This window comes from Centruroides vittatus, unplaced genomic scaffold (genome assembly GCF_030686945.1).
Source record: "Centruroides vittatus isolate TY-2023 unplaced genomic scaffold, ASM3068694v2 contig_1427, whole genome shotgun sequence".
Classification (NCBI taxonomy): domain Eukaryota; kingdom Metazoa; phylum Arthropoda; class Arachnida; order Scorpiones; family Buthidae; genus Centruroides; species Centruroides vittatus.
The window spans coordinates 505,953-564,685 of NW_027120893.1; the positions used below are offsets into that span (position 1 = coordinate 505,953).

At 26.8% G+C, this 58,733-nt stretch overlaps 2 protein-coding genes across 3 annotated transcripts; both read left to right on the top strand.

Moving 5' to 3' along the window:
* Positions 1 to 30,988: 30,988 nt before the first annotated feature.
* On the top strand, positions 30,989 to 33,149 carry LOC136968314 (uncharacterized). 2 transcript variants are annotated; one of them, XM_067262319.1, is made up of 5 exons: positions 30,989 to 31,467; positions 31,829 to 31,966; positions 32,037 to 32,175; positions 32,373 to 32,488; positions 32,552 to 32,685. In XM_067262319.1, coding segments are annotated over exons 1-5 (654 nt in total). In that variant the 5' UTR covers positions 30,989 to 31,208; the 3' UTR covers positions 32,554 to 32,685. The 2 variants fall into 2 exon arrangements, with proteins under 2 accessions (XP_067118420.1, XP_067118419.1); XM_067262318.1 differs by having other exon boundaries at positions 30,991 to 31,467; positions 32,373 to 33,149.
* A 16,115-nt stretch (positions 33,150 to 49,264) lies between these two features.
* On the top strand, positions 49,265 to 58,112 carry LOC136968315 (patched domain-containing protein 3-like). The gene is made up of 4 exons (XM_067262320.1): positions 49,265 to 49,363; positions 50,983 to 51,990; positions 52,560 to 52,877; positions 56,770 to 58,112. The coding sequence occupies exons 2-4, from the start codon at positions 50,994 to 50,996 to the stop codon at positions 58,110 to 58,112; spliced, it is 2,658 nt and encodes an 885-aa protein (XP_067118421.1). The 5' UTR covers positions 49,265 to 49,363; positions 50,983 to 50,993.
* The last annotated feature ends 621 nt before the right edge of the window (positions 58,113 to 58,733 follow it).

The following is a 58,733-nucleotide window of genomic DNA, read 5'->3' on the forward strand; positions in this document are numbered from 1 at the left end:
ATTTCGTTTATCAACAAAATCGACTATTGACGATACATTTAGTATAAAAGAAATCGTTTAGCGTGAAAAGATTTTACAATCACGCAATTTACTTGTATTAATCACACGGCGTTAAAAAAAAAAGAAGAAAAAAAAAAGGGGGGAGTAGCGTGGGGTTTTCTGTTTTGCATTTAAATGAGTAAAGTGAAATTTCGTTATGATCTCACTATAACTGTCGGCTTAATTTTATACATTTAATTTTGTAGTCACCCTACTCGCTAGATTAAAGCACGAAAACAAATAATCGACAATAGACTCCAATCATGTGACAAGGGTTGACTGATGGAACGACTGAAGTCCTTCGTGTAAACTAAACTATTGATTTTTAAAGACTGAAAACTTTTGATTTTAGAAAGAATATTTATTGATTATTCTATTATTTAACCATCCACTCTATTCAAAAATTCTGTGTTTATAAACTTAAGATTTTTTAATAAGAATAAACATTCGAACTTTAACAAGACCAAAAGAAAAGGGGAAACGAAACGATTGTAAGGCAAGACGCCATATTGATTTTTCAAAATAAAAAAAAAAGGTAGGAAATAGCGCTATCTATATACACCACGTCTATACTGTGTCAGTTAACATGGCCAATTCGGACAGGAAGGTCTTCTTCTCACTGGAAATCATATACGGGTCAATCTGGAGAATTCAAAGTTTAAAAACGAAACACGAGATGGAATAAAAAACAGACATTGATCCGTTTTCGATGCAATAGAAAACGTTAGGAATAATATCCACGCCGAAGAAAACGCAATCACGTATGAGGTTGAAGATATGGAATTATTTTCTGGGAAAGAAAGCACAATAGCCATTCAACCGGTGAAAAAATAATATTTTCGATATTAAGCGACTGTTACGACTCTACTTTTAAGCATTTGTACAGATTAATATCCATATATAAAGCGGTGAAATTATATCGATAAATTTCGTATTAATCGCGTGTCAGATATCTATTCGATTTATCGATTATTTTATAGAATCGATTACTTCGATTATATAAAGTTTCGAAGTAATCGATTATATAAAATCGATTCGAAATTTACAAAAAAAAAAAAAGTTTCGAAATGGATCGTTAAACTGCTTTCTCTTAGCAGTTTAACGATCCATTTCGAATTTCGTTTTCTTACAGCAATGATTAAAATCGATTTTTTAGGTGTTAAAGAATAGATTAGAAGTTGTAAATGGTTATTTATACATAGAATAAATATTTAAAAAAATTCGAAAAATCAAAATTAATATAGTAAAACAATTATTTTCCGAAAATCTTTTCAAACTTGTGAAGTATTTATCTATAAAAGAAGCTTTTCGCGTGTGTTTTTCTTTAAAAAAAACACACACACACACACACACACACACTTTCTAACAACTTATCATAATGTTGGAAGAAGAAAATGAAAATAAAAGCTTGGTTTCTGGAAGATTGCAGCCATTACTAAAAAATAATTCAATAAATTTGTTAATCCGGTGAACTGTCAGCGGTTAAAATAAATAAGTAAAGACATTTTCGCATTTTAATTTCCTAAATGTATTTTCTTCAATGAAAAGCAGCGAATGGTGACAGTTCGGAATTAAAATTTAAACAGAAAGAAGAAGAAGAAGAAGAAGATTCTCATCATTTTTAATAACGAATATTTTTCTGTCGATTTTATAAATAATTTAATTAATATTCTGTCCATATTCTATAAAATTACTACTCATTTTATTTAAGCTTCTCGCATCTATTAAGAGAAAGAAATTCATTTTTATAATTAATTATATATTAAAGTAATAAAATTAAATTATTAAATACGGTATTCGAGTGTTGTTGTTTATTTATTATATTTACTATAAACAAATTTGTGTATTGTAAAATTAATTTTACTAAGTGTTAACACTTCTTTCAAAGTATCCTTGAAGGGATGTAAATATTATTAATAGTCAATCGCTTAACTTTACTCTATTAAATCAGGTTCTTCCATACTAACAAATGATCGACAAAAGTTTCGATTTAAAAATCGATTACGAGATTTATTACCAGAAAGGAGTTAATCGATTGACTAATTGTAAGGAATTTTTCTAAGAACGTTACATTTTCCGTACATAAAGTATATATTAATACTAGTCGCTATCATCAGTGTTTTTATACATTAATAAAATCATCTTCAATGGCCGAACTTCTATCCCCGAACTTTTTTTTTTTTAATTATTAAAATATTAGCTGGCAACAGTTAATCATACTTTTGAGAAATATTAATAGCGCCATCTGCTATCACGATAAAGAACAAATTAATTATTTAGACATCCATACATTACCGATTTACAGATTTCTCTTATCGGAACTTCATATATAAAAAAATGATCCGCTAAAAAATAGTTCAATTTTATTAATGAGAAAGACTATTGTATAAATTGATTAAGTTTAGTATTTTATCTCGGGGCTTTTTAATCTGTTAAAAGCAACTCTTTATCGATTATAAGGAAGAGGGGGGAAAGAAAAGGAATACAACAAAAATTGAAAAATTAATAAACTTGATATTCGATGATACGCATGAATTCCTTTCTCCGATGCGGTCTTTTCTTTTAATAGAAATAAAGAATTAGTTTGCTAAACGGTAGACAGAAGAAAAGTTTTAATTTATCCGGCGTAGGCCAAAATAATTTTTCCTTTTTTAATTCTATAAAGTGACCTTGCATCGGTTTGAGACGATTTATCAAAGCGGAAAAACGGCCAGCTTTCTCCTCAACTCGGAGTGCGATAACTTGACAAAGGTTGTTGTCAAGTTGATTGCCTGGGCATTAGGAGTGGAGATGTTTTCTAGGGGGGTAAAGAAGAGTAGAGAGCCTGGAATCTCTTCCCCGGGGCATCGCGTGGGGTCTTCTTACTCGCACTAACATTTATCAAACTTAATGTGTATTCCTATGCTTTCTTCTTGGTATAAACACGATCTCTTATGTAATAAAGCCCTTCTTACGTATACAGAATTGTCAGAGAAATCGAGCGACTTTCGCCGTGTTGTGTTTTAATATTATTACGGTATTTAATCTTCATTAAACGTCTTAATTATCGTTTAATAATATTTTTATCGAATAGCGTTAAGAACAAATCGGGTGTTAAACAGTTTCTCTCAACTTTCGTATAGTTTGATCAAACTACATCATATGATTATCGTCAGATGAATCTCCGGGGATTGTCACGTGCTATTGTGTGCTCTTGAGTGATTAAAGTTAGACAAGTTGCTCAATTGAACGGTAGAATTTGCACAGAACTTACTTAATATGCTAATTTAGAAATCACCAAGATTTACTCCTTGTTTAAGAAAATTTTACTTAATTTAAATTACATGCTAGACCTTATGTATTGTTAAATTTGTAAATTCATTATTTCCTCGTCTTTTGTTTAGCTTTAAACTATTTCTCGACCAAGACTTCAAACTATCCAATTGTGTCATTACGGATTCAGCTTTAATCTGGCTGTCGTAATTAAAATCGTTCGTTTACCTGACTTCAAAAATACAACGTAATTAATATTAGTTATGATAATATCTGAAGATGTTTATTTTGCAGCCTCATGGTTGATTGCATTTCTTGAATTTAACCTGCCTTTTCTTTTATAAGTAACGTAATTAATTCGTAAACGAAAACAATATTATTCTTAGCTCATTTTCAAAAGTTTCATTTTAATTCCTGTCGCTTGATTATTAATTGGCATTGTATGTTCGAAAGTCCAGCCATCTTCTCATAAAGATATAAATCTTCTTAAATCACGTATGCCTCCTGTTTGTAAATTATGTACACTAATAAGATTCTTATCGTTTAGTATTAACTAAATAAATCAAGATTATCATCTTTAATTTAAGTTTTAGTGATGTAAACGTATTCACTTCATGTACAATTTTAATCATAATCAATACTTGATGATCTCTTATAGCTTTACTTATAATGCTTCAAAAATACTTTTTCTTTACATTTTCTCACCTTCTAGTATACTTTTAAATATATTTTAACTTCATTAAAGTATAAATTAAAATAGATTTTAAGAATAAATAAATAAATATATGAGTTTTCTTCTTTGACTGATAGCTGACTTTGATTAATATAAGAGCGCATGTAAATTTGAAAAGTCTGCCTTAATTAAAAGCATTGTATGCATAATTAGCTATAGGATATTCCATTAAATAGTATTTTTCGTTAGAATGTTTCAGCATCGCGTGATTTTAAATTTTATTAAAAGTTTTGAAAGTTAATAAAATACCAGAATTAACAAAGTTTGTAAAATTAAGCTACATAAGTGAAAAGACACGTGGATGAAACTAATTTTTCCATAAAAAAAAAAATAATAAAAAAATTTATATATTTTAAAATATGTAATTAAATAAAATTATTCAAAAATTTATAATTAAATATTCTATAAATTTACTGTAAGATAAAGTAAAAAATAGCGAGTGAAATTTAATAAAAATAAATACAACAAAGGAAGTTTTTTTTTTTTTATTAATATTAAAAAATCTAATTTAAATAAATTCTTACATATATTGTATACGTACGAGGCATGAAGTATAATTAATTAATTTATTTTAGTTTCAGTCTAAAAACAATAACATTACATAATTATGAGACTTGTACAACTCCATTTCAATAAAAAATAACATTGTTGTATTAAGTAAAACAATGTTGTTGTGTAAGGTTACATCATTGTTATTTATTGAAATAGCTTCGTGTTCTGTTGTTTCCATGATTATTTTATATAACACAGTTCAAGAATATCATCGATATAAATTATAATTTTTAAAACGTTTCAAAATAAATTTTATTTTATTTTATTTATTTACTATTTAATAAATCAATAAATTAAAATTATTACATTTTTTAAATATTAATTTAAATGCAAATAATTCAATAAATGTAAATTTAAAAAGCAACAAGAGATTCGAATAGAATGTTATTGTAATTTTATCTTATATATATATATATATATTTTTCTATTTTATATATTGTTCAGAATCGTCAGGAGATTCGAGATAAATTGAAAGTTTTAAATCCGATTTTTCTATTGGATAAAAAAGAAGATGAAAAGCTGCATTTTTCTGATTTTAGAGAATAATATTATTCACTATAAATAGTTGAAATGAAAATTCTTTTGCTTTGTAACCGTGGTTACTTGATCTACTATGAAAATTTAACATTTTCAGCAAACTTAGTGTGTTAGTGTGCTATATATGTATATATATACTGTAAAATGAAACCAAGTAAATAGAAACAAATGTTTCTTCCTGGAAAAAAAAAATAATAATAATAATTTATTATTTTTGAAATTTATATGTGAAAAATAATAATAAATTACTTTTAAAAAATACCATTTATGTCATACAATTAGATTTATTATCGTGTAAGCCGAGGTAGATTTTTATCTCTTCACGGTGAAACTGCTATCAAATCTAGGATCATATTTATTTACTATATTTCATTTGTATTCTATTCTTTTTAATAATTTTCTCTAATGGCTATTCTTAACGTTAGATAGAGTGCTTGAAGAGTTCATTTATTTTTATAACTCTTTTATGTAAACATTCAATAATTGAATGCTGTTTTCTGTGCTGGGCCGAATAAAATGAACTTTATTGTATTCGTGATATGTAGTTAAACTATATATTTTCATAATATTAATATCGATTAAATAAAAACCTAAATCTTTTTATTGCTTCAGTGTGTCAACTTTACTTTAAGTAATATAAGCTTTAGACGAATGTAAGAATTTAAATTCTATACATAACTTCAACCTAGACGACACTAGAAAGAGATTTACAAGTTCTAAAGAAACTGGGAACATGTAAATTTCTATTTTGAGACTTTATACAATGTAAATAATAACATTTCCTACTTCATTTTTATGTGTTCAGGAGGTTATATAACACACGTCTGAAAAACTAACTTTATAATGTAAAGTTTAGTAAGCTTATAATAAAAATAATTAATATTTTTATGTCATATAGAAGAATACTATACTGTAGATTAAATATAAATCTTATATATTATATAAGTTATAATTAGTGTACTTTGAGTCGAAATGAAGATTGAAAATTACGTGAAAACTATTTTTATTCGACTGTTTTTTCTAATCCCATGATGATTACAAATAATCTAACAAAGTGGTGGTTAGTAGGGTCTAAGTAAAAATTACATAGAATGAAATTATACTTTGAATAGGCAAGCCAAATGGCCAGGGAATAAAAAAAAAAAAAAAAAAAAAAAAAAAAAAATGAGTGATTACGACATAATAAACAATTGTAACACATTATTTTCTACGCATTCTTTTAGGTCTGATATCATAAAAAAAAACACCTCTGTACTATAATTATAATCACAGAGTGAATTCAATATAATATAGATCGTGATTTTTAATTGTCAATGGTTGAATAGACTAATATTATAAATTAATTTACACGATTTTCTTTTTGTGTATTACATAATTATCATTGTGTTCATAAAATTATAGTGTTTAAATTTGTTATTCTAATTGATTTAAATTGATCAATTTAACTTATTTTAACATATATTAATCTATAATGTAGAATGTCGTCATCTAAATGAAATTCAAACTATGATTTAGGAGATGATGTAACCCCCCCCCAAAAAAACGGGGATGACGATCAGATAAGGATCCCCACTGCGCTATATTCTTTTTTATACAGAAAAAAAGGGAAGACAAAACCATTATATTCGCTAATTTGACTACAGAGTACCCCGTAAACAGATATAAGGGAATACAAATGCATGCAATTTGCATTAAATGAGAATCCAAAGAAAGCATACTGTTGCTAAAGCTCTTTCTTTGTATCTAGTTTTATTTATTCTTATTAATAAAATCTATATTTTCCTTTAAAATAATTGAGCGCTTTTTATATATACAAATCAAAGTTGTTATTATTATTATTAATGTTACGTAAAGTATTTTAATAATAGTTAAATATGATTAAGAATAGTTTAAACAACTTATTAATTTCTGGTGTTTCCAATTGTTTAAAAAAGCGTTGACTTTTGTCTCAGACTTGATGAGTCGTTGCAAAACAATAGAAAAACTTTATTGTTCGATCTGTGGATTCAATTTAGACTACCATCAAAACACACCTGAGCCCTTTGGGATTACGGCTATTCCGAAACCTCTTAGTTTGCATGAGTATGTAGATGGATTAAACCCCTTTCCTGTAATAAATGGATAAATGTAACCCACCTGAGCTGCTTCGGAGAATATGTGTATTTTTTTCTTTCTTTCTTTTTTTTTAGCTTTTTCACGACAAAACACAGTATAGTTTATTGACAGAGAGGAAGTTTTTAGCTGTGTCTGCTAAACTTGCTGGTTATTAGATTTTGGCAAAGTTGACAGCACCTGCCAAGTTTTTCCAGTTCTTTTTAGAGATCTTAAGCTTGTTACTTGTATTAAGATAGTTTACTATTGATAAAAATCCATGATTTAGATTGAAATTAACTAATGATAAAATTGCTAATGTATTTTTATTATAACTATTAAATAATAATAATAATAATAATAATAATTTACGAATATTTTAAACATTTTCTTAAAGAGGTATTTGCAAAATTGCATCATGCAGTCTACAGTTCATTTTAGAAAGTACAAATAGGTTTTTCTAATTCAACACGTTTCTCTCTTTCGTATATTTTACATGGGTGTTTAGATAAGGCGATTCTAATGAAGATAATAAATTTCAGCTTGGTCCAGGGTCAAGTACGGCTTCTCAACGAACCCCTACGAATTAATTAAAAGAGTTAATTAAAAAGAACGGGATATAAAATTGTCCTGTTTAGGAAAGGTTGAGATATCAAAAGCACCGCAACTAGCAAGAAACGTGCTTCCTCGATATTTTTTAATTAATTTTCTATAAAAGCTATTTTTATAAATACGTGTAATTTATTTTTTGTCACTTTTTAAAAGAAAAATTTGCCTAGTTTTTGAATTAAAATTTTTTTTTAATATAATTTATTAATTTTTTTATTTTTTTTAAATAAATAACGTTTATTTAAGCGTTTAAAAAAATGTTAAGAAATAATCGATTCGTAATTTAATTTAATAATAAAAAAAAAAGAAATTTGATACGGAAATCAAAATTTGATAAAATATTTTATAGAATTTTCAATTGGACAACTGTCAAATATCTAGAAAAGGTATTGACTTAAGCTTAGGATTTTTCTCTCAACTAACTTTGACAAATAAACTTAACAAACCGTTAACATTTAATTTTATTAGTTTTAACCACATTCTATTTGCAATGAAATTATTGAATTTCTTTTAATTTTACACATTTAAATGCTTAAAATAAATTTAAAATTCATAAATAAAATAGTGAAAATCGAGATTTTATATATATATATATATATATATATATATATATATATATATTATATAGAAAATATTTAAATATTTACGAATAAATATAATATGTAAATGATCAGTATATAGATGCTAATGTAATTCAATGCAATATATAATATTAAATCTACTAAGGATTCAACATATCCAGCTTTCTAATGTAGATCAATACAAAACTGAAATATTCCAGTAATAGAATGCTCACTTTGAAGGGGGAAATATATTCTTCTATCGAACAAAGTATAAAGATTAGAATAAATAAATTTTATCAAGTACACAAAAGTGAAAGAAATATTATCAATAATCTTACTAAATTTTCTCTATTAAATTGCTTTATATTTCTTTCCCCCCCTCTTTTTTCTGAAATGATGAAATATTTATTCAGTTTATAAATTTTAAAAGGATAAATCCTAAATTTCAAAATGAATTTTTGGTATTGAACAGTGTATAGAAGATCCGGCGGATCTTCCAACAAATATATATATATATAGAAAAAATGGTAGAAGGCGAATCGGTACCCCCAATAGAGAGTAGAATGATTGCTTTTCCGGTCACAACACGTCTTAATTTTATTCTGTTTGTTGGTATTCTTAACGTGATCGAAATTTTAGCGTGAAAAGTTATAACCTTACAATAGACCAGTTGAAAATGGAGGCTAGCGGACTTAAGAAAGTTTGTAACGCTTCACTAGTCCCTTTTCCTCTTGGTTCACCGACATGTTTTCGCGGTTTTCACTTCTCAGAAAAGAGAAGTAATATAGGACAAAACATTGTTCTTTTACCCATTTTCAAATATATTAAAGTCATTTTTTTTTTAAAGAAAAAGAATTATGAAAATTTCGATATTTTGTGTAGTGTTGTGTTGAATTATTCAAGCGTAAAACTTGTTCTTATTCTCTAACTTATAACTTAAAATTTTTTTAAAAAATAAATATTTATATTATTACTGTATAAAAATTACACCAAACACTACTTAGAAATAATAAATTACGAGATAAATTCTCTTAAAATTTTAAGTAGAACAATCCTATAGCTATTGTGGGAAGTTATTTATCTCGATTTATCATTTTATCCAACAGGGACGAGCCTCGGGAATAAACTTCCAACTAAAATTTTATTTTCTTCTCGATCAAAATTTTGCCAAAGGCTAAACTAATTCGATTTTACTAGTTTTTATTATCGATCTAACCTATTTAAAATCGTATACATTGTGATGAAAATAATGGAAAAAAAAAAAAATAGCTGAAAAATGTCGGTAAACCGAAAACAAAAACAACGGATATAAGTTATTATGTACGAAAGTGTTAAAACCTGTTGTTAATCCACGAGATTTGGACTGCACCATAAGCAATTTGGATACGCTATTTCGCACCGTTACAAAGACTACGCGCCATCTGCTATTTTCGCTGTATTACCCACATAGTTCCTTAGAAATGTAAGAGAAGAAAAAAGAATAAAAGAGGCATGAGGCAGAAAAGAAAGGGCGGCAATTGCTATAGGCCTTACTAAGACCTAGTAATCAGGATGTTTATGTCGGTTCTTCACATAGACTCGTCTATCTTACTTGTTCTATCCTCCCTTTCCCTCAAGGTAATAGAGAGGGATGGCGGTTCAATTAAAACTTTCTAACTCTTGGTCCTCAGTGACGAAAGAAGGTTGAAAACAATAAGATTGGATTGTGAAAGATCCACTTGTCTGTTTGAAAGAGTGTATTGACTTCTTGCACTTTGAAGTTTTCATTCAATTTCTACTGAATTCTTTTCGTTTTGTTTCTGCTGTTTTCTTTTGCAAATTTATTATTATTTTTTTAATTAGCATATATTTGCATTTCAATACGTTACGGTTCTGATTTATATCTACTATATTATTAACGGCATTAAGATTTTTACATATATATTTTTTTTTTTTATAACTTTAAAATTAGAGTGAAACGAATTGTATACAGATACACATTTTTGACAAAGTTTATACTTAGAATTTATTTAAAATATTTTAATAATTATATAAAAACAATCACGATTACCTTCAAGTCTATTCGAACAACAATGTAAGGTATATTAATAATAGGACATTGTCAAACCACTTTTTTTTCCCCTTCTTTTCTGAAAACTGAGAAGGTTGTTTACTGTTCAATTAGAAATAATTTTAGATAATTATAATTTCATAAGCTGTATAAAGTTATTATTTTATCCTCTGTTTCGAATAGATTGTCATTAATTAGAATGGTAAAAAGTTTTAAATAAAACGTAACTGATGGAGTAATTTAAGCATTCATTAATTTATTAACACATAATTTTATTTATAACCATAATCAAAGTATTGAAAATATTAGACTAAGATAAATGATGAGTACTTCTAAATGGCCAAACACTAAAGGAAAAACAATGATAAAAGAGGAAAAAGTACAGGAGTAAGGATAAAATTAATGTTCGACAAACCAAAGATATCAGCTCCATCTGTCTCCTGGACTTGACATGACAAAAATCGAAGTTTTTTCTTTATAAATGTTTTGTTAGGATCTCTCTGTGTTTTTGTAGACGTATAGAGTTATATTTCTACTCAGAATTAAAATAAGAAATGAGTAAATAGGTTTATAAAGAAGGAAAGAAAAAATTTAATTTGTAAAATTATTTATAGAAAGGCAACATTTGTTATTATTCCATCCCAGTCACGAAACTCTAATGTTTTTACCATGAGCAAACTCTTGCAAAATCACTCACTATGTTAAGCAATAAGAAAATATAATGGCTAATCAGTATTCTTGTTTGAAAAGTACATTTTTCATCAAAGATAATTGGATGAATTTCTAATTTTATTCTAGCATTTTAAAACTTAATAGATGATTTAATTTTAGACGAATGAATATTTATTATACGCTGTTGTTCTCTTTATTTAACGGAACCGTGCTCGAGTTTTGTTTTAACTGCTGTAGGAAAATAAAGAATGGACTGCTTGGAACATCTGTGAAGAATCCATCCTACGAACTGCAAGAAGTTCGAAATAAAAGATTAGACGGAATTTTTAAAAAAAGAATTTTAGTAAAGGAGTGTGTAAGATATTATTACACCTTAGAGTAAAATCGGAACTTTTAAAAAATTCTGAAAAATCTCTCCCTTCGGAAATTAGGGTAAAATCAAAGACGGAGTTCACACTGTGGGAGTTGATTCTCTTGAGGATTTTACTATTGAAAACTTTTTCCCATTTTGCTAAAATATCAACGCACATCTGACAATGGATTAAAATTATAACAGTAGAAAAAGTTTAAATGTAGCCGAATTCTTAAAATTTTCATATATATGGGAATGAGAAAAGCGTTTAAAAATGTTTAAAACCCAACCATCTACATGCTGATGATGAGAGGGAGAGGTTCCATTTCTCGTTATTTATTCAAATCTAAGCTACACATCTCCGTTTAACAATAAAACTTTTATGATATCGTAGCATGTAAGCTTTCTATCTTCTTTAAGTAGCTTGGGTTTTGTTAATGGGATTCTCTTCTAAAGATTCGCTCACAATGAGAATCGAGCCATCAATGTCTTTATTTCCAGAGAGATTGCCCAGAAAGTAACCTATTTTGTTCTTTGATCTTCTTCAGCTCGTTATTGCCTCATCTGTTAAAGGTTTTTATTGGATGACATCCCTTCTATATTGCAACAACAAAACCACACACGACTCGGCTGAACGTTCAGTCCTATTTATGAATTTATTGCCAAAATTATAAGAGATAAAATATTATCGGCATATTATTCGCTATCGTGCTTTATTTATTTAAATCTTATTAAAATTTAATACTTTTAAATAAATAATACAATCTGCAGTACTCGAAAAAAGCAGTTTTTTCAATACTTTTAATGCTTTTCTGCTTCTGCATTGTTAAATATTTATTAAACTATAAAATGATATTCTTTATAAATACTCATATTTCAATCTAGGTTAGGTTAGTTTTTAGTTTATTCGTTTTGGAAATAGTTCAAAAATTCACATTAACGATCATTAAGATTAATATTTCATTTCTTTTTTTATATATATTTTATTTTATTTTAATTATAATTACGTGTTAATAGGCTGATATTTTGCTTATTCTGCCATATATTCTAAGAGGAAAAATTCTTTAAAAAATCAATATCAGGTATGGGCAACTTAAGTAATGGTTCTTTTACGAAAGATTTTAGAACTCAACTCAGGCATATAAGTTACTCCTTATTAAGGTTCTTCTATCATTTATTTTGTCATAATCTCAAGAGAACATAAGAGAGCGTTATTTCCTAAACTCAATTGTGTGCTGTAAAAAGACAGCTAAAATTAATTGCTGCACACATTGCAACAACTTGCTTAACTGAAGCACTGTGTCATTTATCAGTTCTACCTCTACCTTGCCTTTATATCTTGCCTAGGTTCTTCCTATAATAGTTTCAACGTTTTTCCAGACATTTCCTAAATTAATTATCGTATTAAAGAAAATTAGGTTTTTCAAAAAAGATAGGAAATTTTTGTTTCCAAATTTTCCTATCGTACATTTCTACATATTTACGTTTTAAATCGAATAAAAATTATTATTTTTTTAATATTCTACTTTAAAAAATTTATATAGTTTAATATAATAGATAAAGCATTTTCATTTTTTATTTTATAAAAATAAATAATTAAACTACTACTACTTTTTTTTCTTTTGTAAACTAAGCAATTGTGAATAATTAAAAATAGTCACGTTCTTAAACAAATTATTTATTTATAGGAAAATGTTTTCAAGTAGAAAAGATTTAGGAGTAAAGAATAAAACATTTAAAAATACAGTTATAAAACCGACAGATGAAACAAAATAATATTCTTCTTTATTAAATACTTAAAATAATAATAATAATAAGAAGAAGAAGAATAGTAAAGCTTGTGAACTGTGTTAATTAATCGGAACCTACGAAGGAGAAATGTGGAAATTGGAATTTTGGTTTTTCCTGTAGATTTATCTGTCAAAATTATTCGTGGAACCTCCAAAACAGATGTTTTAATTTATATACTTGACTAATTGCCCAATGATCGTTGATTTGATGTATCAGGGCACAATAATTAATTGCTTGCATCCAAGCTATTTAATTACAATTTATCAAGTGGAAAGATAATGTTGATAACATTGCTTACTAGATTTAATAAGACCTTTGGGCTTTGCTGTAATTCACGTGTCTAATAAACTAAATTTTATTTTTCGTTACAAAATTTGGCCGAAGAGACTGGTATTTTCATTTCTATAATAAAATTATACTTTAAAAAAAAAGTATTGAAATTTTACATAAGTATCTTTTAAATCAAAATCTAACTTTAGAGATTCAGTTAGAGTCACAAAATGTACTGTACATAATATACATAAAACAATAATGAATATTTTAATAGCTATCAAACTATAATTAGTTGAAAATTGTCTTATCAAATAACTTTAGATAATTAGTTTGAAATGGAAAAAAAAAATCTTTTAGACTAACATCTGGTAGAATTTTGAAATTATCATAAAAACCGATCTTGTGATCTGGTTCTTTGTGCGGTATTTATTATTTTATTCACGCGACAATGTCACAGGTGCAAAATTATCTGGACTGTGACATGGTTAATTAGTCGCTAAATAACCTTGAGCGATTTCCTATGTTAATATCATGCCTTAGGTATACAAATTCATATTAGATCTATAAAAGTATTTTATTGTCGTCGTTTAATTTTTTTTTTTTTTTTTCACGTATAGAGTAAAGAACATAATATTCGCCTGTCATTTTCTTTGGTAATTCGATATTGGAATGATTTCAATAAATTTTATCAGTGAGATAGTGACCCAGGAGTATATACTAGAAGAGATTAAATTCCCTTTATGAGCACGAATTCCCAATGAAATAACATTAGGTCACATTCTGTATAAGCTATGGAAGAAGATTCTATTATTGGTTAACTCTATGTAAGTCTAGTGCATTTGAGAGAATAAATCCTTTGAAGCAAACATTCTGTAGAATTCTTTGCATGATTTTTAATCAAACTAAAGAGAGAATGGGGGGAGGAATAAATGATGTTCCCTGTAGCAATTGTTCAAAATTTTAAATGCTTTTATAAAATAAATATTTTATTATGTTTATTTTGATATCGTAAATACTACAGTTTAATTTTAAGAGCAAAAGTATTTAAGTATAGAAAGGAAATGGTTGACGAAAAAGGAAAATTTAGGAAAAGATGAGGTGAAATTTAGTTCAAACATTGAAAAGTATCGTTAGAGGGAAGACTTTTGTAAATTAGACGTTTTTTACGACTGACTGAGTTGCTAGACATTAGGGACACATAAATCACTACAGATGGCATCGGCTCGTTCTGTTTCCGATACAGATACCCCAGTTCTGGGCTATTAGCTCAGTCTCGCACCCATGCTCTAATGGCCCAACTGCATTCGAGTTTTACAATTCGAAACGTTTGCGGGAGACATCTCTCTACATAACTTGCCGGAATTCTATCGTGTATATAAATAAATCCTACCATCAAACTAAGCTCATCTCTTAATCTTTCCATGCGGCTACTTTAAAAACTAATCAGAGCAGGACATAAAATTGTACTTGAAAAGTAATTTTTGTGATATTCTGCTATGCAACATCTAATCCGATTTCATAGAAGAATATTTTGATTGTATACTAATATATGCACCTTATTATTGTTAAGAACCAAGATAATAAGGAGGATTTGTCACGTTTTATTCCACAGAATTTTTTCTTCATTATTCGGACGTGATAAAATGATAATTCACCGACTTTATCCGAGTGGGACGAATACAATAATTTCGGCTCTGCTTGAAATATTCTTTTATTAATCCAAACAAGCATTATTCATAATAAATATTAAATTTTGTAGACGAAAGAAATTAAAAGAAGACATATCAAAGTCAGAAAGCGAGAGTTTCTGATTGAAATTTCCGCATGGAAAATCACATATTATAATTGAAGCCCTAGGCGTTAACTGGTACGTATGATCCGACAGTTTTGAGACACGCGAATCACAATTTGCTTTGGGGTGTTAAGAGTACTAAAGTGTTCCTCTTCATGGAAGAGGAGAGTTGACAGATTACGTAGAGTGGAAAAGTATAGAAACGATGTCGATTAATGTCATCGAAGTGTCATTCATGTATATGAAATTGTTTACAGCAGAATGGCCTAGCATCTGTCGTTTAGCTCAAAGGGAAATTAATGGCTGCACTTCACAAATTTACGACCAAATAGATTATGAAAAGTTATTAGCCGTTTTAATTTATTTTTCGACCGGTTATTTTTGACTGTTACTCCAGTAAACTTATCTCTATTGGCTGTCCATGTGGCCTATCACTTATTCTTGCCATTAAAATTTTTATCTTCATAATTATCTTTTTTTCCCCTTTCTTTCTACGAGACCAATGCTATTTTAAAAACAGTAATAAAAGAGAATTACGATCCGAATATAAACCTAACGAAAATTTCGTATTTTCGTACATTTATGTACGTATTTCATGGTCTTTTTCAAAGAAACTATTGAAAAAACTCAGATTTCTTATTTATTCACGGCATCAAATTTTATTTTCGTAACTATAATCTATTTTAAGTTAAATTTAATTTTAAAAACATTTAATATACCACAAATGTAATAAGCTTCATAAATATAACAAAATCTTTCACCGATTTTTCTAGCCTGAAGGCTTCCTTAGAAAATGGCATTGAAACAATTCAGGTTTCTGCTTTAAGTTGACAATACTTTTACATATTCACGCAATTACATTTTTTATTTTTTAAACGTTAAAATTTCCTTCATAACAGATCACATTTTTTAAAAATAAAATATACATCAAAATTGTGACAGGATTTCTAAATAGACAAAGAAAATAATTTAATTAAAAAAAACTGAGGGAAAACACCCAAATAAATGAAAGAACTACTTTGAATAATTCATAAATGGTTTCGAAATAAAATTACTGTATAATTTTTTATATATATATCTTCGAAAACAAAATAACTTAATATCACTTTTAATAATTTAAATCCTTTTTTTTTTTGTACTTAAAACAGAAAAGATTTTTATTTGATTTCAACTTTAAGAAAATTTTAAATTGAAACACTAACAAAAAGACACTTTTCTAAGTAAAATTTTCTTTTATTAAACACGTCGTTTTGCATATTAATATTTAAGAAATAAAAATATAAAATATAAAATCTGTATAAAATATATATTTTTCTTTTATTTTAGAAGTGAAAAAAAAAAAAAAAAAAAAATACTTTTTTCACTTCGTACATTTTCCTTTGTTGATGTCGTGTTATTTTATTTTGGATTGTTCAAAAATTCCATTTGGATGTTATCTAGACACGATTTAATTTTTTATCCTCGCTGTTAAAGGAAATATAAATTTAAAATATATATATATATAAATATATATATATATTCAAAGAGTTATTTTCAAGTAAATTAATATATAATTCTGTTAAAATGATTTTAAAATATATATCATTTCAACATTTAAATAAATATTTAAAATACATCGGTGTTATGACTTAATTGAAATTTGAATATATTAGATATTCATATAAGTAATTCATGCGAAACAAATATAATTTAGAATGTATAATAAATATTTGTAGAGAATAAATACAATAAAAAATTGAAGTCTTTTTTTTTTCTTTTACAAGATATTAATTCACCCGTAAAATAATGACTTACGAGACTCTGGTAGGCATTTTTAAATTACTTTTACAAGCTATTTTTATAATTTTTTTTAATTAAAAAACAGCGAATAAATGAATGATTAAGAAAGATTTATTAATTTTTATTTTTCGTATAAGTAAAGAATCGAATTTCAACCAAGGGTTTGTCCTTATAATGACTGTTGTTAATGATCGAGTTCTTGCAGACCTTATCTCCTTTCTAATTAGTTTTCTTCGTATTAAAGCTACAAATTGTGTGCCCGAAGGTAGTTGATGACGTCAAATAGGTCAAGGCTACATTCTTAATTATTAAGAAATTTATAATAAAAGTACAAGTATCATTTAAATATACATTGATATCATTGCCGTTTTTATAGCCGTAGGATGTAAATAAAACTACATATTATATTAATATGATAGATAAACAGTTCATCAAAAATAAATCCTTATCTTAAACAACTTTTTTTTTTTTTTTTTTTGCTACAAACATACTTGTATGTACTAATATTAGTGCTCTTTATGGCTATATAACATAAGTGATATTGCCGATATATCGGCCGATATTCCTATTATATCTTTATGTTATACGCCATAAAGATTTACTCTTTTACTAGAATATAATAGGATTTTTAACATCGTTATAAAAAAATTCATACAATTTAAATATTTCTAAACATAACACAAATATATCTCAAGTGTAGAAATATTTAAAATTATTTTTATTTAATAATTCTACACGAATTAAAAGCGATTTCTATCAGTATTCGAGAGCCTTGATATCTATTATTATTTCTGAAAACTGAGAAAATTATAACCTTACAATTGATATATATATATTTTTAATATTTATGAAACATGTTTATTTTGCATAACCTTAAGCTATGATATAAAGCTTTTATAATAGAGCAAGAGTTGCTCTGGATTGATGATTTAGAGGGTCCTTCATGTTTCTAGAGGACATTCAAAACCATCAACAAGAATGCCTCTTGTAGTAGGCTATTATTAGATGTAATATAATATCCTAGAGGTCTCCTTGGTATCGACCTATATGGGATGACATATAGCATTTAATTATATATTTATATATTCTTTATTGATATTGTTTAATTCTATTTTATTAAATTGCATTTTACAGGATCAGCACCTTGATAAAACTAATGGGGCGTTAAAACTAACGACATTGATCATATAATAAAACCTGTTCTGTTTATTAAAACGTCACTTTTTTTTAATGCTTAATTATCTGTATTTTATTTAATTCACTTAAACTTTTATTAAATAATTAGAATGATTTTAATTACTAAACAGCGTAGGGAAAAAAAAATAATTAATTAAATGTATAAATTATGAAATAAAAACAAACGAGAAAATGAATAAAACATTAAATGTGCTAAGAAAGTGAGATAATGTCTTTTTGATACAAAATAAATAATGGTTGATTAAAATGTTTTATATAATAGTCTATTTATAACAACATAACCTAGATTAAGTATACAACATTTTCGTTAAAGCATTATAAAATAAACATATAATAATAACAATACGAGAAATTAATTTAATAACTTTTTATGTAAACATTTCTATATAAATATTTATTATTATTATTTTAGAAATAATAAGTAAGTTTTAGATGTAAACAGCGTTTTTGTAATAAACTCTTCCATTAAGAATGTACGAAATTTTATATAAAAAGCCATTACTGAATGAAAACATTTCGTACATAAAGAAACGATAAGGCTTGCATGGTTTATTTCTGATGCCTTATTTATTAACAAGAAAAACATTTCTTATGTTAAGAGCGAATGTTTTCTTCATTGTAGTAATGTCCAGCATGAGAATTGTTAGCTTTCTTGCACGAAGTCATCCATTATCTTATATTTAATAAAGTAATTTGTTGATCTGTCATATTGAAAACATTGTTAGACATACAGGAATATAAATATAGAAAAAAAAATATTAATTTTTTTCTAGTGGAAAAAAGTTAAAATTGATTATTAGAGGTTAGCTGAACTGTTATAAACTGATAAACAGGCATTTTAATTAGTCAAATAATAGAAAAATGGTTAAAGTAAGAAAAAAGTATAAAATATAATATATTTATATTAGACTTATATAAAAATAAATAATTTATTTTTTATATATGAAAGTGGAGTGAAAAACTTCAATATTGAAAAGGATTCTATCCAATACTTCTGTTCAGATAGCATTTCGGTGGAACACAAATCTACTCGAACATCACTATCATCCATCACTGCTATATCTATGGTTACAAGACTATCTTCGAACACGATATAGCAGTTGTTGAAGATCAGCAGGTTCCCTGTCTCTTGGCAACTGAGCTTCTTTGAGATCAGCTACGGAATAAAGTGTTTATGGTTTTATATCAACTCCTCCTGCGGTCTGGGAGAAATATGTCATGAGTAATGGATCGCTTGCTCCAGGCAAATCGTTGTATTGAGTTGAAGTGGCATATTATGATGTGCATACCACCTCTAGGGAATGTCTTAGGTTTTTTCGAAGTGGTTACAGATAAAGAACACGCATCATTCGGTAAATATTATTCAAATGAATTATTTTTTAGTAACATTCGGTCTTAAAACTACTCGCAATTTCCAAGATTTAATACATAAAATATGGAGAAGACAGAATTAATGTTTCGAGAAGAAATTCTTCGGGATTAAAAATTATAGATTGGGTTGCGAATGTTAACCGATCGACTAGATGTAATAGGTGACATCATTCATTATAATCTCATTTCTCACAATATTCTTATCAATGAAAGTCACGTTCATCCATCTATTCGGATATATTAAAGCAATAATACTCATTTTGCAGTCCAGAGATATTAATTAAGAACTGAATGATGCTATTAAGCTATAACAGGAGCGATATTCATTTCAATATTTTAGCATTACGAACATTATTTGGATACTTTGCTATTATTGATCCCGAGGAAACAACCTATAGTCAACGACTTCAGTTTTTATTTAGAAAATTTCCATCAGCATTAAAATAGCAACGATACAATAATTATCATAAAGCTATTATATTTTATTTAATTACTAATAAAATATAATTTTATTTTTACAGGTTTAAGCTATATATATATATATATAGGCTTATTTATACAAAAATTTTAAAATAATGGTAATTTATTCAGTAATATTTGTTATTTTTTGTAAGGAGGAGAAACAAATTAGACTTTCATGGATCGACAATTGTTATATGCAGAACTATCAATATCGCATTACATTATTTTATACAATAAAAATTTATACGAAACGTATTTTCAATCGTTTCTTTCACAAAATCACAAGTATTAATGCAAAAAGGAGCATCTTTCTTCAGTCGAAAAACAATATTAATATGCAATTTTTCCAAATTTTATATTATTTTCTATTAAATTTTTCCTTCTTGCCATATGTGACACATTATAAATTAATAAATCTCACTAATAAAAGTCTTACATTAACATATTTTAGATTCATAAGAAAGCAATAAAAATGATTTTTTTTCCTTTTATCTTATTAAACTTTTAAATTTTCGCATATTATAAATATCTACGAATTACATTTTATTTTTCCCCCCTTCATAAGCGTGTAATTTATTACTTAAGATATATATTATTCTATTAATGAAACTATTATGAATGAGTTTTTGCATTAAAATTTATCAAGTAATTAATTTCTGCGGTAAACAAGTTTAATTAATGGGTGTTTCTTTCCTCCCAATAATCAAACAAACATAAAGAATGATTCTCAATAAAGAAGGGGGGTAAAAACGTAGAGTAGTCAGTCTGTAAGCTATGCATTTTCATTTAACACGTGTGTCAAAAATAATTTTTTATCACGTGTAAGTTCTTTTATGTTGTTATAGTACCTTAAATCAAATTATAAAACGGTATTTTGAAGTAATTTAATATTATTTAAGACGTTCGAAAAGTTTTGTATTATTAAATACATTATAAATTTTTACTTTTTAAATTATTAAATAAGTTATATATATATATATATATATATATAAAATTCGGTTCGTAATGAAATAATTTATTTAGAATTAATCAAAAATGTCATAAAAATAACAAATTTTCCATTTTTTATGTAAATTAATATTATATAAAATTAAATCTTTATATTATTTATTATGTTTACTGATTTATTTAATTAAAAAAAACTGGGCTCTTGCACCACTTTCCAGGTACCCGGATAAGAGGTTAAGCTTTATGGGTTGTAAATGCCAATAATATGTGTTTAATCATCTAAAAACTCGTACGAGTAGTACATTTTAAGTCTGACTTCGATAAAGATATGATTCCTTATTTCCCTCTATCTCCTTTCCTCTTTGACTTATGACCCCCAAAATGTAATAGCATTAATACTTCGCATGTAGAAGTATTCCTACCAAATTTGAAAATTTTTAGTCCATAGAGTCTCGAGATATAAAGCAAAATAAGGCTAAAAATATAGCCTTATTATATATATTTTTAGCGTTTATTTATTTCATATTATGTAATTAATTTATATAAATCGACTTTTTCATAATATTAATTAAAGTTAACGAAATAAATAAGAATATAGAACAAAACAATCCTATCATAAATATTAGCTTCTGGACATCAGCTAAGATGCGATTTTCTGATTGATTCTGATGTGCCCCTTAGGTATTGTTTGATGATATTTAGTTTGGGTATTTAATGCAAATATTGCAATAAACCGAGGAAAATTATCTCCTGATATTCACAGACTTCAAGAATTTTATCGTTGGTATAAACATATAACAATTCATAAACTGCAATTTAAATATTAAGCTTAATATTTAGTTACTCATTAATTAGGTTCTAAAAATTTAATGAACAAATTATTGTTTACAGATAAAATGAGAAAAAAAAATTTGATGGCTCGATCGATGATAAGAAAACATTACAATAATTGCATTATATTTGTTGTTTAATTAAAAATTTTTCTAATTATAAAAAGAAATCTTAACGATTTCGATCTTTCTGCCATTAAGAGGGACTTTTTTCCATATGTATTGTGGAGTCGGCCAGGCTCACAATGGGGACAAACATATAGAAATCGTGATAAGTAACGGGACCCAATATATTAATAATACTCAAGACTTACCAACCATGAAAAATTCCAGTGTAGTTGCTCGCTCGGATTCAATCCGGGATCCCTCAGAGTGGTATTTTAACCGCTTCGGCCGTCCGGCCGTCGAATTAATTACAAAATTAATTAATTTTCTTACTTATATTTAAGTATGAAAAAGGTATTTAGATGGAATTACTTTATTTAATTATTTTATTTATTTTTACAAGTAATAAGACCTCCAGAAAAAATATAACGATATAATACGTTAATACGTTATACGTTAATACACAATTATAAAATAATAATATATATATATATATTTTTAAATATTGAAATTTTATATAATAATAAAATTTTAGATTGTTTTAATATAAATTTAATGGAATTATGTTTTAGATTTTAGTATTAAATATTCATTTTATAATCAATGTTGTCAGATCAATAACGTCTTCGCAATTATGGAAAAATCTTTGGAAAATCTCGAAGATATTTAAGAAATTTGTAAAAGAAATGAATGCATACGCTTTAGTAGATCTATATATTTTATATGCTAATGTTTCGAAAGTCAATTAAATAGTCATAGCAATTTCTCTTGCCAACGACTTCATTAAGCAAGTTAAGAACTAGCGAAACTAGAAAAAAAAGAAAAAAAATCGATAATTTTTGTATTTTTCCTTCAAGATCTTGTCATATTCGAGGCGACAACTGCACTGAACTATGACTTTATATAGACTGATCAAAGATATTTGTCAAATTTATAAGACAGACCCATCAATAATAGAAGACATATTGATTTATAAAGGAAAATTTCTACACTATTAATCCTTAAACGTATTTTTCTACATTTTCTGCTTCGAATCCGATACAAAAAATGCTACTCGTAAAAAATAACTAGACTAAATGTAGCATCGAAAATGTCAATACGAAGAAAAGACAAGAAGTAATACGATAACTTGTATCCGGAAAGCCTACTAAGTCTAATCTGTCAGGACATCGAATGCGGGATCGTCAGTCACTTTCGCAATTCTGTCATGTTGACGAGGCGCATGCTGGTTATCACCTGGAATATTTCCTGCTGAGAATGTTCCCCAACATATCATCTCTTATTTTCCCACCCGCTGTTTCATCTGACTGATGTTAAATGTTAATATAACCTATTTTAATGGGCATCTCCCTTTTCACTATGGCTTTTTTTTTCAACGCTGAAATAACAAGGAATTAAATTAGTTAAGTGCTTGTTAAATGATATATCGACTTGTTACGAATCATTTTTCAATATTTTAATTGATAAATATTACACGTTTCGCTAATACATAAATACAGATGATTATAATTTCATACAGATGCCATTAAAGCTTAAATTAGTAACATGATTTTTTAAATATTTTCTCAAAACTTCATACAACTCTCTTCACTGTTATTAAGATCAATCGTATGTCAGAGTTATGTATCAATTTCCTTTACCGAAAGAGCAAACAGCTGTATCTGTAAACTTTATCATGCGATCAAGATGACATCCTCTTAATCGAGTGAGGCCAAAAAGTCTCGAACTTTCAGATGAAAATGACTTTTTAAGAACAAAGTTTATATGAGATTTCGTCTCGAAATCAATATATCTGGATAGTTGAGAATCTTTTTGAGGATATTATTATTCTTTACAGCTTTTCTGATGTTAAAATACACAACAATATTAAACTTTATGGAATATATTAAATACGAAAATGCCCACTTGACGAAATTTAAAACAATAGTCAGGTAGGTTATCTTTCATCCAACTTATTTGTATGATTAATTAGAACGGTTGACATTAATGAAAGCTATTTAATAAATGAAAGATAGCTAGTCAAACAATTTGAGAAGCTGTCTAAGAAGATGGAAGTGAAAATTAAGTGTAATTTTAATTATAAAAACTAGAGGTTTTTTTTTAAATTTCGGCTTAAAATATTAAAAATGAAACTGTTTGTCACTGTTGACTAAGAAGATCATGACCAAAATGTCTGGCTTTTCCACAAATCGGATTTTTTTTTTTGCTTAAGACTGTTGGTCAGACTTCATTTGTGTCGCCGTCTCTCTTTAACTTTATGTTCGGGAAAGATAGTTCATCTTTACCGGAAATCTATATGGAGAAACTGATGGCGTAGCTGGCATTTCATCACGTCATTAAGGAACTAATTCATTTGGTTAGCAACAGCATAGAAACAGTATGATTTGAAAGCTAAGGATTAGATTCAACGAGGAAAATTAGATCTATCCTTGGCTGCACAACTCAGTTTGAAGAGGAGATTCTTTCCCAAATTACAGCGATCCTGAAAAGGGCCTTTGAGAGTCATGAAACAGATAAATTGCGTTGTCTACCGTATCTAGTAGCGACCTAACTCAAGATGCAAATTAGTACACTTGGTCAAAATCTCTCTGGATGTTGATTATTTGGATGCGGTTTGCATAGATGTATATTTTAAAGGTACAATCAGATTTATATAAAGTGATATGTATTGTTTAAATTGTTCACTCGTCTTTAATTAATAAGCAATTTAAAAATATCCAGTTAATTGTTACGCCAATCTCTAAATTCGACAATGCTTTATGAAGTAATTAATAATCTAAATTAACCTTTTATATGAGAAATTTTAATCTTATTTACAAATAAACCTCAATTAATATAGCTACGATAGATTGATCACTAGATCACTACGATAGATATGATAAAATTTATTAATGGAAACGTCTACATCTAATTACAATAACAATTCAATTCCAAATTTAAAATAAACTAGAAAATTTCCAATATAATTTGTTTTTTTATAAAAATGCATTAAAAAATCAAAAATATGTTATAGCAAATGAGAGTTAATAGTAAAAATAGGAAACATGTGGCCGAACCGGTTTTTGCAGCACTAGATCCGGTTGAAGTAGAATACATTCAATTCAGCTTATTAAAGGACGAAGAAGCACATTTCTTCTGTACAAATTATAACGCTATAATAACAGAGCATCGATTAACAAAAAAAAAAAAAAAATGATTTTGATGGGTGATGTATAATTTACAAATTACAATATCGTAAAGCTAAAGCATCGATAGAAGAAAAATACTTCGATAAGTAATGTATACAAATTATAATATCATAATGATAAAGCATCAACAACGGAAGAAAAATACTCCTCTCTGTGCCGAAAGAACCATCTTGTATGACATCAACGTTACACTATTTTATTCTCATCAGATAAGAACTTTCCCTTTTTTTTTCGGTAACATTACACCCATGTCGCATAACATCAATAACAATCTTATCCGATATTAACACGTTCCACTCCTTTCGATTTTTTTTATATATATATTTATCATAGCCGTGATTAAAGTTCCATTAACATCTTTGTTATCAGTTTTCTATTTTAATTGTTTGATTAATTACAATATAAAGAAAGTAATCATTTTTTTTTTTTGTTGGAAACAATTAATCTTAACATTTTAATAAACACACTTGATGTTGAAGGATGATGATAAATCCGAATTTATGCGAGTCTTTAGTAATCCCTAGATACAAAGAAAATTTTAAACTGTTAGATAAAAATTTTCTTCAGTTCTTTTTTAACTTACACTGGCTTTCATCCAGACAGCTTGAATAAATGACCATCATTTAACTATTACATTTCGAAAGTGTTCCGAATTTCACCCTCGGTAGAAAAATTAAAGGAGTTTTTCTGCAAACATTTGAAAATTTCATTTCTAAATGGATCAGAAAAGAGAATTCTTCCCCTTCTTGCGACCAAAAAATAAGTTTTTCTCTTATCAAATGTCCAATTATTTTTTATTCTAAGGAGTTTGTAAAATTTATTGTATTGCTTGACATGTTTAGTTTTATTAAATGTTTCTTTTTCTGTATAAAATATAACCATATTTAATTATTATTATTTTTTTTTCATCGATACTAAATATATTATCTGTATTGAAATACGTCAGATTTAATTTCTGTTTACATTGTTTACATAACCATTTGAATTATTTAACTGACAGTTAATGGACGTGTTTATTTATTTATTTTACACATTTCTTGATTTTAAATAATTCTAAATACAATTACACGGTGTAATACAGAGAATATAAATAAAAATGTTAACTCTTATAACACGTACAGTACTTTATAGTGTAATTTAAAGAAGGTTGTTCGGTTCGAATTCTGTACATTTTTTAATTTGTAAAATATAGGTCTAGTCCTAAGAGACTAAGAAATGAGGTTCATTTAGCCTCTACGATACACTATATTCTGTAATTTGAATTTTATAATTAGTTATTTGGATGTAATTATCCACGTTTTAAGTAATCTAGAGCATCGAAGACATAAACCAGATTGCCTAAAAAGTAACCAGTTCGTAATTAGTGTTTTTAGTAAACGTAACTTTAAAAGGGGGTGTTTATTTGTTAAATGGTACATGATAAATGATTAAAGTAGGTATAATTCGTTTAACTTTCAGTTTATATTTAAATGGAATAGTTCCTTATCCGTTAAGCAAATTCCCTCCGTTCATATTAATAAGTTATTGCGCGATATGATTATTATAGTGGACGAAAATTATGCAAATATGCGTAAGTATCTATGGATATTTGCATCTATATTAAATTGTAACCAGTTCAGAACTTGTATCATTAAGAGAATATATATTGACTCCTATTTGCTAACCTTTATTGAGGTTTAAAATCGAGTTATATGATTGATTGCAAAACGTTTACGATTATGACAGCTTAAAAAAAAAAAAAAGTAATATTGAGAAAATGAATGAACACAAATTACCTAGCCGAAGATGAAAAGTCGGCCACCAATATTATTAATTAGCTGTATTAATAGTAAATCATGTTTCTGTCTTGGGGCATACCGTATTCCAGTTAGATAATATTAATTACTCCTCCTAATTTAGAAGGCGCCAATTATAATCTATTGTGAATATTCTCTACGATGAAGTACAGTATATTGAAAATGTTATATATTAAATATAGGCTTGTTTAATCTCAAGTATTGTATCTCCTATTGATATAATCTATCCAATTTTCTCTAGTATAAGCTTCTATTCAAATTATAATCAATTTTTAAATGTCTTTCGTAATCGTCATTTATTGTTGTTCTAATGACTCTCGATGCTACTAATGAATATTTTTCTCTAATTATTATTATTATTATTTTTTTCATTGTTTCAAGCTGTTTTCACTCCCTTAATTCATTATATCCATTGTATCTTAATAAGTATTTTTTTACTCCCTTCGTTTCAGTATTATAAATTGTCCACTTTGGTGGGCTTGCCTTAATTGTTACATTATTTTAATGATGTGAATGATTCAAAAGGTTCCGCCTTTGAAATTAATCATATCAACTATTTAAAATATGCTCTTGTATATAAAAAATGTAACATCGATTACACGAAAAGAAGCGATGATTGGATATTATTTTAATTTTTTCGACATTTATTATTATAATAAGCGAGATAATTGAATGTTACATAATAATAATATAATTGAAGTTCTATCCGAATGGTTTAATTGCTTTTATACAATTGTTTTTTTTATGTTGTCACACTTTAATTGAAAATGATATTGCTTTATTATAAATTAATATGAAATTTAACTTGCAAGTACAGTAGATAAATTTTAAAGGAAAAATATAGTTAAGTGAAAAATATATGAAAGTAGTTGGAAAAGAGGATGATAATAAATTATCGGTTAGACATTATTTTCGTCATTTCATTGTTGGGAGATTTTGGCAGTGGTAACACCTGCCAGATACTTTGTGTGAACAACAATAAAGCGAAGAACGGAATTTCGACTGGTTCCTGGTTCACTGGCTATCTTTTGAAGACGGATAAGATATCTTAATTTATAACAAGCCACTCAAATAGTAGATTGAGTGAAGTGGAAACAACGTAAACAGAAAGGGAGTCAATGGCTCTCGCACTGTATTCACCTCCTTGATTGTGTTAGCGACAATGAGGTGAATGCAGATTCGCACCTTTCCACATTGTGAACATACAATAGCTATCTGCAACTGTTGAAAACTTACTTTACTATAAATATCTAAATGTAATTATTTTATCATATTAAAGTTATGAAATTAATTTTCGTTAAGAGAAAGTTAATAAAATACAATAATAATAAATGGAATCAAATTTTATATTCAATTTTTTATTAATAAGAACTTTAAATAATTATTTTATTGTACTTTTTTCATAATTTAATTGTTTATCAATACAGAGTTTTAAAATTTTGCACGCGAAACAATACGAAACGTATAACGCCATCTAGCGATTAAAAAATAGATTGATTTTCAAAATTGAACAACCAATTATATTGATTGTTCAAGAAAGAATTTAACTTTTAAAATGAACAGAATGCTTTTGTTTTCCTTTTTTTTTTTAAAAATTAATTAATTATAACGTGAGTTTTTATTGACTTAAATGCTTAACGTGTTGGTTCTTAATTATCATATAAACTTTAGTAGTGCTGTAGGCCTATTCGTATTTATTTAATAAGTTATATTACATACAGAACTTTTAATTAAATTAAAAGTTTTAAAAAATATAATATATATTATTCATTTATGACAAATACTAATGAAATTCTATAGATTAGTAAATAGCAAATATCAATGTTATTGAGATGCTATTATATGTGTATAAATATGCGTTTAAACAAAACGCCCCTGTAACAGGCGAAAGCCTTCTACGCTAAATAAAGATATCTATCTATCTATCTATCTATTCATTTATGACTGCATTGGCAAACAAGGATTTAGAATTTAAACCATTCACTTTACTTTTATTACGTGAAAGCTGATTGGTGAATATCTAACACTAGATTCTTGATCCTTATTTGTGAATACGGGCATTAGATAATCCAACATTATTTGAATTCATCCCTTATAACCGTATTATAATAATATATCTTAATTCCATAATGCACGATGCAATTCATTACATTGATAGAGAATTAAAATATTAAGAATTTAATATTATATATTATAAGTTTAATATTTACAATAGTTTATAAATAATAATAATAGTAATAATAATAATACAGTCATTTATGCTAATGTATGCTTACTTTTAATTTAATTGCTTTAATTATAATTCTGATCACTGTTTTTAAATGATATATTTCTAACGAATAATTAATTATTTGATTGTAAAATAAATTTTATATATTATATTTATTAAATAAAACACTTTATCTTTTATAATTCATTTTGTAATTTTTAATAAATCATTTATGCAAATTTCTTAATTGAAAAGTAAATTAAACAATTTATATAAAGCTTTATATTATATGATTATCAATTACTGGTCTATTTTCGTTTCCAAATGTCATAGAAATTTAAAAGGAAGTGAAAGAAATCAGGAAAAAAAAAAAGAGGACAGAAAATAATAAATTATATCCTAAACGAATAGAGAAGAAGGAAAGTTTTAAAGGAAAAAATCGCTTCAATTATAACGCCAAAGATATTATATTTTTAAGTTTAATTAATTAATTATATTATGTTAAAAATAATACGATTAATTTTCTAAATGTTAGATATATATTTGGAAAAATAAATAAATAAATAAAAAGAAAAAATACAGTAAACTACAGGCTTTTATCATCTTTCTACTTTCAGGATATGCTGGAAGGCGTGAAAGAAATCTGGTCTACTGTTTTTTTTTTTTTGCCCCGAGGTTACTTTGGTTTCTGTGGATTTTTGACAGTAGTAAGCAAAGAAAAATCCAAGTATACAATTCGTACGTACAGATAATCCATTTTTAAAAAGAGTTTAAGAGTATTCATTGCTGTATCAACGGTTATCAAAGCTTACTGCACAACTATTCAAATGTGTGTTGAGAAATAAGGACAAACGTGTCTTTTTTGAAGTGTTTTGGCAGATACTGATTTTTTTGAGTTATAGGCAAATCATATTTCGCGAACTTGTAAAAACACCACCTTTAAAGCAGAATGGTTTACTGTATATGCATCAGTAGAAAGATGTTTTCAAAAAAATATAACAAAAAAATCGTCGTTTTTTAACAGGAGAAAAAATAAATAAATTTCGTATTATATTTATCTGCACGTTATCCACTTAAAAGAAGATATTACATAATAGAAAATACATTTTTCTCTTTTCTGAATCATCATAAGTCATTTAATAAAACGTATGAGAACGTCTAACCCGTTTCCTGAAGAGGTTAAAAATACTTCTATTGTATTCATGAAATGTTTACTAAAAATTTTAAATAAATCTTCTTCGTTGTTCTTTACGGCCAGTGACACGTATTTTTGCATCACGAATAGATTTTACGAAGACTGTTACGGTTTTAAAAGAAATATATTAATGATAATTAAATACACACGACTAAGAAAACATTAAATTACATTAATTTATAACTGACTTTTGCCATTTTTTGAATGACTTTAATGCACAAGTATACTCGGTGATTTAAGAATACTGCAGCACTTTACGATCTTTCACAATTTCAATAAAGAGATGAGAATTTTTTTTTTTTTTTTTAAATATATAAAAATAAATTACCATTTTTAAGCCATATTTTATACTCATTCTTCACGTAGATTAAAGTTATTTTATGCAATAATGCATAATGCCTATCCACTTTTTTTTTCTTTTTACAAAATCGCTATAGATTAATTTTATCTGCAGCAGTAAATTATGTTGAATACATAAATAATAAATAAAAGAATTTATATTAAAATTTCGCATTTTAATAATACTTTATGCTTCGAATTTTTGTATATATTCAGAGCACGGGAAGAGTCGGAGAATTCTAAATTATACATGTAAGTTAAATAAGAAAATTAAGATGTAGAGGCAGACCGAGAGATGTAGAGTGGGAGCAGAAAGATCGATGAGACTACTAAACTAATGTACGTTAGTCGTTACAGTCTCGATTTTCTCCATGTTCTCTGCTCATGCCCACATCGCTAACGTGCGTCACTGCATTGAATACCCCGGATTAGGGGCAGTAGAAAGCAGCCATTTCTCAATATGATTCTTAATGGACATTTAAGATGAGTAGCGACGGTGACTCTTTCAAAATAACAAGATCGAAAAATTTTACCAATGAAGAAATCTTAGCATTAATTCAGGTGTGGGGAGATGATTCCATTCAGCATAAATTTGAGCATTCTTATAGACATTCCGTCATATGGGATACAATAGCTAATCTTTTGAAATCTCGCGGTTATATTCGATCTAAAGAAGAATGGAAGACGAAAATTGGCAATTTGAAATGCCAGTATTTTAAACTTAAGAAAACTTCCAAACCAGGTAAGATAGTTAATAATTCTATGAATAATTTAAATGGGTGAATACATTAAAAAATAATGTAAAAATTGCGTGCTTCTTCTTCAATATTGACAAGTTTATTCGAAAGCAAATAAGGATAAACTCATCTCAGTTTGTAAGCAAAATACAATTGAATATTTTTTTTTTATTATAATCCTTAAAAACTTTTAAATTAATTCTGTAATAATTCTTTATCTTAAAATAAAATCTCTGCATTTTATAGATTAAAAAATATATCGGGTATTTAATTTTTGTTTCGATCAGAACAATTATAAATAAAATAATAAGAAACGAAACAAATTCGCAACGAGGTTTATGAAAGATTTACATTTATTTCGAACAGAATTAATAGATTGGCCTTATTGGAATGTAATGGAAGGAATATATAACAGGAAAGACGATAATGCTTCTGAATTTTTAAATAATACACTCGAAAATAAATCTGAAGAATTGCAATACGAAAACACTAAATCCAACTCTGGTAAGTTTATTACGGCATTAAGTAACCCCCCCCCTTTTTTTTGGTATTAAAATTTAATTTATTTAAACAGATGCAGAAATAATTATACCAGATTGTTCCGTAGAATGTGCTGATCAAATAGAAACAAAATACTTTGTCGATCAAAGTAATAAAGATCAAATTCCTACTTTTGTTGGACCTGATTTTTCTTGTACGGTTTCTAATACAGAGTGAGTTTGTTTACGTAACATTTAATTAAATATTATAAACTTACATTTTATTTATTACTTTTATAAACATAAATATAAAAATTGAAATTATTTAAAATCCGTATTTATTACCAGTATTTATTTATTTATTTATTTTTAATCATACAATGTTAAGAGATATAATGAGTATTAAATTTAAAATTAATTAATTTCGATAGGAAAGTATCAAATTTAAAAAGAAAACGTGAAGAAGAAATAGATCCAATCATCAATAGAATATTACGAATTGAGGAAGATCGATTGAATATTTTGAAAAGGAGAACTGATGAAGAATGTAAGATGTTTGAAGCAGCTACAGAGTACTTTAAATGTCTGACTCGTCATTTTTCATCAACAGAAAATATACCCTCGTCTCACACCCCTTCTTCATTTATGGCAAATATATTTCCCAGTCTTTCCGCTTTACAGCTTCCTGCCTTCTCCTCTGTAATGGTTCCATTCAGATGCTCATCTTCTCAAACGTCTTGCTGCTCTGCCAACACCAATACACCGCCATCATCGTCAAAAATCGAAACAGATAAAAATTAAGAAAAAAAAAAAAAACACAACTAGATTTTTAATGTCTCCGATCTTTAAACATTTCTCCTTGAAAAATTATATTGAAATAATTAATCTAACGGCATACCAATGCTGTTGAATGTTTTCGGAAAGATTATAAAAGGAAAGTAAACACATCTCTGTGTCTCGTACCAAATTACAATGTCTAGTTCCGGTTATAACTTCGAATTTGTTAAGGCTAATATGAAATCGATGAAGGAAACATTAAGTTAGTTTGCGATACAGGAAAAAAATAAAAAAAGATTAAATATTTTGAAAATTTAATTATTTTGGAGGAGGACAAAAATCCAATTTCCATTTAATAATTTCTATTACTAAAACGAAGAAGCCCGTATGTAAATAAAATATGTAAATAAAGTTATCCTGCTGCGAGAGAACCTTTCATAACATTTGTTTTAGCGGAGTAGGTTCTTTTATAGAGAACCATTTTATTGACACAAGATATGTAGAATTGATGCAAGTATACCTGAAGGCACATATTCACAAGAATAGAACTCGTACGAAATGCAACATTTACCATTTCCATCCGAAGGAAAGTTGTTACTTGCTGTGTACTTTAACAGTTATGAAACACAAATATTTTTTTTTTTTCCATTCATCACTTTGTTATATATAATATAACTCTATTTATGTTTCAGATAAAAATTAAATAAATTAAATTGTAAAAAGAAGAAGGTACAGTACCAAAAAAATTTTTTATAAATTTGTATTGTGTAAATTAATAATAAGAATTAATCTCTAACAATTTCGAAAGTTCTGGTCGGTAAATATTGAAATTTTGTTCAAATTAATCGGATTATATATTCACGTTTAAAGATTTCTTGATAATTTCAATACTGTCAAAAGAAATTACAATACAGAAATTAAATAAAAATATTCAAGATTTTTAAAAAAATTTAAAACTTTACAGAATTTAATTACAATTTAATGCCTATTTAATAATAATAATAATAATAATAATTTTAATTTATTTATAATCAAATTTAATTATATATGACATAAGCGAGTTGATATAAATAACTGCAAAGTGAAAAATAACGAATAAAGTTTAAAATACTTTTAAAATAAACTTAGGAATTTAATAATATTAATTTAGAATGTTGATATTCTCCTTTCTAATAAATCAATTTATGATCGTTTACATTAAAAATTAAGATCACGTAATTCAATTAATTAAAATTCGGCTTCATTTTTGAAAACAACAGAGAGTGCTGACGACATATTTACAATTTAGAAAGAAAAGAAAATGAAAATAAAAAGAAATTCAGTGTGCGAGAAGTTATATTTTATTCATTATTTATTTATTAAATTATTAAAGATGATTTCTAGAATTATTAAAACGTGCACTTTGTTATAATTTAATTACCTTATAATAACAACAAACAAGAAAGACTTTGCTATGAAATCTTTATTAAAAAAAAAAATTACATAAAAGAAAGATTTATTAGAAGAAAGAAGCATTTATGTGGACTTCTTATATCAATTATTTAAACTAATTTTTGAACTTGAAAAATAACAGAAAAATTCTTCCATTGTCTTATTCCTGTTATTGTTATTCTGTTAAATTTTTTTTAAAGAATGAAAAACTTAAGTGGAATCCATCATAAATAATTTCCTAGCAGAAAAACACATTGCCCTCTACTGAATAATTACTAATAAAATGAGAGTCGATATTTTCCAACAATGTAAAGAATTTAAAAATAATATTTTATATTCTAGAACACGTCTGGGAATACGTTATTAATATTTAACGTGCATTATCAATACATATATTCAATAACAATTTTTTGATATTTTATCATTCCAGCTACTTATTTGTAAAGATTACAACGACATTTAATGATTATTTCTTTTAAAATATTCATTTATTACTTCGCTTATTTAATAATTATTATTTGGAATTCTTATCACTTCTATTCAATTTTAAATTATTTTAATGAAAAGATAACCAATTAAGTGATTATTATTCACTTAGAATATATTTCAATATAAAATAATAGACGTTGAAATAGACGAGATGAACGTGCTTTCTCTATTTCAATCACAATTGAGAATTAATGGAGACTTTCTTGATTTATTCCTCAAAAAGTTTCCAGTCAAACCATCTGCAAATTCTTTCTTTTTCTCACACCTTTCATAATAACGACAGAAAGAAAACATTTTTACATTACAGCAAACATTTCTTTAGTAAAATAAACAACTTTACAACGTCTTCGACACCTTCAAGAGGTGTCAAAGACGTACATTTTTGCTAATGCTTTTTGTGGTTTACACTTTAAACACGTTCCTATTTTATCTATATTTATTTTCTGGAATATTGATCAAATCGTATTTTGGAATATACATTCAAAAAATAAGTCAACAAAGTTTAATAAAGATTTTTGCTTATTTCTTTATATTATATAAATGCATTGAACTTTTACATTTGTGAATTTTTGTTTGTCTTAGGAACGAGTAATATTCTTTAAGAATTTCAGACCGGGCTTTTTAGGTTACTTAGTAAATTTATATTTTAATTCCACACAACCACTTATTTTTATAATAAATTTATATGTAGTTTTTAATCTAAATAATTTAGTGGAAGCTTAAAATTTTGAGATTATCATAATGTATCAATGTATGAATTTAAACGTCTTCTTTTTATTCGTCATTCCTTAATAAGGACTTAAGCTTATAGTTTAAGAAATTGGACTTTAAAAATTATTAATTTAAATATACAAAACGGTACTTCATCTTAAATTACTAGAAATTTATCGCTTCGTAGTATAAATGAATAGCATTTAAATTTCAAATAAATCCACTGTATTTTGATAACGTAAAATAGGAATTAAGGCTAATTGAAGAAGTATTCAATAGAATTCGTTCCTCAAATAGTATTTGCTCTACTTCTGTAATTCTAATACATTCTAAAGTATCGATTGCAAGAAAGAAGGAACTTAATTAATTACAAATTAATCGATTTTATCTAGTAATATCTTCAAATATTCGAATTCTGTATAGTAATTTTAATTCAATATTTGAGTTTTAAATGATTGAAATATCGAAGAAAAATGTTGATAATTTACTAAATTGAGATTGTCAATCATTTTTACTTATAAATTATTTAGTAAATGTGAAATTTTGCTACGATGTTTGCAGTAGAAAAGATTTTGAGTGAAGTAAAAGGAATTTCGTTAGTCGACAGCGAAGAGGTGCAGAGCAATTAATGTAATGTGTCGATGACCCGACTACTTGCTAATTATGGTAAAGTCTAGGGACGATACTTAATCGGACGATAAAAGGGTTTTGACAGCTGGTCCAAATGACTTTATTTTCTTCCCTTCGGATGGTTAATCTAGCAAATGACATTTGCTATTATTGGAGTGTGATCTGTTGCAACTGTTCTGACTTTGTTTACATCAGTACATTAAAATCAAACAAATCTTTATCACGGTTGAATGATTTGATAACGACTTACATTATCTGCCATACAAATTCTTTCATTTCAAGCATGTTGTATAATTTAAAGAGTAATTATATATACAGTATTTCAAATTAAACTTGAAAATTTGAATTGTTACGAGTTGAATTTTTACTTTTTTTAAATTTAAAATTTACTTACACAAAATAAAATAATAAAAAATTCTTTACGTCTTGCTGGATAATTCGAAGTTTATAATGACGAGTTAGGTTACTATATATAGAAGTCGTTATGAATTAATTAAACCATCCCTCATAATTATAACCATTAAATACGAATTGGATTACGACAACGAACTAAACAATTACATAAACCATAAATTATTGTCTAAATATTAACATTATAGATGAGCAATATAAGTTCAAATCAATATAATGAAACATGATTAAATTATTAAAACTATTTAATAAAGTTTCGTTGTTAAAATATTTTTGCTTCGGTAACATTTTTTTTATTAGGTAAATTATTTAATCAAAAATTTATTTATTAAATGATTTCAGGCAGGAGTAACTTGATTTTCCGATAGAATATATTAACAGATTGACTCGAGATAACGAAAAATCGATTTCGTGTCTTTCTGTGCTGTTCTGGGAAAGGTTTTAATCCCGGAGATGTCAACATCAACATCTTCTAGATGAACAACATAATCCTGCACTGCTTTACTGCATATTGATTGAAACTAACTTCTAAACATTTGTGAAGTAAATTTATTGTAAGAGTATTTTCGCCAGAATGTTTTGAAAAATCATCTTCGGGAATTAATTTTAACCGAAGCCAATCAACCCATTGGAATAATTCAATAATTTACTGGATTCGTGTTTTAATACAGTTTAATTTTGCATTGTTTCAATGTTTTTTTTTATTGAAAAATAAGATATTTACTTCCATCGTTTTGATGATTTATAAATTTTTAAAAAACGAGTAGCAATTCTTGTCTGATAATTCACCTCCATTTTGATAATTTTTATTACTTTATTATCGAACTTGTAATTTCTTTTACTCGTTAATTTGATGTATTCAACGTAGGAGCCTTAATATACTGTCAAAAATGCCACCGATAAAGCTCATTAACAGAATATTTCGTAAAAGAATATAAAATTTCAGCGTGTTTTACTGTTTTACATTTTTATTTAATATAATTAAAGTTTGCCAACCTAGCTAACAGGATCAATATTGGTTTAATGAAGATTAGAGTGTGGTTAAAATACAAATTTAAAGTTCTACGTTTTTGGTAATTTAATTAATGTTTAAAGTCAATCTTAAAAGTTATAATTATAATACATATAACAGAGAATTCATCGAGTTCGGCATTGTTTGCCATCTGTTTTCGTCTAATATTCCGTCGAGGGTGGTGGGGAGATTACATTCACACCTGATCCTATACCGACATTGTGGCAGGACAGATTGGTAGAATTGAAAAAAGAAACCGGGGGAGATGCATCCACCACAACAAGTCATTACTAATGATAAATAGAATATTGTATTGTCTGTTTGGAGAAGAAACTTGGTTGTCAATACCGCGACTGTCTATTGTCGCTTACAAACATCTGCTACAGTTCTATAGATATGAAATTTCTCAGATAAGGAAACAGCTGCGATATATAACTGTATATATATATATATATATATTGACAGTCGTCTCAGATATTAATTATTAGTTTTTCTTTAATGTCAAAGTTTCTTCAAAGTTTTTGTTGATTCCTTTTCAACACGCATTTTATTATTGAGTCCGAATCCGTCGACTCAATAACGTCCTTTAGTTTTCCTGTCCAAAGTTATTCAATAAAAATTATATGCTAATTAATAAGACGAGATTTTCTTAATACAGACGGTCATCTCTTTGTCAATATTGTCAAGAAAATCTCGGTACCTCTATTCAAGTCCAAATCAATACACTCTTACCAGATAAACAACGTTAGCAGTTTGAAAGCAACTGTTTGAATGATTAATCAATGTTTAAAATGTTAATTGCGTCTAAGCAATTTATCGGTAGAGAAAGCCTGCGGTCAGTGGAACAGAAAGTGTGGAATTTGTTAAACCCGTTTACCGTAGTATTAGCTAAGCTATATACGGTGTATACAGGGACAACCGTGGTATTTGAAATTCTCAACAAACGTTTGTTAGTTGTACTCAGCCAATCAGTTTTGTCAAAATGCAATTTCCAAACTGTTTTGTATTCAGAGTAACAAATATAATTTAACCGGAGTAAATACGTTGGGTTTGTTTCCATGTCAGGTTATTACAAATCGAATATCTTTTAATTTGCTCGTCGTATACGATTTTTTACTTTAATTCTCCTCCTTATTTTTAAATATTGATAAATGTCGACTCGTCTCTCCACTTAACACACCTCTTCTTTATAATCTATAGGGGGGGAAAAACAATTTTATTTATCTATAAATTACATTTAATCTAACATTTTCCTAGATTTAATGGGTATAAATTAACGTAAAATGGAATCCATTTTATAAATTTGATTTTATGGAATCATTTGTTGAAGACTTTAAATTATAAATTATCTAGTGATGAGAATTACAAAATATGCAATAAATTATCATCATAGTTTTAATAAGTTAATGGTCATAAATTTATTCTTTTTATTTACTTGTTTATATTATATTTTGTAGATCGATCAACAGAAATTTTCTCCACACTTTATGTTAATATAAATACTTTAATTTTATATCGAAATTTTCAAAATAATTTTAAAGAACATCATCTCGTTATAATGATGGCGAATGAAATGTTTTTTTAAATCTGTTTTCCGACGGCAAAAACATTCAATTTTCAAGAGTAATATTTGATAAAATTAAAAATTCTATTTTAAAAAATTCAATGCATTTTATAAATTTTTTAGTGCAAAGAAAATCACGTACTTGAAGAAAAAAAATCGTACGTGAAGTTACCCGTAGGTTCTTCTTAATTAAACAATTATTTATTGAATATTTTAGCAATAAAAATCAAATTTTCCTATATTTCCAGATGATAAAGTTTGGGTGTAATTAATTATTTTAAATTTCTATTACACTGATTAAATATTATTTTCGTACTTCAACTTCGTACATCTGTATTATATTATAAAGTAATTTTTATTATTATTCGTTACGTAGATGAAGATTACGTTTGATTTCTGTTCTAAGATCAACAAGTTGGGGTTTTTTTTTTCGGTTAAATTTCAGTTTAAATTGGCATTTCCTTTACACAATCGTTTTATTGTTTTCTGAAAAACAATAGAGACATATTGAATTTTTAATCTTATGCATTAGATGGAAAAATTTTAGGCTAAATTAAAGATTTCTTTTTTTATAAATAATTAAATAATTGCTATACATTATAAGAAAGAAATTAAATCGAAGTAAATAATTTGCGTAGTTTTACAGTAATGCGAAAATCCAACAACGAGTTGCTTAACTTTCCAGGCAACATTCAAAAATGCGTGTGACGCCATCTGTTGTGATATTTTATTATTAAAAACTTTTTATATTTTTAATTATTATAAAATGGCAAAAAGATTAATTTTGAGGATAGGGTCGAGTTTCATAAAAAAAAAACATTATAAATGAGTAAAATCGTTATTAAGTCCGACCCTACTCGAGATACGACACGAGACCTCACTCTATCTCCCCATCCCTTCGATCTTTAACCACCAAAATTTAATAGTATGAATCCCTCTAATACACAAAACTCTCTGCAAAATTTCAGAAATTTTCGACATAAAGCGCGGAAGTTATTACGCTTCAAACGGGGTAAACAAAATCGTGTTCCCACACACACATACTTTTCCTCTGTTATAAATAAAATAAGATTTACAATTTAATTAAAAAGTTAATACATATATTTTTTTAAAAAAAATAAATATTACATCTTGGAGACTAATATATTTTGTCTCCAAGTATAATATATGAACTATTTACTCAGCTTATGAATATGTTTTAGCCAAGGAGTAAAATATTCTAAAGGGTAACGTCATAAAAAAAGTAATAAGTTTGTATAGTTCTTTTTTACCTAAGAATTGAAAACATATACTTAGTACTGTTAATTTTTTTTTGATTGCCAGATTAAATGTGGGGCCTCATCACCAAATATTCACATAAAAGCAAAACTATTAGGTGCGAGTGTATTTCGACAAAAGTAAATATTCGTTCGAACGTTAAAGTTAGACGTAAATAAACATCTTTCGGTGAAATAGGACGTCCTACTTCCGCTCGAATTCAACAGCTTGAAAGAAAGTATTCTCCTTTATGAGGTATAGCAGGAAAAGAAATCAACTTTGCTTTTCTATTGACATACTAGTTTCTCTGTTAGTCAATTTTCTCAAGAGAGATTAGAATTCTGAGAAATGTTTATCAAGTTTGTTCGAATCTTTCGTGTATAATAAATTACAAGTTGTTCATCCTGATTGAAAATATCAAGAGAATAACCCTCAACTTGGTCGCATTTTAACTCACGTTTGATGGATTCATTTAAATTTTTAAATATTATGTCTTTAGAAATTTATATATTAAGTAGTTCTGTTGTTTGATTTCTCCTACTTCAATCGGTTTTAGGTTTTTATTTTGAATTTCAATAACGTTATATGCTATACTAATTTGCTATTGAAGAATATTAAAAAAAAATTCTTTTTAATGGTTATAATGGTTATAATGGTGAAAACTAACCAATGGTGAAAACTAAAAAAAGAATTTTTTTAATGGTTATCTGCGAATTTAAGGACGGATCCGCATAGGCCGTAAGAGAGAATTTAATATTACATAATTTATTCACATAACTAATTTGTAAACTCATAGGAAAGATGGGAGGGAAATGATTAATTATTCAAGTTATTATTAATAAAAATCTGAAGTTAAACAAGATTAAACTAATTAATTAAAATGTTTATTATAAGAATACATCAAAACGCCTTTCACGCTTGGTTCCAGAGCATCTTGTCAACTAAAATATAAAGCTTGTCAAGCAGTAACAAACCTAATGAAGATGTGATGTGTTGTCTCCTATCTACTGTTATTCACTGTCATTCTGAATTAAGTAACGCTTCGTAGAATGCTTACAAAGCATAAGGCATCGAATTTGTAACGAGAAGTGACGATATAATGGCGCCATCTCTGGATACAAAATAGAAACATTAAACACAAGAAATCATTAACATTATTGAATATTTTGATCTTTTCAGCTTGTTATTTTCATTGCATTGTTTTATAATATAATAGAATATAGGTTAAAAAATTTTTAAACAGATTTAAAGAATAAGTGAAGAGATTTTGATTCATATATATATATATATAGAAAACACTATAAATAGATAATGCAATAATAGAAAGAACGTCATTTAATAAACTATTTGATTAATTATCTTCTTCATTATTGTTATGACGATTTTTCATTATTTTCTGAAGAATTTCTGGATTCCTCAAGATTCAATTCTAATAAAATATAAAGTAGAAACGTTACTGGAAGAGCGTGGGATTAAGAATTTTTAGAATTTTATCATTCTTAAGCAAAAAGAATAAAATAACATATGTAAATTTTGTTTAAAAATAAAAAAATCATTTGCCTTGCATAAAAAGTGCTTGAAGTTAAATAACAAAAGCCATAAATATTAGTTTTTTTTTTTCCACATAAAATGTCTTTCAAGTTAATTGCTTCATCCATTAAGCTTTTTATTCTTTCTGTTTATTGAGCCAATGAAACCACCCAGTAGTGAACGAGAATTATATTTATTAATGTATATATTATAAAAAAGTTAAATTAAAGTTTAGTATTGTTTTATAATTTGTTAATAAAAGGGTTTTCTTTTTTAATGTCTTTGGGTAAGAAAGCTCTTTTCTCGTACTCATCGAGGTCTCACCAGGTAGTAGTAATGGACGAGGCACAAAATATGCAGTTCCATTACTAAATCCCTTATTCAAGTTTAAAATAACGGTATTACATGATAATCAGTAAATGATATTACTAACTACGAGTCAAAGATATAAAATATGTGATCACACACAACAATTATTAATTAAAGAATTCATTTTTTGTTACAATTGCATTCTTTAATTTCTAATTCTAACTTGAAACTGTATATAAAATCATTTCTAATCTAACTCAGATAATGAAATTTTTAACATAGAAAAATTATCAGTAACAGAAGATAACGAAAATATCAAAATTTAATTATACTTTTAGATAAGGCACGTAAGAAGGAAAATAAAAAAAAAAGCATAAAGTATTAAATAGCAAAAAAACGAGTATTAATAGTTTCTTTAAAATTGTTATACATTTATATTACATAAGAAGATAAACAGAAGTTTTACTGACAAGTAGATATCAGCAGTTGAATTACATACGTAACACGATTCTATTATATCATATACATGTGCAATTTTTGGTATTTACATGTTTCTCCAGTTGCCCTTTCATTAAGTTGTTAGGAACGTCAGTTAGATCTTTCTTTTCTTTTTCCTTTCTATCCGTAGAAGAAGAGACAATAATTACTATAATTGGCTATTTCTGTGTGGATAAGTAACAGGAAAGTAAACTCTACTCCAAAATTATATATAAAATCCGAAGACTTCATTTTCTGGCGATTATCCAGCTTAGATCGACTGTCTTATTGATTCGTATAACTCAAATCCCCTTTACACTAGGATAATGATAATTAGCCTTTACATATATAGAAATATTGATACCGACTTATATCCTTTCTTCTTTGTTTACTTATTGTAATTATTATTTCCGTTCTATGGACATCGAGAGGGTCTTTTTCCATAGCCATAATGGCACCCCCCATTATTGGCCAAGCCCGTATTGGGGTGCCATTACGAGGACAGGACCTGACATATCCGGGACATATTACCCATTAAACATTTCTGAGGTACTTACGTGTTACCGGTATAAGTTTTTTTTTATGATTTAATAATAGCGTAAACAACAATTATAATATATAATAGGAAGTTATAAATATTTTTATAGTTGAAATTGTCTCATAAAATTTAAATTTTATTTTTATTTGTGTAATCGATTAAGAGGAAGACAAGACTGAAAACGTGTCTACTTGTACTTTTCTACGTTGTTCTGTTTCCTTAATTAGACAATTAAAACAATTAAAACGTACAATTGCAGTTATAATTAAACAATATAAAATTGTGAATAGCCCATAAATTTAAAAGTAAATATATATTCTTATAAAAGTTATAAAATTATTATGATTATAGGTTACACATTTGCTATTAATATGTATCTTAATAACAATATATGAACTAATTATATAATGTCTTGTATGCGTGTTTTAATATAAATAAATTTGAAAAAAATTTATAATTATATTACTTAATAACTTAATCTAGTTTCCTTTTTAATACATTAATGTAGTATCTTTATTAATTGTTTATTATAATTTGTAAAATTCAGTTAACAATAAGTAATTTGTTTCCTTGTTTGACGAAATGAATTACAATAAAATATCCTTTATCATATTTATTAAATAGAGCAATAACCCGGTGGATAATTTTGAGCATTGACGAGAAGAAATTCTATTATAAAACAATTAAACTGGGTGATTTTTCAATATCAGATTAATATTTAATTATTGTACAAATATAAACGTTTTAGTTTTTAGTGTAAAAACTAAAATTTAGTTGCTTTATTTAGCAGGTAAGAGGAAAAAAAACTGTAGATAACACGCAAAGGACGTATTAAGGAAGCACACGCCTAGTAGCTGTTTTGAGGCCCAACATTATTTGCCATTTTAAATTCATACTCTTGCACTTTTCAATAATTCGCATATAATTAATGAATAAATTTCCCTCTCCCTGTACAATCTTTTTATTGAATTCACGCTTAATTAAATAATATGATTCATATAAGTACTGTAGTTTTATTAATATTATAATAATGAAAACTAAGTATTATATAATATAATAATAATACAATTGTAATCAATGTTATTAAGATAAAAATAAGCTCATTTTTATAATTATTTTACTAATTATTCAATGGGAATTAGATCGACCCAATTTTATAATGTCATAAATCACATAGAGTTTTTCCTGTAAAGATGTTTACACTTAAATATTCCAGATTTATTTATGAATATTTTCTCCATTTTGAATAAGTTTGTAGCAAACTTTAACGTATGTGATATTTATTGTATATCATTTAAGTAACTTATTACACGAAATTTGAATAATTAACTCTATATTTTAAAATAAATACATTACCACGACGTATATAACTACTTATAGAGTCTTCTATATTAAAATATTACAGCGATAAAGTAAAATATGAAGAAGATAAACTATATTTTATGAAAATCAGTTTATCTACTATGTAATTTTGAGGTTGTTCGACAGTTAACTTAAGAGATATTCACTCGACTGAATAACTAAAACAACAAAGAAATATTCGTATATTTTACCCGAGGAAATTACTGTTTTAGTCATAGTCGAATGAGTATTTCATAAGTTTAATATTAAGAATATTAAGAAATATTCCTTTATAACTTCTTAATGTATGTAATAAACCAAGAAGTTGCTTGTAAATAAAATATAAAAGCAAGCCTCTCCTGTAAATTTGATTATTTTTGTGTGTTATATTAGTTTAGCTTCAGTTGAATAATTACGACGTAAATGTTATATGTTACTAGTAATGTCATATACAATTATTTTCTTGCTGTGATAAAACAAATTTGCTTCGTTAATGCTAGAACAATTGTTTAGCCATTTATATCCATTGTTTTTGGGCTATTTCCGTTGACACTTATGCCTAATTCTTTTCTCGTGAAAGCTTGAACATAAAATTTCCATCCGCTTCAATGAAAGTAATGGATAAACCATGAAATTATTCAAATTCGGAACAGAAAAATATGAATCCTATCGTAATTTTCGGCTATAAAAGAACATAAAATTACCGTGATTTATAAATTAGAAAGTTACCACTTACCTTAGACACTAGATTTTGAATTAGAACTACGATTATTTTTCCTGTAAGAGAAATAATGCAGTGTTTATTATTATATTTTATTTAAATATAATATAATTTAATGGTAATAATAATAATATTATTAGACTATCTGTGAATTAGTTCAGTTTAAAAAGAAATAGGATAGTATCAAATGCAATAACTCTTTCATAAACTCATATGATGACTTGTTTTTTGCGGAAGGAAATATATACCGGGTCGAAATATATAAATAGATTTTAATAATAAAGCAAAATAGCTAAAGGGTATATCATGTTCCTCAAACAGTTTAAAATTTTCCCTTTCGTCATGGTAAAATTTTATTACCATAGAAATTTCTATTCGTTTAATAATTCCACACGTTTAAATACATACCTGATTATATTTTTCTATATAATAATAATAGTAATTTCTGTATATTAATTTTGTTCCAGTGTTAAAATACATTAAATTTAATTATATAAATCTAATTATTGTTAATTTTTAAATACACAATTTTAATTTTACCAAAAAATTTTTCAATTTCTGGTTAAATATCTTTATTATGAATGATGATGATGATGATGATGATGATGATGATGATCTTCCTTTTAAATAAAGAACTTTACATCATTTAAACTTAGTTTTATTACTGACCCCATTTTTATTTTTTGTACAAATGTCACATGAAATGATGATGATGTTCGAAGCATGAAAACTCGAGGAGGAAATTGAGTTGGAATTTTTAGCATGCCAAATGTCACATAACCAATGGGTATTCTGCACGAAAAGTAGGAATTATCACATGTTAATGTGTTATAACAACTCTATAACAGAAGTAGTTATTCTAACATAGAAATTAGACTAGTATTACTTCAAAATGTAATGAAAAGAATGAACTTTCTCTCCAACTTTTACGAAAATTTAAATGTTAAAAATTCATCAACTTTACCTTTAAAACCATTAATTACGTCTTCTGTTACAATTGATTAAAGTTAACACGGACACTTTCCAACTAAGAATGAGGTAATTATTACACATTTACAGAACGATGAACCCAACTGGTAGACTGATGATAAAAATTTTAATTCAGATAAGAACAATTTTATTGTCTTAGGAAAAAGGTAAAATTCCTAATTCTTATCTATTGCTAGCATTCTAGATTTCGTCTACTTTTATTTTATTCTTTTAAAAATAAAGCAAATAAAACTTATTATCACCGAATAAAATGACGATTTTCTTCTAAATTCTTCTAAAAAATAAAATAAAAAAAAACAACTGAACAAATTTAAGATAAAAATCAAAGTTATAAATCTAAAAATCGGCTACTATTTAACTTTTATTTAAAAAAAAAAAGTGTTTTAAAACAGGTAAATGTTGGTTTGAATTCAAATTAGGAAAACTAGCAACTAAATACGAGAATCGTGAGCTGTTTTGACAATTTTCTTAAACGTTTAGAGGAATTTTACTATTATAATAGTTTTAATTAGTTTAAACATTACATAAAGTTTCAGTTAAAACACGATAATATTTCAAATCTTAGTCAATTAGACTGTTCCTAACATAATTAAAATCTCTTTCTCTCGTTAAGAAATGGAATTAAAGCAACTTAAATAGGATATTGTTTAGAAAATATATAAATTATATAAATACAGTAGTATTATCTAGAAATTCCTTCTACTGTATTAACTATTATTTCTCTGAAAATATCAACATTTAAATATTGTAATATATAACTTTAAAGTTTGGAAATATAACGTTTAATTTTAAGAACAGAATTTAATAATTTACAGTTTTAAAAGTATCTTTGAAAATTCTAATAAGTTAAAGTTTCAGTTTAATAAATTTAACTTAATTATAATCGACTAATTTATTCATTATTTGTTATTTTAAGGTGATTAAAATCGGTAGAATTTAAATAAGTTTATTTAAGAAATGAAGTTATAAACTAATAAAAGTTTCCTTTTCTGAATAAATACGATCAAAATAATGCAATTACAACGATAACATTTACAATAATTTATCATTTCGGAAGTTCATTAAATTTACTTAAGGGTCAATAAAATGTATTTGATAGTGACGTGAACAACAATAGATTCTAATAACATTTTTATATACATTCGCCCATTTAAACTGATAGAGATAAGCGTACAAAGACTTATTTTACAATATAAATTGATTTCGTATTAAAATATATAACGACAATTCCTATAATTAAATTTACTTTATTATCTTATACAATAAAAAGTGTGACGTTTTACTGCAGAATTTATTTAACAAAGTTAAAGATACGAGCTTCTGATTTGAAACTTTATGTATTTTTATTATTTTAAGAGGTTTTAATACAGGATTTTCCTTACATTAATAAAATTGTTTCGATTTATTGATATACAGTTTTATATCAACAATCGTTTATCCCTTGTAAACATGCCATTAAAAATCGAAATAGATTTTATATAAAGATATTTTATTTCTATATTTAATCATGAAAAAGATAAACATGAAATATTAATGTTTATTTTTAACGTTAATAAAACTAGTTTATATATATTAAATAGTAAGTTACATTAGATATTCGTTGAGTAGCGTATAAAACACTGTCTGTCTGCTTGTCTGATCTTAGTTACTCTCTAAAATCTTGCAGTTATACAATTAAAACGTTACTTACGTTATTTTTCAAGCTGATATTCCTAATTTATATTCGTTTTATAATTATTTAACTTGGAATATATTGTAATATCAGTCCTTATCTGTTTCATATATATATATCAATATATATATATATACTTTTTAAAACATTTTAGCATTTTGGTATTTTAAAGATGTTTAGAGGCAATTTCTTATCTGTAACACGATTATAAACGAGTTTTTGATCACGATATTTAGTTTTTATTATAGTTTCCTCTATCATTAGTTAATTTATATAAATAGATAAAAATTTTCTTTGAATGTTACACTTAAATTATATTAGTCGAGTTTAAAATGACGAAAATTATGAATGGGTTTTATCAATTGTAAATACGTGCTTAATATTTAATTATTCTTATTCTTACATTAATACTTTTCAGTTGTTTTCATTGATATTATTTATATTTTCTATATGAATTTGAATATACAATTCTTAGTAGGTGCATTGCCTGTTAAAATACCCCATATAAGAGGAAGTTTTAATAAGGAAAAGAGTTTGAAATAAAAAAAAAAAGTGATGAAGGTTTAAGAATAGAATAGTTACAAATGATCTACACATAAGAGATGAAGAATAGTCTAAGTTAATTATAATACTAGTGAATGTAGTTTCTGTAATGCTTTCTGTATTACAGAAATTACATTCTTGAAATATATTCGAGAATGTGACACTATTTTACCTTGTACACCATAAAGATTTACTCGTTTACGAACCTTATGTATTAAAATATTATATTTCTTAATATTTTTAAATACAATAAATTATGTCTTTAGACGTTAAGAATCGAGTGCCACTTGAAATTTATTTTTAAATGACAATAGTAATTGGATTATATTCTCTTCAATCCACTCGTTACATTATGCTAATTACAGATTAATAAGGATATCATGAATGTGATTTTATTCTTGAAGTATGCAATTTCGTAAGATTTCTCTCTTCTCTTGCAATGGTATCGAATGTGACGATAAAGATTTATAATAAAGTGATAAGTTTTCGGGGATGTAAATTGTCGGATGATGTATATTTGAGATAGCTTTTGATGACCAACTATAAATAGAATGGCAGAAATTCTTTCGTCAGTTTGACCTCAATAATATGATCACGGCGCATTGGGTATCTTTTAGAAAAGTAGCTTAACAACTAGTCTCAAAAGGAACAAGGAAGAATACATATACTTCCTTGTTTCATTTAAAATTTACACAATCCTGATAATGTACGTGTAATGTCACTGATGAAAACTTAAAAGTGAAAGTATATTGAAAAGCCAACGTAGGAATGATGCGGTGCTTAAAGTGTTCATAAAAACTGCATTGACAAATGGTACAATCTGTCAGCGAGACATAAACATGTACCTTTAGTCAATGAAAGAAAGCTTGGATTTTCATCTGCTTCTTTTCTAGGATAGACAGAAGGAAGAGTGGAAAATTGTACATAGCTTTTATCTAACGGAGGACAATATGTTCTTTCAGATTTAATTCGGATATTCTTTAATGGTAAATATAATGCAAATAATTCATCAAATTAATGTAAGTATCCAATAACATTTTTCAATTTAATAATTTGGGTGTGTGTTCTATCAAATTTACAGTAAAATATTTACATACAAACATACAATAATCACCTAGACCTATTTATAGTAGCCTATTAGTACATCAATCATATTATATAGGATATTGCCAAGATCAAGTAGATGATTTATCATAATTGTAGATTATAGTTTAGAATAGGAAATGTCAAATTCAATCTATTAAATAAAACAATATATCCCGATCGTTTCCATCAGATTCACTCGGAATAAACTGTGTTAAATTTCATTCAGTCTGTATTACCGTTATTAAAAGTTATTAAATTGCCTGTTAGATCAATTAATTCGTGTAAATTTTTATGAAAATAAGCATCTTTTTAATTGTAAATTTAAGTAACAAATGGATATACAAATATTTAGTACGATTTACAAATAATTGTAAAATGTTACACCAGCAACAACGAATTTCTAAAATTTAGGACAATGCACCTCCATGCTAATGGCTTTCCTGTTAATTATATTAAGACACTTCTATATTAATTCCATTATTAAATTATTCAATTTAATTATCAATAATAAAATATTAAATTTACAGTTACATTTAAACTTTAAATACAATTTAAATTATTTTCTCAACTATTTCAAGTTTTAATTTAATTATTTTTTTCCACATTTGTACAGATTAAATCTATCAATTATTCTATATAAAAAAATTTCTCTATAATTTACTATATTTTAAGGAAAAATTCGAAATGTATTTCATAAAAGTAGGAGAATTGAATTTACCTGCTGATGACATATATATATAATGTACAGTACATTTATCAAATCTTATCAACCATTGATAAATGATAAAAATGAATCAGATTTAATTTGATTTATGTATAATTTCATAAAAATACTCTTTTTCCTGATAAGATATTTTCTGTATAATCTTTTACCGTGTTTAACATTCTTATAACTATGATTAACCTGTTTAAGTTGAACGAAATGAAGCGTAGCGTATAAAATGTATTCATATTATTATTATAATTACGATGATAAAGTATTCTAGAAATCACTCATTTTCTTATTTCATTGTCGATTTAACAATTGTTAAACAGATCTTTTCATAATACAAAAATTAATAGAGAGTTTGATTTGGCATTACGTGTTAAAACTCTGGTTTTTTATATTATAATAAAATAAAGACGAGAAATCAAGGGCAAGATGCTTTCGGAATCTCAAACCAGATGTTGATTATAAAAAAATAAACGGATTTATAATTAGATTACTTTAAAAGTGAATTTTTAAAATTTTTTTATTGCCTCTAGACAAACACGTGTTGCGGTTACTGACTACATCTTAACACGCAATCTTATAATACATAAGATCTTATAATAGATTATGTTATTATAATATTGTAGTTTCGATATAAATGAATAGCTCTAAGCTATTTTTACATAATATAATTTGTGTAAATAAATTTGAAAAAATGATAAAGTTATGAAAACATTGTCTAGAATATCTTTCCTCTCCGAGAAAGGAAAGACGAAGTAACGACGATTTTATATACGTATATATACATATGCCTAATGATAATGTCTAATAGATGTCTTCTATTTCTTTTATAAATTATAGATAAAACAAAAATGAAGTTCAATTACGTGCAGAAGAACTTATCCAGGGTTTTAAAATCTTTGGGTCACGTTATCGGACTACACCCTTTGTATTTCGTTATTATACCGTGTCTTTTATGTGCCATATTATCCGCCGGAATCGTAAAGATCGAATATAACAGAGACTTGGCATATTTGTTTACAGCAGAGAAAGGTAATGCCGTGCATAATTCGAAAATTATAGAAGCTTTATTTCCAACGAATACGTCGTATAATTTAGATGTGTTCAGAGTTTCTTCACAACCTGAAGGAGTCTTGGTTATAGCTATACCGAAAAATGGAGAAAATATGCTGACTGAAAAGATATTTAGAGAATTATTGCTAATAGATCAAATTATAAAAAATTTCAGCATTACGTGGGATAATAACGTGGTTACTTACGACGTGATTTGTGCAATTAATGAAAGAAAATGCTTGGAAAATCCCGTTTTTACTTTAGCTCCACGGATAAAAACGATCGAAGAAGGAAAATATCATTTCAAATATCCTCTAGATCTAGATTTATTTACTTACGCTTATACTCGGCACATTGTTAATTTAGGTGGAGTAACGGTTGATAACGATCGCTATGTGCAAAACGTCAAAGCCATAAGGTTACTATACCCATTCGATAGTAGTAATAAATCGAAGAAGGAAATGATTAGAAATTGGGAAGAAGCTATTTTAATTAGATTACGAAACATTGATTTTGAAGAAATTACCATTGTCGTTTCGGGAATGACAACTTTAATATCCGAAGTAACATCATTCACCGACGATCTTCTACCTCTTACGTTTTATGTTGGAATCACTATTGCTTTGTTTTCGATGTTAACATGCATGACAGACAGTTGGGTGAAGAGCAAGCCTTGGCTCGGAGTAGCGAGTTGCCTTTCTGCCGGTTTAGCTATCATTGCTGCTTTTGGTTTTCTTTTTATTTGCGGATTAAAAACTACAGATTTAAACATTACTTTACCGTTCCTCGTATTAGGTAAGTCGTTTGATTGTTTTAGAATAAAACTACGCCATTTTCAATCTATATCTATATTAAAATCCTGTCTTCTCTATCATCTATAACAAATCTAATACGTTTGCTTATATTCGTGTAATTACAATTAATTACAAAATTCAATTTACGGATATAAATAGCTTAAAAACCTTTATTAAAAGCTTTAAAATATTCAAATATTTATGTAAGTATGTCATAAATCCTCCGTTTTCCTGAAGAATCTTATTTATACTTTCCGTAACTCATTAAATAATTATAAATAGTTATAGAAAATTTGTATAAGAAACTTTACATTTCTATTAATAATTATTATTAAATTTTAAAGTTTTGAAAATGAAAATGAATAAAATTTGCTAACATTCGGTTTAAAAAAAAAAAACAGTTAATACGTATTAAGTAAGGAAAATATCCTTACGAATATGAAATTGGTGTAGGCATATGCAGTATTTCCTTCTTGAATAATTCATATTCTATTTTTAAAATGATTTTAAAAGCTATCTTCCTCAAATTAATCATTTAATACTTTTTCTTTTATTAATATTTAATTTTAGCAACAGAAACGGATGACACGTACGTCTTGATAGCAGCGTGGAGAAGAACGAATCCAAGTTATAGTGTAGAGAAAAGATTAGGAGAATCTTACTCCGAAGCGGCAGTTTCAATCACAATTACGTCTCTCACCAATTTCCTTTCATTTCTTATCGGGATTACAGCACCTTTTCCTGTAGTCAGAATGTTTTGCATTTATGCTTCGGCATGCATTTTCTTTACGTATATATTCCAGATTACTTTTTTTGGAGGATGCATGGCATTGAGTGGTTACAGAGAAAAAGAAAGGATTCATCCTTTTGTATTTTGGAAAATTTGTTGTAAGTCGATAACATTTAATATATTATATAATTTCTTATATATTTTTTAATCGTAACGTAATTATTATATATACAGCATACAGTTTTCGATATTTAATTATATTCTAATTTTAAACTTATAACTAAAATGAAATATGAAAGCTGATAAATCTGTATATAAGTTGATTAAAATCAAATATTTCGAGTCATTTTTTATGTAAAAGTTTCAATTGTATTTCCATTAGCTATAATAAATTCAAAAATACACCTTGGCATTGTTGGAATTAAATTTTATAAGACTTCTGATCCTAAATTATACCGACTATTACATACAAATAGTTTTAAACTGCCTGCCTCTTCTATAAACATCTCTGCTCATTATTCTCCATAAACTTTTTGGTTAATGTTACCTATGGTTCCAAGATGGCGGCTCGTCTGATTCCGGCAAGGAAACAGTGGGGACACACGTTCTAACCTAACCTAACCTATTCTAATAATTTTGTTGCTAATAATTATGGTAATTTATTAGAATAGCTTAGGTTAGGTTAGAACGTGAGTCCTCATGTTTCCCTTCTTCTATTTGCTGGAATCAGAGACGAGCCGCCATCTTGGAACCATAGGTAACATTAACCAACTTGTTTATTGGGTTGATGTCAGGACTTCTCGGTGGCCATTAGTTTTTTAAACTTCAGCCAATCCTGTGTTGATTTTGACGAATGTGTTCTGTTGATATATCCATTGTGGTCCTAATGATTCAACAAGAAGCAGAATATAGCTTTTTAGCTGTTTTTGATAGTCCTCTGACTTCTGACGACCTATAGAAGCTAAATTTGTGGTACCATTAAAACTGAATGTTGTCCAGATCATGACTGAACCATCACCTTGCTAATGTCTGAAGAAGGTTTGGTTAATGTTACCTACGGTTCCAAAATGGCGGCTCGTCTCGAGCTAACACAATATTTGCATTTGCTTTAATTACTCATAAGAATTACGAGAGCTGTTAGAATTTAGCAATGAGAAAATCGATCTTGTAGGCCCAATACTAAATTCATTCCACCAGATTTATATGATGCTAAAAGTAATTGGTAAAATGTACTATCGAATGCTTATTGAATTATTCTTTATTATTTATTATATTAAAATCTATTTTTCATTTGAATTGCTGAATTTGCATAATTGCTTCACCATTTAATTAATTTTATGCAATTTTAAGTAAATTAAAATAAATATTTATTTTGTTTTATTAATACAATATTTATAATTTTGCCCAAATAGCGTAAATATTTACACAAACCTATAATTTAATTTAAAAATAAATCCAATTGAAGTTATGTATCATATATTTATATATAATACATAAATTTTCTAATTAAAATTTGTTAAAATAGTTACTATTTTTTAAATAGAATTTACATGTAAAAGATACAGAGATAATATTCACTGCAGAAAACTCTATTATAATTCAGAAAGAATATCAAAAATATCTGATAAATAGCAAGTATTTCATAAAGTTTGCAATGATTTATTTAATAATATGGTTAGATTTACCTACGGTATACAAAATGGCGGTCGTCTCTAATTCCAGCAAACAGAAGGGAAACAGTGGGATGCACGTTCTAACCTAACCTAACCTATTCTAATAATTTGGTTACTAATAATTATGGTAATTTATTAGAATAGGTTAGGTTAGGTTGGAACGTGCATCCCCACCGTTTCCCTTCTTCTATTTGCTGGAATCAGAGACGAGCCGCCATCTTGGCACCAAGGGTAACATTAACCCCTTTTTTTATATCTTCATATAGTGCAGTTATGTACTGTATAATTTCATAAGGTTTATACATATTTTTTCTTAATTCAGTCATTTTCTGTATTAAAATATATAGAAAAACCTTTGTTTTAAATCACATTTTCTACGAATATTTATATATATTTATATATTTTCTAATAAAATTTGATTTGATAACATTTAAGTGAATTAAATTATCTAATTTTTATACTTTAAAATAAGAGTATTATCTTCCTTAGTTGATCAACAAGAAATTTTCATATTTTTAGCATCATTTCATTGAAAAAAGTTATTCACCTTTTTGTTAATACGTGCGATTGTGTAATTATCATAAAATTAAATCGTTACTTTATAAACAATTAGAAATTATTTTTAAAAATGTAGGAATATTACGAACAATTCTAATTATATTCTATATACTTCATATAAAATTTATTTATAGAACAATTCAAACTAACTATCTCTATTCTTTTCTGTAGAAATTATATTTTAAAATTGAAACATGCCTGTGATGTGTTTGTTATACCCGTAAGTAATATCCACACCAGAAAACATTAAATTTTCCTCTTATACAATATTTATATAAAGATAATTTTATATAATTGTAACACTTTTTCTCGTCCAACCCATTTCCTCCTTTTTGTATTATCGCACAGATTATTCACTTTTTCTAGTTAACTTGCCTTTAGCTAAATGATAATTTTCTTCCATTATTGTTCTCAATATCTTTCAACCGTCGGTTTTAAATAGTATTATTTCAATTGCTTTTCCTCTTATACAATATTTATCTTTCATCTCTCCCTCTTTTTTTAAACAGCGTTTTTATTTCAATGGGTGAAATGCAACCAATTGAAATAATTATTACAAAGTTTATCCATATCGCAATAATGTAACTGCATTAAGCAGTCTTAAATGGCACGCGAACGTTTTTTCTTGTGTGTGTGTGTGTGTGTGTGTTATTATTACACGGAACAGATAACAAACTTAAGTAACATTGTAACGAAATAGAACTGATATAAAATCATTTTTAAAAACAAATAATTAAATTAGAAATTAGAGAGAATTCATATATATATATATAAATACGTTGTATGTTTAATTAATATTTTAATTGTTCACTAAATATTATATGTTAGTTCATTACACAATAAGAAAATGGAAGGAAGGAATTGTAAATTCATTTGTTAATTTAGTTATTTAGTTAGTTGTTAAAATTACTTGTAAAGAGTTTCTCTCTATTACGATAGAAGTAAATTAAACATTTTCTCAATCTGAGAATCCCTCTATTTAATTAATGTATTATTAAAGTTAGGAAATTATAATTCTCTCTGATGTACCAGAAAATTTATTTATTTAACTGTCAAAAGAATATTATTAATATTAATTTCATTTAAAATTAAATAAGGTACATAATTACGAAATAATTGACGTATGCAAACAACCTTACTTGGAATATTTCAAACTTTTGCTTTAATGATTTTATCTTAAAATGTATTTTAAAAAATTACGTTTCTTTTAATCAAATTTTCATAATTTTTTTCCTTATTTATATTATTGAAATATAAATAGTTTTCGTAGACTTATATGTCTTTTCGGTTAATGTTACCTATGGTTCCAAAATGGCAGCTTGTCTCTGATTCCAGCAAATAGAAAAAAAGAAACAGTGGGGACACACGTTCTAACCTAACCTATTGTAATAATTATGGTAATTTATTAGAATAGGTTTGTTTTTAACTCTTTCCGCCCTGTGGGCACTAAGAGAGCCTCTTTTAGTAGGCCCATTATGGGTTCGGCTAGGCCCACAATGGAGCGAGCGGGTAGTGAGGGACGGGGTCCGACATATCCGAACGGACCACCCTCCGAAAATTCTTGGGGATTTCTCGACCCGTTCGGATTCGATCCCGGGTCCACCCAGAGCGGTAGGCAACCACCTCGACCGCTCGACCATTCGGCCACCTATTAGAATAGGTTAGGTTAGGTTAGAACGTGCATCCCCACTGTTTCCTTTCTTCTATTTGCTGAAATCAGAGACGAGCCACCATTTTGGAACCATAGGTAACGTCAACCGTCTTTTTAGTGAATTGTTACTTATATAATAAATTGTACAATTGTCTCTTTGTATTTTAGATATTGAAGAAGACACAAATAAACCAGTGGGAGAAGCTGATAATACAGAGACAGACTTTATGATGAAATTCTTCAAAGATAAATTAGGATCTATTTTGATATTGCCTCCAGTTAAAGTAATAGTAATGTTTCTGTTTATAACAAATTTCATCTTTGGAATTTGGGGCATGACTTATCTGGAAGACGGAATGGATATCGGACATTTCTTAAAATCGAAATCGATTGCCAGGGATACGATTTTAACGAGTTTACGTTACTTTTCTCAATATCCATACCCCTTACAAATTGTAATAAACGAAACATTAAATTACGCCGATCCCGAAACTCAAGCGAAGGTAGAAGATATTTTGAGCAAAATCGAAGCCCATTCTCATACATCCGATCCATTTTTGACTTTATCGTGGCTAAAATATTATAAAGAATTCTCTAATACTTCAATAGCGAAGTTTTCATTGGGTGGATACGATCTTAGGAATAAACAGGAATTTATTGACGGTTTGATAAATGTATTTCTACGTCTACCTCCCGCTAGGCAATTCAAACACGACATTCTTTTTAACAATAATTACACGGAAATACTCGCCAGTCGTTTTATTGTTGGATGCAAAAACATGTACAGTAGAAAAATAGAATTGCAGTTAATCCAGGATTTACAGAAGATATGCGACGAATCAACTCTGTCTATATCAACACACAGCGTGCTTTTTCCTCTTATGGAACATGAATTGTTAATAAGAGGAATTGTTCTTCAGTTAGCGTGGGTTATAGGGTTACTAATTATAGTCATATTTTTCCTCTTTATTCCTAATCTTATCTGTGCCGTCTGTGTTGCCATTGCTATTATTACTACAATATGCGAAACTGTCGGATATATGGCATTATGGGATGTAAATTTAGATATGGTATCGGTAATTCTTTTAATTCTTAGTGTAGGATTTTCAATAAATTATCCGACACACGTTTCGTTCGCTTTTGTAATGGCCAAAAATAAAAATCCTAACGAGCGACTCGTACAGTCCATATACGAAGTCGGTTGGCCCATTTTTCAAGGTTCTGTTTCAACTATATTGGGAGTTCTGGTATTAGCATTTCAAGATGCACATTCCTTCAAGTGTTTTTTTAAAATAGTGGTTCTAACAGCTGTACTTACAGCTTTTCACGCTCTCTTTGTACTTCCTGTGATATTGAGTTTAATTGGAAATACAGTTAATAATAAAAGTAAAAAGAAGAAAAATCAAACATTTTACAATTGGTTTATTAGATATAAAGAACAATTTAACAAGAAAAATGAAGAATCTGATGATCATAACGAAGAATCGGAAGCTTTTTCAACCAGTCACTGACAAAGTAAAACCTTAATATATATACATATATATAACACGAAATTATGTACTTACTAAAAAAATCCAATGTAATAAGCAATTTAATAAGTATTTTATGATAAAATCCTACCAATTGGATCATAACATGTACTTATTTTAACACGAATATATTTGTTTATATAGAAACAAATATTACCAATCAGAACAATACGTTAACACGCGACTGATGGACTTTTATTTACATATTTATGTTCACGATAGTGTTATTGTTTAACAGATTTTGTTTAAAATTATACATATTTGAATAAAAGAGTTATTTGTAACAAAAATATTATATTGTTTGTTTCTAAAAATTTAATATAATAATAGCTTTATCTAGCAACTTTGTTTTCGACTTACTTCGAATTTACATTGTTTCTGTTATGGTTTTCTGTGCTCTTCTGTGCCAATCTTCACAAAATTGGGATTATTTTGAAAATAAAGCTGCCTTAAAATCCACTAAATAATTTATCTTATTAATTAGGGAAAATACATTACACTATATGCTGTTAACACAATGAAAGAATACAATGTACCGTTATATTAGTTTATTTTGTGAAAGGATACGTTTGAGGTCAGTAAGCGCTTTTGACCTCGTATCTC

Coding starts and splice junctions, on each gene's coding strand:
- LOC136968314 (XM_067262318.1), top strand. CDS start 31,209: ATGAGTAGCGACGGTGACTCTTTCAAAATAACAAGATCGAAAAATTTT. Junction 31,468..31,828: donor TAAGAAAACTTCCAAACCAG/GTAAGATAGTTA, acceptor TATTTCGAACAG/AATTAATAGATTGGCCTTAT. Junction 31,967..32,036: donor AAACACTAAATCCAACTCTG/GTAAGTTTATTA, acceptor TTATTTAAACAG/ATGCAGAAATAATTATACCA.
- LOC136968315 (XM_067262320.1), top strand. CDS start 50,994: ATGAAGTTCAATTACGTGCAGAAGAACTTATCCAGGGTTTTAAAATCT. Junction 51,991..52,559: donor TTTACCGTTCCTCGTATTAG/GTAAGTCGTTTG, acceptor ATTTAATTTTAG/CAACAGAAACGGATGACACG. Junction 52,878..56,769: donor TGTATTTTGGAAAATTTGTT/GTAAGTCGATAA, acceptor TTTGTATTTTAG/ATATTGAAGAAGACACAAAT.